General features: G+C 42.0%; 3 protein-coding genes across 3 annotated transcripts; all 3 read right to left on the bottom strand.

The window, feature by feature from the left end:
• Positions 1-601: 601 nt before the first annotated feature.
• Positions 602-13,817, bottom strand: LOC134489724 (dnaJ homolog subfamily B member 2-like). Its single transcript, XM_063292569.1, has 8 exons — positions 13,753-13,817; positions 12,663-12,772; positions 12,151-12,210; positions 11,415-11,531; positions 8,807-8,911; positions 6,818-6,920; positions 5,927-5,997; positions 602-1,113 (listed from the first exon to the last, which is right to left on the bottom strand). The coding sequence occupies exons 1-8, from the start codon at positions 13,815-13,817 to the stop codon at positions 602-604; spliced, it is 1,143 nt and encodes a 380-aa protein (XP_063148639.1).
• A 15,785-nt stretch (positions 13,818-29,602) lies between these two features.
• LOC134502011 (cylicin-1-like) lies at positions 29,603-38,862 on the bottom strand. Its single transcript, XM_063310131.1, has 4 exons — positions 38,555-38,862; positions 36,393-36,502; positions 32,410-32,460; positions 29,603-31,206 (listed from the first exon to the last, which is right to left on the bottom strand). The coding sequence occupies exons 1-4, from the start codon at positions 38,677-38,679 to the stop codon at positions 29,603-29,605; spliced, it is 1,890 nt and encodes a 629-aa protein (XP_063166201.1). The 5' UTR covers positions 38,680-38,862.
• Positions 38,863-44,651: 5,789 nt separating this feature from the next.
• On the bottom strand, positions 44,652-57,443 carry LOC134487261 (dnaJ homolog subfamily B member 6-like). The gene is made up of 7 exons (XM_063288952.1): positions 56,905-57,443; positions 55,604-55,713; positions 53,641-53,694; positions 50,792-50,908; positions 47,462-47,561; positions 47,006-47,076; positions 44,652-45,520 (listed from the first exon to the last, which is right to left on the bottom strand). Exons 1-7 carry the CDS (start codon positions 56,967-56,969, stop codon positions 45,240-45,242), a joined length of 798 nt encoding a protein of 265 aa, XP_063145022.1. The 5' UTR covers positions 56,970-57,443; the 3' UTR covers positions 44,652-45,239.
• Positions 57,444-58,292: the final 849 nt, after the last annotated feature.

The following is a 58,292-nucleotide window of genomic DNA, read 5'->3' as shown; positions in this document are numbered from 1 at the left end:
AAAGGAAGTGGCCCTGAATTTAAGACCCCTGCAAAAAAGGGAAGATCAGACAGAAAATTAATTGCCTGCTTTCACTACTATATAGTCTGTAGATCTAAAACAACCTTTTTATTTAACGTATTGGTGGAAAATGTACTTTGGGGTAAATGTAAGAGATGCAAACAGTGGTAAATGCATCATCAGCCCAGGGATGACGACTCCCCTTGTATAAACTGGGGGGAGGGGGAGAAGGTGATTAAAATGCTGGATTAGACAGGCTTTTGGTTCCATCCAGCAGAGCTATTTTTTTGTTAAGAAGGAAATTTTCTGGAAACCGAACTTCTCAACTCTTCCCTGATTTAACTTAATTCCCTCTGAAGCATTTTTTCTGAGAATTCTTTAGATGTGCGCACTGAGAAATGCTAATTCTCTGTTCTGGACAAATTATGGGGATTAAATTTATACATTCCACTGAGCTTGGGCATTTCCTGTAGCTCCAAATTAGAAGGACCTTAGCAGAGGATAATCTAGTATCCTCCAGGGAATAATGCAATTGTGGAGACCAACAGCCAGATTGTTACTTTTAATGGACACAGGTTGCATCCCTCCTGCATTCTTGAGTTCAGAGAATGATGCACATGATTGATTCCCTCTCTCTGCGGGAAGGAACAGTCTCAGGAAAGACATACTGCACATCATTGAGGACAGTGTGGTCTTTCTCTGTTGGGCTCTTTGGTACCTCTACAATGATTTCTACCTTTGGCCCTTCAGGTGGCTTGTGTTCCTTCTCTTTCTCAATGTTGTCTCCTGCCCCTGGACTCTTTGCTCTGATGGCCAATGGAGCAGCAGCCAGTTCCTCACTGGGTCCCAGAATTCTTGTCTGTGTTCGCCGAGTGGTACCTCGTCTTTTCTTGGAGCAATGGGCAAGTGCTAAGTACTGCCCCACATTCTCCATCTCAGACAGACTATAGGCCATGGCCCGATGCAATTGCTTGTCTTCACTGGCAGGATAGGCAAAAGAGGATCCAGCACTCTGTGGTCGTGGTAGGGCCCTGATGTCTACTGCAGAGCTCAAGACCTCAGGTTGCTCCTGCTGGATAGGTTCTACTGTGGCTGTCAAGTCATTGGTGGGGTCTGAAAGAGAAAAAGGGAGGAGAAGAACAGTATCCCTTCATATTCCCTTCAATTTTACCCTATGTGGTTCAGGAAGCCCCTTTCCCCCAATACTGCATTCCACCCTACAGTATTAAGGGGAAAAATAGATTTCCTGAACCATACAGGGTTGCAGAAGTAGCATTTATATAACAATGAGAGAGACTGGGATTCCTTCTTAGCATTTTTAATTGGAGCAACAAGAGAAGCTTTTTTCAATTACCTAATCAGTAGCCCATCCAGTCCTGATCCCAAGGAGGACTCACAATGTGAACAGAGAATCCTGGTCCCACTGGACCTTTCTATTGAACCAATATGATCTGTCTGTTTTCTGGGATGCAGGCAGAGAATCTCCTCTAGAGGCTGGGCTTAGAGTTTTTCTGATGGGAGTGGATGGCCCCTTTACCAATGTTCAAATAACAAGCCCCCCCATCTTAAAGAAAGTATGCCTGAGAGAGGTAAGAATGAAGAAGAAACATGTGAAAACCATGTATAATGGCTGTAGGTATTGCTGCAGCCCCAAGATGTTCTCATCCTCTTTTCTGGTATTATTTGAATAGGTTGGTGCCCTGTCTCTGTTATAGAATATGGACTTCCACGGTATATCTGATTACTGGTCTTCTACAATGAAGTTAGGATATCCTGCAATGGGATATACCAGAGCTGTCCCTGGAACCTTATAGCAGGAGGGCCCCTAGTCCTTATTAGAAACTATTTTCTGCAGTACTCTTGCTGATGGCCAAGGTGTAAGAGTTAAACATGTAGTGTCTAATGAAAGAAAACCATGTGCCTGCCTCCCAGATTAGCTATGTCAAAAGCACCAAAGGAGCTGTGCTACTAGTGGAGTTTGCCACAATTCCTTGTGAAGAAAATTTATCCTATGCCTTTGGGCTAGTTTCAATTTTTTAAAAGATTTTTTTAATCCTGCCTTTATTATTTTTATAAATAACTCAAGGTGGCAAATATACCTTGTTCTCCTTCCTCCTCCTGTTTTCCCCACAACAACATCCCTGTGAGGTGAGTTGGGCTGAGAGAGATGGACTGGCCCAAAGTCACCCAGCCAGCTTTCATGCCTAAGGCAGGACTAGAACTCTCAGACTCCTGGTTTCTAGCCTGGAGCCTTAACCAGTAGACCAAACTGGCTCTCAATTTGATATATGCCTTAATTCATTTGGAAATCATAATCAGTGAGGCTTTGCCACCCAGGTTAGTCTGTCAGAAAAAATACTATGAGACTCTGAATACTTCTGCCCTGCTTAGAAGATCTTTAATAGCTTGTCTGGCATCAGGTTGTGTCATCCTTTCTCTAGCTAGGTTTTGGAGTTGGAGCAGAAGGAAGAGAAGTACAACTGTTGCCATGGTGGGAAACTGGAGTTCATCTCTGGCATGAAGTGGGTGGTGCTGTAGAAGAAGTATTATGGTGCCCAGCTGTATGATGCAGAACTTCCTTACAGAGAGTGGTTCTGTTTCTGAAACCCACCTCATGGTGACTAGGAATGCCACTTTCCATATTAGGTATTCTACGGATAATTCCCAGAAGGGCTCAAACAGGGCTGAGGTTAGGGCTTGAAGCACCATCTGGAGGTCCAATGATAGATACTGGTATAAAATGGGTGGTTTCTTAGGGAGCTACTCCCCCTTAGGAATCTCTTGATGTCAGGAAGAACAGGTAGACTCTTGCTGCTTCTTAGTGTTAAGGCTGATGAGAGGGCTGAAAGTTATCTGCAGAGGGTGCATGGTTGTGGACTGCTAGCTAAATCCTCCTGTAAATAGGCCAGAATTTGGAGGCTGACACCGAGATTTCCCTTTCTGGCCCATCTGCAAAAGGCTCACCATTCAGTTACATATAAAAACCTAGAAAGCTAAGATGGTCTGTATGGATTCATTGTCATATCCTAAGCAGATGAGCAGGTCCCACTCAGTCTCCTGCTACACAGCTGTAACCAGAGCATTGTCAGACTTCTCTTGGTCAACTTGGTGAGCAACTCAAAGAATAGAGTTCCAATGACACGAAAGTTCTGATAAGTAGGTTTCTTGCAGCAAATCTAATGAAGCCACTATGAAAGAGTTCCAGTGTCTGTTGTGTATCAAATGCAAGCCTTTTTCGTAGTGAAAATCAAGGTTCAAATTCTGGCACCTCTTTCTCCTGCTCCCCTTCTTATGGATGTGGACCTAGTGGTCATGTTGTCTGTTAGGAGGTGGATGTATTGGGCTTTTAAGAGGTTCTGGAACTTCCTGGGAGCGAGTCATTGCTGTGCATAGCTCCAGGAAATTTATTCTATGTTTTGCTTCATCTCCTATCCAGATTCCCTGAGCTACTCAGCCTAAGCAATGTACTTCCCTGCTTCCCCTAGAGGCTGGCATCTGTGCAGGTTAGACTGGTGCAAGGGCCACAAGATCCTGCCCTTAGAGATGGCTTCTGAGATATAATAATTAAAGGAACCCTTTACCTTCACTGAGATCATTAAGCACACCTGGAATCTTTGTGTTATTAGGTTTTTGGAAAAGTCTCCACTGGAGTAGTATGAGTGGAATTTTGCCCATAATTTTGAATTGATGCAAGTGATCATCTGGCACTGGAGACTATGTCCAGTAGGTTGGTCCATAGAAATGAAGGATGGTCTCCTTTTGCTCTTTGGTAGGGAGATAAGAGCTTTCAGAACTGTACCCAGGTATTATAAGCTATGCTCATCTGTGTTGACCAAGAATTCTATGTCCTAGAGGATCTGTATCATAAACTAGACATCCTCCTTTCCCTGTTTGATTGATGGAGATCTGATTAGTAGGTTGTCCAGGTAGGGTACATATGTATTCCCTTGGATCTGAAGTGGGTTATAATAACTACCATTATCATCATGAGTTCTCTGAGTGACAGGAAGGTCTCTTATTGGAAGGTCAAAGTAGCAGGAACATTGATACTTGAATCTCAGGAATTTCTTACATAATGAGTGAATTGGGTATATCTAGTAAAGCCAGGGTATCCTATTTCTGGAAGCATTCTATGACAGATCTTGGGCTTTCCATCTAGAACTTCTCAAACTTGATATGGCAGTTCACTTATTCAAATGCAGGGTGTCATGCCAGTATTTGTTCTTCTTAGGACCAATTAAAAATATGGAGTGGAGAATGACCTGAAAGCCTCTTGCACTATGGGATCTGTTTGATTGCCTGTTATGCTCAGTAGGTAATTTATCATCTTCAGGACTAATCAGAGACCTGGGATGGGTGAAATAATCTTGTGTGTGTGAGTGATGTCTATTGTATAACCTAGTGAGAAGTCTTTAGAACCCATGCATCTAACATAGGTCCACAGATTAGGGAATCCTTCTAGTTCCCTTCACAAGAAGCCTGAGAAAGATATTCTGTTTGTATCCCCTTTTAATGGGTGGCAGAAAGTGTCCCCATGGGTTGGGGTTGAGGTTGGTGTGGTTTGTTTTGAAGTCTCTGCCCCTTACAAGAAGGTCTACATATGTCCTTTGAGACCTGCAAATCTGTTTGAATATAGGATGGGCATACTGTAACCTGATGTACTGCTGCCCTTTCCTTCATATCTTCTGTTGGTTGGAGCAGAGATTTTTTTTTTTATACTATATCTCTATTAAGATATTCTCTGGGGCTTTTCCAAATAGTTTTCTATCCTTGAATAGGCCTAATATGAGGACTGAATCTGACTCTGAAACCATGTTCCAGTGCTTTCAGTTAGAGATCCCTCCTCATAGCCACATTCACTACCAGGCCTCTGTTGTTATGTGGGGTCTTTTATTCTGCCACCACTAAACCCTTTGAGGGTTTAGAAATTCTTTAGGTCTCTGAGGTAACTAGGTGGAACTTGGAGAAGATATAGGATAGCACAAATATTTGGTTAACATAGGAACAAAGTAACACACTTTTATTACATAACTAAAAGAGATGGGTTTTAAAACAAGTTCATTTATTTTAGAAAACTATCGGTATCTCATCAGTTCTATCCCACTGTGGCTCTAAAATTACTTCTAGCCCTGTCTGCCTGTCCATCTACTCTAGTTTGGCCTAGCAACATTGAAGGCTGGCTTACCTTGCAAGTAAATATACTATTCAGAGCAGGCCAGGAGCAGAACTAGGGAAGGGGCTATCCCTTCCCACAGGAAGCTGGATGAGAAAAATCCTAAACCCTCTGAAGCAAGTGGGAAGGATACACCTACCATTACAGGATGTCCTGACTCTGCTGGGGACATGTATCAAGAAAACCTGACTCATGACAGTCTAATCCAGAAATGTGTAACCTATGGCTTTCAAGTCTATTTGTTGGGCTTCAGCATTTCCTTCTCTTCCAGTATCAAGTGCTATGGGGAAAATACAAAGGATGAGCCTGGGTGTGTGTATATCCAGATTCAGGCAGGGATATGGAAGTGTGAGAAATAGGATGATCCAGAGGGAGATAGGAAGGAGAGCATCAGGGCTGCAACTAGGGTCTGTGTCACCCGGGGCAAACATGGATTCCACGCCTATTTTGGTGCCCCCCCAGCACGGCACCCGGGGCACATGCCCCACTTGCCCCCTCCCCCCAGTTGCGGCCCTGGAGAACATGGAATGGCATGTGGCCCCAGGAGATTAGAATGCCGCCCACTCCTGGTCTAGTCCCTGCATAGCTGCCACTGGATAATGAGGTGTGGTGCCCTCTTGTCTCTATGGATTTCCTTGACTAAAGTGAGGTATGCAACTCCTTTTCCTCTGTTGCAAGCATTTGTGCCAAAACCCTTCCATCTTCCCTCCAAGTACTTGTCTGTTCATGGTTATCTCAAATCAGATTTCTTACCTTGTACTTCTGCCACTTTGAGCAGCCCATCCTCATCAATTTCTACCTTCTCCTGTCCATGCTCAAGAATCCTGCAAAAGAGCCCAGTTTTCTCCTTTGTAGGAACTGAAACATTGGCCCCAATATATTTGGCCAATTACAATGAGCCCCCTGGCCTGTCCATGCAGAGGGGCAATATTGGTGATTTCATCTGTAGCTTTCTCCATCTGAGAACTATCAGCCAATTCTCAGCATTCTTCAGAAACGTTCTAGAGCTTATTAGTTTGACTTGGCTGCAGTAGTTAAGTGGCCACAGTCTGTATGGTTTTAATGTATTTATAATCACATATAATGTTTTAATTCATGTTTATAGCTTATACTTATTATATAAATGTTCCAGGAATGGATGGATGGGTTTAGATCTAAATAAATAATTTGACTGTGGGAAAAAGAACATAATAAATAGGAAAGTTCTATTCAGCTGTTCTTGAAGAACATGAAAATCAACAAGGATAAATTTGAAAGTCTGAAGTCCTCCTTCTGGCCATTATAGATAAACAGTCCACATCAAATAAACTAAAAGAAGATAAAAGGTTGAAGTGAGAGAATATTCATCTACACAAAAAGCTTCCCAGAATATGCTGATAACTTTTACATACTTTTTGGGGAAAAAATCCTTTTAAAAAAGGTATGGGAGTAAGCAAGGCAAAAATAATGATCTTTTGGAAGGAAGCAGTTTTAAGTTAAACACTAGAATGAATGTCTTGTCTGTGGATAAGAAGTATCTTTGAGCTTCTAACCTCTAGCATTATTTCTACTACTACTCTTTCTGAAAAGTGACTTAGGCTTTAGTGGCAATGATTGTGGGAACAGGCTATCTCAAGAATCACAGGGTCCTCCTCATCACCTCACCTCCTGGTGGTTATCCGTTTGCCATTGACATACTTTGTAGAAGTGGAGATGGAGTGGAATCCTATTCCCAGTTCAGCACCAGGCCCAAAGGTAGTGTAGAAATCTGAAAAAGGGGGAGAAGAGTCAACATTATTGTGGTGGGAGGCAGGGGGAGAGGGAGAGGATATAGAATCATAGAACTGTCACAATGGAAGGGACAACAAAGATCATCTAGTCCAGCTCTCTGCAATGTGCAGGAACACCAATTAAACCATCTGTCAGCCCTCCCAGGTAAACCAGACAGGAAACACGACTAGATGAGCTAATTCTACTTTATTGTAAGGCTACATAAACAGAATCTTGCAAGTCTGAAAGTACAGATCTCCCACCCTCCCTATTTACTGCTTGAGTGGTCAGGGCGGGTCTTTCCTAAGTTTCTTCTTTAGACCGTTACCCTCTCTCAGACTCCCTTTCCTTTTATCTGACTGTTCCCTAGGCAGCATCTCTTCCCTCTGTTCCCCAAGGCCACCCTCACATTCCATCACACCGTCCATGAGACGTGGCTGTTCAGCCTCTTCTTAAAAATCTTTAGAGATGGAGAACCTACAACCTCCATAGGTAAACTGCTCCACTCTTACTGTCAGAAAGATTTTCTTTATAAACGAAGAAAATAATTTAAACAAAATAAATATTATAAACAAAAAGTAGGTAGCTGCAACTTATATCTGTTATTTCTGGTCCTAGTTTGTGGCCCTGGAAAATAGTTCTCTTCCATCTTTGGTGTAGTTTTTCTTTATGTATCTGAACATGACCATCATGTGTCCCCTCAGTTTTCTTTTCTACAGACTGAACATCTCAAGTTTCTTCAACTTATCCTCATTGCCTAAGTCTTTAGTTCCCTGGATCATCCTTGCTGCCCTCCTCTGAACCCTCTCTTATCTGTCTATATCCTTCTGGAAATGTGGTGCCCAGAATCATACCCAGTACTCCAGGTGTGGTCTCAGCACTTTAGAGCAGTGTTTAGAGCATGCTGGCTGGGGAATTCTGGGAGTTGAAGTCCACACATCCTAAAGTTGCCAAGGTGGAGGAACGCTGCTTTAGAGTATTGAGGAGTAATGACTTCACCTGTCTTTGATATGATGCACCTTCTGATGCAGTCCAGAACCATATTAGCCCTCCTAGCAGCTGCTTCACACTTCCGATTCATGTTCAGCTTGTTGTCAAAAACCATGCCCAAGTCCTTCTCAGATGTAGTGTTTCCTAGCCATATATTCCTCATCTTGTAAGTGCACCCTACTTTTCCCCCTAAATGTAACACCTTACAGTTTTTCCTATTAAATTAAATCTTATTCTTCTCAGTCCAATCTTCCAGCCTGTCTAGATTGGTTTGCAATCTTGTTTAATCATCTGGGGTGTTGCCCAGACCTCTCACTTTTTTATCCTCCATAACTTGATAAGTAGTCCATCAATCCCATCATCCAGATCATTAATAAAATGTTGAATAATCCCCTAAGAGACGATAGAAGCTTTCCGAAGTCTATGGGAAGTGTCTTTTGCCAATCAAGGAACAAGACAAAGAGGAATACAAATGTAACAGGAGAATTACATTTATTTTTTTATTAATTTAATTTAATTTGAGAATCTCAAGCATTTGAAAAACAGGACTCAAGTCCCTAAGGGTAGATGGAGCCAGACTGAGCTTTAAAAAAGCAGAAACTGGTTTCTTTGCCATAATGTGGTTTGTCGGGTTTGGCTCAGCATATTATATGAGCCCAGCCAATGTGGTTTTGAAACCATGGTTTATGGATTTGCGTGATATATGAACTCAATCAGTTGTAAGTTATTCAACAAATCATGTTTAGCAAACCCTGGCTTGGTGCAATATATGAACCCATCCTCCAACGATGGGTTCTGACAAATTGTGCAATTACCACGCACAACAACCAGGGCACAGAGAAGGACTGTTCTTCTGTCTGAGGAAGCAAGAGAAGGGGGGATGCATACCCCTACCTGTCTGGCCTGGAGCATTATAGGAGCAATAGGAAAAAGTGCCACTTCCTGGCATGGTCCATGTAGATACCCCTCCTGGTTGATCAGAATAGGAGGAAAAGTCTTCTGGGAAGAAAAGGAAAGGATAATAAGTTAAAGGTGTTATGACAACATACTAGATGTGGATGTTTTAAGCAACAGACTTCTACAGTATTGTTGTTGTTGTATGCCACCCAACTCTCAACGATGCTGGGTGATATATAAATATTAAAAATCTGCAATTATATTAAATCAGCTTGAGCAGAGAAAGAAAGTTGTTTATAAAATGCATCCTTCAAAGAAGGAATGGGGCTCAGATATAGGCATAAAAGAAAGAAGTCTATAGCTAAGGAGATCAAGCACTGTACCCAAAGAGAAATAAAATGAGTTGTGGTTAACGAAGCTGAATAATAAGGGAGAAATCTTTAGGCTTCAGTAGTTAGGTATTGTTTTTTGGATGCCACCTTTCAGGCTGCCATAAGCCTCTATAGGATGTTTATGTAGAGGAGAAGACTCATGACTGATGATGCCAAAATCCAACAACTTTGAATCCAGAAGTATTTGTGTAAGAAAGGTAATCCCATATTTGCAAGGACTGATCAACGGTATTTCCAGAAAGTTTCACTTTTTTCCAGCTCTTGACTATCTGGAACTGCTTGGATGACATGTCACTATCTGGATTGACACAACTAGCATATCCATAAAGTTAATCAAATGACCCCCAAAGCAGCTTGTCTGTTTTTATTGAACTACAACTGCAGCATACAACTTCTAAAGAATGTTGGGCATGTTCTAAAACACACACACAGTTTATGCAAAGTAACATCAAGGCATGAACTCGTATACAATTTGGCAGAAATTGAGAAGTTACCTAAAAAATACAAACCTCAAGACTTGCGATCCTTGGGTGAAGAGCCAGTTTTTTTAACAGATACATTGCATGGAAAGAGGTTTCAGGTGATAGAAAAGTTGAATTTTAGTGGCCTAATAAATGAAAGACCTGGTTTTAAGGTTATGTGTTAAAGGGTGGATACTGTTCCTAGGCCAGGCACCTTCTCTAAGCTTTTGTTGCTCAGCTGTCATATGGCAATTCTGATTGTTGCAAGATCACATACTTCAAAGATCTTTTTATGTGTTCAGAGCTCTAACAGTAGTTGCAACATAAGTTGCAATACAACAAGTCTCCATCTAACATGGGAGTGTCTGTTAATTAAATGGGAGCCTGATAGAACCCCAGATAAGATAGAGTGTAAAAACCCATTCAGGTGAGCTTCCATGTGGGAATGGCCCATGACTATGTTCACACATGGTCTATTGTATATACTAGAATTTGGGTGAGTTCACAAAACATGGTTTGTAATCTGCTTGGATTCACAAACTATTATTTACAGTATAAGCTACAGTGGTTTAGTGTGATTTGTGAATCTACATATCATATATGTAGTGTGTAATATGAATCACACTAAACCACTGTAGCTTATAAATAATAGTTTGTGAATCCAAAGTTATTTAGTGAGGCCAGCCTCTGTGGTTTGTAAACTGCTGGATTCACAAACTATTACTTATAAGCTACAGTGATTTAGTGTGATTTGTGAATCTACAAATATGGTATGTAGATGACTCTTTTGCTGTCCTTACGACAGATTGATTCTGCATCTAGCACTTGATATATTGGCAGTTGTAAATAATCTGGCTGTAATTTCCTGCATTTGGCACCTTTAATAATTGCATTCTTTATTAATAGCTGACTGCAGTAGAAAGTTGCTTATATCCAACCCTGTCTTGTATTTTTCAATAATGTGTAAATAACAACTGATACTGTATCTTAATTATTGGCACTATCTTCACTGTAACCTATCCAAAATAATGGGGTGTTACTATAATACAGGGGTCCCCAAACTCTTCAGATCGTTGATCTGTTCGTGAAGTTTCAGAATGTTCATCGACCCCCAAATATTTATTTTATGAAAATAATTTAATAAATACTACTTTAATACTACAAATAATAACAACAATAATAATAATAACAACAACAATGGATATTGACCACCTTGGGGAACCCTGCTATAATCAGAATGGCTTGTTGGTTCAATGGCTGTATGTTTTTTGAATTGGCACTAAGATGTTTATTACAATGATATGAATCCCAGATTTTGTGTTGCTGTTCTGGTTTATGAGCCTCTACATGGAAAACAGCACACAAATCCTCCCTTTCTTTATACAACAAGGTAAGCACAGCAACTCTTCTGCCATTTTTCTGTCCCCCTTTTCCCTCTTCCTGCAGTAGAGAAGAGGCAGGGATTCACGCGCCTTTTCTTCTTAAGGGCAAGGAAGAAGAAGGTAAATGGAGGAGTAATGCCACTCCCTTCTCTCCCATTTGATTTTTCTTCATTTTTAAGTAACCATTCTTGAATCCCAGGCTGGAAATCATATGCAATGGCTGGGCATTGAGTGGTAGGGCTGGCTAAGACCCCACCGCTGAAATTTTGAAGATCTGCTGCCTGTCAGTATTGACAGCACTAAGCTAGAAGTGCAGTCTCCAAGACAGCTGGTTTCTACATCACATCCCCTATGCGCTAGCTGTACGTACCAAGGATCTCGGTGAAGGGATCTTGTCCTTCGAAAAATTCTCTGAAGACCTCATCAGCATCCCGAAAGGTGAACATGAGATCGGGGGTCCCAGTTGTGCTCTGATATAGTCCTGTTCCTTGCAGAAAACAAATCAGACACCTGCCCATCATAAATTCCAGCTTTCCCAAAGTGAGGAAAGAAGAGGAAGGAGATGATGTGCTTAAGACAGCTGAGGATGGGAATGATCCCTTTGCCCATAGCAGGCTTCAGCGAAGCAGAAGAAGCAGGGAGTCCTCTGCTGAATTGGAGGATGGGAAGAAGAAACCTAACTCTGCAACTCCAGGAGACCACAATTCCTAGAATTCATGATTCTCTCTTCAAAAAAGCCATCACACACACACACACACACACACACACACAAAGGGGACAGTTGTAGAAGCATTGATTAAATATTAAACCCCTCTTCATTTTGAACAGTTTGGCTTTTCGGCAGGGGACTGTTTGTGAAACTGTTCAAATTCTGTCTCTGATAGGATAGAAAATGCCCGGATGCAAACATGGGATGTCACGCACTGGATGGATACTGCCCTGGGGTGCTAAATGAACTTACATGCTTTCAGGGTGGCAGGGGAAAGCACAGATTCCATAGGAGGCTGACAACCACCGGCACTAACACATGAAACACATCCGATGCATATGCAGAGAATATGGTCTCATATCAATCATCTCTGAATCATTCAGAATAGGATGCTTACCTGTACTTAGATCTAGAAGACCCTCCAATCCATAGAGGTCATAAAGGTCACGTTTATAATCTGGAAGAAAGACAATGCAAGGGGACACAATTCCTATTTTAAGCACATTCAGCTTTCATTATACAAGTTGCACAGTCCCACCTGAGTATCTAACCTTTCCACTGCAACACTGGAGCCCAATGGCTATAGTCAGTAGCCAACATTCAGCAGCAGAAAATATGGAACTAATCCTGGTTCCTTGGCAAAGATCTCTGGTCCTTCCTTAGCAAGAGACAAAGGGAAAGCAAGAGACCGAGGGAAAGCTCCGTGGGTATCTCAGGAGAAGAAAAATCAAAGAACGAGTGTTGCACAGCAACATAGTGAGTAATGAGTTACTTTGTATATGGAGACTTGTATCATGCAAGGAAGAAAAGCTAGAAGCCACCTAAAGTATACAGGGAGCAGTTCAGAGAAGAACAATCTGAAGTTCTGAAGGCAAGAGGGGGCCACACAGAAGGTTCTTGATCTCTTACCATCTGACAGCACTTCATATGCTTCTGCTATTTCCTTGAATTTTCTGTCAGCATATTCCTTGTTTCCTGGGTTCTTATCTGGGTGCCATTTCAGCGCATTCCTCCTGTACCTACAACATTCCAGGGGGAGAGAGCTGATTATGATAAACCATTTCACTGCTAAACCAACAGTGAGACCTCTGGTCTCAGACAGCACAACAGCCATCAGTTGGCAGCCAATACATCAAAATTGAAGAGCCTCTCTGATGATGATCTTCCCCAGAAGGTACTAATGGCTCATAACTATACCGGTTTTAATTGTCTGACTAACTGAATGTATATATTTGTTAAAGGATGCTCACTATTACAGTACAGCGAGTGGAATCACTACAAAAAATAATCATGTTGTACATATTATTTCATATGTGTGGCTATTTCTAAAAGATAATAAAGGTGGGATAGAAAAGAAAGAAAGAAAGAAAGAAAGTTACCATTTCTTGGAGCTTACAAGTCAAGTTTTACTCACAGAAAGACAAGATTAAACATTATCCTCCCTTGAATCTCACTCCAAACGTCAGTAAGAACAGTAAAGAATGTTTAACTATCTGCTGCAGTTCCTGTCTCCTACAACACAGTGTAGTAGGAGTGTGCAAACTGTTTTGGATCTGAGCTGTTTTGAGTTTGAAACACTCCGCCCCACTCTGAGTGCTGTTTCATGTGTCAGACAGGCCACTTAGAGCAACTTGGAAGTGAGCTTGAACCATCTCTGTCTTAATCTCAAAACCCTTCTCAAACATTCAAAGAAACCCATTGTGCACTTAAAATAGGTGCAGATTCAAACATTTGAAATGGGTGCACATTCACGCTTTTAATTCAGAATGCTTAGAATGGAAAAGGCTTTTGCAGAGTCTTCTCCAATCTGGAACTCTCCCAGATGTGTTGGATTCCTGCCACCCTCAACAAACACAACACACACAGCGATGCATATTGGCTTTAGGTAAGGAAAGCTGTAATTGTGTAGCCCAACACAAATGAAAGGAATCTGATTGGGGAAGGCTGATCCAGCAGTCTTACAGACAGGCAAAGGGAGCTCTGAGCAAGGGCTACTTACGCCTTTTTAATGTCAGTTGAGGAGGCAGTTTGTGGGACGTTGAGCGTTTGGTAGTAATCAACCATGGTGCTGTTTCTTTTGGTTGAGGCCAGCTGTAAATCAGGAGAGAAAATGAGGTGACTGCAATATGTGCCATAGATTTACACTGCTGTCTGGCAGTTCAGGTATACAAGTGCAGACTCACACTCAAAATAAATGGGTCTCGGTACTGGGAGAACATGCCAAAAACACCAGTCAGTTTCCTGAGGAAAATGAAAGGGAAACTGAACAGGTAGAAGAACAGATAGCAATTACAAAGTGTAAAAGCATTCTGCAGCAATGATGCAAGATACTTTTCATTTTCAGCTTAAAAATTAGGGCAGTCACCACAGTTTTTGGAGTCTTCCATCTTGACGCATCACTACATGGGGTGGAGAAAACATTTTGAATTTGAAACATGTCAAACTCAAAATGCTGGTTTTGAGTTTGAAACAGTTACTTTGAGTTCAGAATGAGTTGCTCTGACCATTCCAGAAGTGTTCTTGCTTGTAGGAACCCGTTCTGGATTCAGAACAATGGTCAGAACAGCCCACTGCAAACTCACAGTAACTGTTTTGAATTTGAGGTAGGTTATTTCAGACTTGAAATGCTCCAATTTGAAAATATTTCATGCAACTTTACAGTGCATCTTTGCTTCTCATGTCCTTGTTATATGCTGCATTTAAGACAAGCAGGTATGTGGCAAGCAAGCATACAATGCTAAAAGTTTGTTCTAGTTCCCAACATCATGTCAAGCATTCCTAGTGTCATTTTACCCCTGTCATCTACTGCCAACCCCAGCTGAGGCCTCTTTCCACACAGAACGAAAAAGGAAGTCCCAGAAACCATGGCAGTTATGGCAGCCCTAAAGAGGAAAAGCGCTTGCTTAGTTCATGGCACTCTTGCATTGTGATAGTTTGCTCCCTGCTTATGGAGATGAGAAGTAGGGGAAATATTGCTGATCTCCATATTCTGTTTTGCTGGCAGTAGCCATGCAGCACATGTCCATCCTACCTCTGCTCCGTATCGCCCATAATCAGCGATAAGTAATTCACACACCACAGGAAGCAATAACGCAGCATTAGGTGAATCAACCTGATTCAATGTAAGAACAAATCAAGTTGATCCATCTAACGCTGCATTATCAACACTGACTGGCCGCAGGGGCAGGGATTTCTCCAACCCTACCTGGAAATACTGAGGACTGACTCTGGGACCTTCTACTAAAACGTGGGATCTACTAAAACTGTGCTAGATCAGTTGCCGTATGACTTTGTGCTAAAGGGACTGAGTCCAAGAGGGAGGCTATTAGAGAATCAGCAGGATACAATAATAGGCTCAGAATCTCTGCAAAGTCAGGTAGGAGCTCTTAGGAATTAAAGCACTGATTGTAAGTATTCTTTCTGTGAAGTAAAGTTCACTGAAATTGGTTAGGTTTTCTTTTACATAAATGTATGCAGGCTGAGTTGCTAGAATATCAAGAATATGCTTTGTAGGCCTGTACAATTACTTTGCAAATATCTGGATTTATTAGTCACAGCCATCCATCATGGAACTGCTAATATATGATGAAATAATGCAGCTATTAAGAACTAAACCAAACCTTCCTTTTCAGCTCTGTATTCTAATGTCTCTCGTTCCTACTTTTTTCCATTTATTGCCCTGGATATTTAAGCCATGGCTTATTCTACCCTAAATCATTGAACCTCTTTCTGCAGACACCACATTCAATGGCCTATTGCTTTAGAAGAGAGAACGAGTGAAAGCGTGTGCAGGTGCATTGTGCTTCGGTACCAGCGCTCTTCATACCTGCAAAAGCCTCCGTTCTACCTCTGGCTGCCTTGGCTATAGGAAAGGACAGTGGTTTCCCTCCATCATCCTTTTACCTTTATCCTCTTTTGATCAGCAGGTGCTGCAGCCAATGACAAGCTTGTGCAGATTGTGATGTCAGGGGGGTGAGCCAGGGACTTCTGTTCATGGTCAAGGGAGATGGGAGATGGAAGCAGAGAGGGGAACTCCAGGCCAGGAAGTGGTTCTCACAGTGTTGTACAGCTAGATCTCAATTAGTGTGGTTAATGCAGTGTTCCCCGTGCTGGCTGGGGAATTCTGGGAGTTGAAGTCCACCCATCTTAAAGTTGCCAAGGTTGAGAAACACTGGGTTAATGAATCCCACAAAATGGTCATGTTATTCGAAGTCACACTACTCAAAATGATATTTCTATGGAAAATAGTGTAATTGGTTCCAGCTCGAGGGAAATAGGCAATGAAAATGTTGAAACATAAATGTTCATATGTAAAGTATATGAATGAAATATTACAGTAAAGGAGAAAAAGAATATACTTATAATTTAAATTTATTGTTAACAATGTCACAGAGTTCTGATAGAAAGCAAAATAAAAACAAAAAACTTCTAAATATCATTTCTAAATGTAAGTTTACACAGACAAAAACATCTTTATTGTCTCTCAATCTCCTTGTAGATGTTTGCAAACCACAAAAAGCAAATGCAACTTTACCTTTTTCTTTTATTTCCCTGTGTGTTTTACAATATTGCACATCATAGATTCAGGCATTCCCACATGTTGTCCTATTTTACCGTTGCTATGACCACGTTCATGTCATTCAATTTCATCAAATTTTTGCTCTAATTAATAATGAGCCTCTTCTTTTTCTGAGCTTGTACTGCTTCCCTCTGATGGAATCTTCCTTTTCTCCATTTTGCACACATGAAGGGTAGCAGCGTCTAAAATCCCAACTGTCACTGCGCACACATTAGCCTCTCACTAACTGAATTTTGAGTCACATTAAACATGACCTGGTGTCAATTTACAATTCACAGTTAATTGAATATCGCATTATTTGAACTTGCATTAATCACAAGTTTACATTCATTAATATGCGATGCACTCTATGATTTGAAATAACAAAAGGAATGAATGAAACTAGAAAACAGTCAGAACAGTGGGTCGTTGCCATGGGCCCCTGAACAACACTGTTTTGTGCATTGTTTGCTGAGCTTACTAGGGTTCGTAAGCTTAGGCCTAACTTGGACCTAGAACATGTAGCCTGTGCAGAGTATTATTTTCTTTCAACTGAGGTACTACCACTTGAAATTATGGGGCAAGTCTTTCCAATAATCAGCTTCAAGGCCAGCTGTGATCCATACCATCTGGATTTTTAAATGAATGTTTTATGCATGCTCTGACAGAACACAGCAGCTGGACAGTTTCTTTCATAAATTAATACATTTACCGAAATGTGGTGCCTCTGGATTCAGAAGTTATAGGCCTACCTTTAGGGATGTCTGCCTTCCAGAATGTGTATATGGACATTGACTCATTGTGAGCTACGGAAAACTTAAGTTTGGATTGGAATTGGACAAGTCTTTCCTGTTTGTGCTGATTACAGCTTATGTCAAAATAAATTAAGCAAGAACAAAACACAGTCCTTCTTTTCTATTGTTTGCATCTAGGTGGAAAATCCATAAATATTCTCAAGCCTCAGCTAAATCTGTAGATTTAGATGTTAATAAGTGATGGTTGTCATGTAATGAATAGGAGAATATAATGAATAGGTAGCATGTGCCTTGTCTACAAATTTCTGTAGTGAAGGTATAAGAATCGTAATTAAGAAAGACATCCTAGAGTTACCGTGGTTTACTTCTGCATGCAGAATGATATATGGACACTGTATTTATTCACTCAATTTATATACATTTTTGTTCCCTCAAATGACATTCAACTTCCCTTTAAAAATTGAGGCAATTGAAAAAAATAAAAATCATAAATTTCTGCACACTCAGAACTTACAGGCCATCTCAGTTATGATTCCTAATGCCATAAAAAAGTCAATATTTTTTAAAAGCAGAAACAGCATTAAGCAAAATTAGATTTCACACAAGAAGCTAGGGGTATAATATTCCACTGAAAAATCTGTTGTATAAAAAAAGAGCTCTTGGATTTGGCAGAAGCCCCATTCCAGTAGTAGAGGGCAAGAAATGTCACCAGCATTCTTCAAGCAAATCCATGGCAGACCAGATCCACTGGCACTGAACTGAGGCAAAATGGCTGAAATGGGATACAGCTGTGGTCAAAGCAGGGATGGAGCACACTTGTACATTTGCGTGGGGATAGAGATCAGAGGGAAGAAGTAAGGGGAGAGTATGGGGGACAGACAGTTCACAGGGATTGCCAGTGAGATGAAGTGAGCCAGTTTATTAATCTGAGCGTCACTATCCCTGGTTGGTTCAAGTGTGGCAGATGTGGGAATGTAGACTAACATCTTGGACTTGAGCTAGGGACAAACCAGGGCTCCTTTTGCAACCCGTAGGGCCGTGGTGTCTCTAGTATGGGGGGAAGAAAAAGCCACAAGATGCGTCTGCTTAACTGCTACTTCTTCCTGAAGCCAAATGGCTAGGGAAGGAGAGTTTGCAGTATGTCGGTAAGAGTCTTGGGAACTTGATTTGTTTGGGCCCAACATGTTTTTTCAGCCAGGCATTAAACAGGCTGTTGCCTCCCCTGGAGTGATATCAGTATGTTTGTGTGTGTGTATGTGTGTGTGTGTGCACGCGCGTGCATCTCTATCAATCAATCAGATGCTTCTCTTTCTTTGGCTGCTTATCAAGAATATTCCCCTTCCTAAGTCTTGAACTTCTATTGAAAGAGAGCTGTGTGTGTCCTGCAGGTATCTGGCAAGAGCATTAGATAAGTAAAGTGGGTAATTGTCATGTTCATCGTTCCAATGGTTTGAATACATCGTAACGTTTCACATGTCACTCTCCTGTTCCGTGTCTGTCATTTGCGGGGAGGGGAATTTCAGCCGTGCCAGGCTGTAATCTCCTTGCTGTTCTGCAGGAATGTATGTTTGGGTTATGACATGTCTTCAAGGTTACTTTCCCAGGCCGATGTGTGAGGGTTGCCAACACCTGGGAGGGGGTGGTTGCTATGGTGGGGCGAGGGGCGGGATTGGGTTTGAAGCGAGGGTATTTAGTTTGTATTTGGCGCGCTTTTGCTCATTCTCAGCTTTCTCTGTATTTGCATACTATTCCTTTAATAAATCAGTTATCTTTAAGCCCGAGCTTGTGAGACTGAGTATTTGGGTTTAGGCAATCATTACATAAAGCTGAGAATCATAATGAAATTTTCCGCTAGCCCCCATCCAAGCCTTTGGTGAAGGGGAGAGCTAGCGATGACTTTAACAATGGATGGACGAATCGGGGCGCAACAGCGCTCCAGCGGGGACGGCGTGGCGGAAGCTCGGTCGGGGCTAGCTCATGCCACCTGGAGACCCCAATACCCCACGTTTCCGGAGGTGGAATTCGCTGATCGGCGGGTCAGGCCGCAACGGGCAGAGTCGCGGGGGAGCGACCTCAGCGCGGTGGCCGGTAGCGATGTTCCGGAGTCGGGGATGGGTTTGGAGGTGGAGAGCGGCGCCCCGGTGTGGTCCCCGGAGTGGCTGGCATCCTTGATGGCCCAGGCTGGGACGCGGCGTGGCTGCATGGTTCCGGCGAAGGAGGGCGGCACATCGGCATTTTCGTTGGAGTGGTGGGTGTTCCTGCTGACCGAAGCCGAGCTGCGGTGCGAGCGCTCGGAGGCGCGGCGGGACTGGATGAGGAACTTCCTGTGGCTGGAGATGGCGCTGCTCCACGGGAGGCAAGCGCGGCAGGAGAGAGCCATCGTTCCTGCCTGTGTCAGCGCCAAGAAGGGTGCGGCCTCGAGGGGCCTGGGCTGCGTGGAGAGCGGCGGCGGTCGGGCAGGATGCAGCGGAGAGGCCGAGGTGAGACAGCCCGCCTTGGGGCCCGAGGAAGAAGGCGACGCATTCATCGCACTGAGGGCGGAGGAGGTGGACCCACCGAGCGAGGCTGGCGATCAGCGAGAAATCCTGGATTTCGGGCAAGATAGGGGTGGGTTTCAGGGCTTTGTTTGCTGGAAGCATGTCCCTCCGGACTGAGTGGAGGGGCGGGGCTCTGTGGTTTGCTTTAGCATTCTCATGCTGTTTAGCCTTTTGCATTTATATGCTGTTTAACCACTGTAACCTGTTCCTTGCGTTTTGTCATGATCGCAATGTTCAATGCTAATATCTGCATCGTGAAAATTTTCATGCCAATGCTTAGATCTTGTGTAGAGATGAATGGGAGCGTTTCACATGTGGATTCTTTGATGCGTGTCTTCCTATGGATAGGTGCTGATGCGTGTCCCACACTGTAAAATCACTTAGCCCGTCTTTATTCTGCCTAGCCGCATGAACTTGCTGCTTAGTTTAGTTTCTTTAAGGGGGGCGATATGTCATGTTCATCGTTCCAATGGTTTGAATACATCGTAACGTTTCACATGTCACTCTCCTGTTCCGTGTCTGTCATTTGCGGGGAGGGGAATTTCAGCCGTGCCAGGCTGTAATCTCCTTGCTGTTCTGCAGGAATGTATGTTTGGGTTATGACATGTCTTCAAGGTTACTTTCCCAGGCCGATGTGTGAGGGTTGCCAACACCTGGGAGGGGGTGGTTGCTATGGTGGGGCGAGGGGCGGGATTGGGTTTGAAGCGAGGGTATTTAGTTTGTATTTGGCGCGCTTTTGCTCATTCTCAGCTTTCTCTGTATTTGCATACTATTCCTTTAATAAATCAGTTATCTTTAAGCCCGAGCTTGTGAGACTGAGTATTTGGGTTTAGGCAATCATTACAGTAATGTGTTGAGTGGTTTCTTCTCTTTGCATGTGTTATTTTGGTTGTGAGGAAGGTAGAGGGGTTTGAACCCCTTCCTGGAAGGATGTCTGGGTCGTTGCTAGAGTGCAGTCTTAAGTGTCATCCATGTAGTGATGGTCGAGGCATACCCCTGTGGTTGTGCATACATTGACTTTCTGTGTGCATGATGGTAGGGTGGGAGGGACATATGACTTATTACTTGACTGCGAGGTTATGGCAGAATTTTAGGCATGGCGTCCACTTATCTGATTTGTAAACAATTTTTCTATTTTCTACTTGAGTTTTTCAACTTCCCTTCAAGGCCAAACATGCACTGGATATGGCAGTTGTTTCACCAGCATAGCTAAGTCATCTTTCCAGTAAGTCATGTTACCCATTTCAATGTTCTGTTAACATTGTAACATTTCACATGTCATCTTCTTTCCCGTGTTCCTTCGCCCATCCAGGCTTTTTCCATTCCTCCACCCTCCGTTGTTTGGAAGGCTTGGAATGTGTGTTTGGGTTTGCGCTCCTGTTCAAGGTTACTTTCCCAGGCGCGTCTAACGGTTCCTAGCACCTGGGAGGGGGTGCGCACTGACGAGGGATTGGGGCGGAACTTGCTCACAGGCAAAGCTTTTAAGTTTGTATTTGGCGCGCTTTTGCTCATTCTCAGCTTTCTCTGTATTTGCATACTATTCCTTTAATAAATCAGTTATCTTTAAGCCCGAGCTTGTGAGACTGAGTATTTGGGATTAGGCAACCATTACATAAAGCTGAGAAATCATTTCAATCATCTTCCGCTAGCCCCATCCAAACGTTGGATAAGAGGGAGCGCTAGCGATGACCGACCATCAGCTTCGCGCGAGTGAAGGGAGCGAGGAAGAGCAGGAGTCGGCAAGGACCCGGCCAGCTCTAACTTTGAGAGCGCAAAGAGCAGCACGTCGGGAGATGCGGGATGTCCAGTTAGATGAGTTGCTGTTATCCATGCAGGAGAGCCTCAGGAGTGAACACAAAACCGTAGTGGAGAGGGCAATGGGGAGGGGGTCTCCACAACTATCCTGGGAGCCCGAAATCCCCTTGTCACCGAGGGTGGTGGTAACCAACCAACCCCTGGAAGAGCCGGTCACTCCTGCTCGTATGAAAGCAATCGAGGACAAAATGAATCTAATAGTGACAATCCTGAAGGATCTCCCCAGGGGTGCAGAGCCAACCCAGGAAGATTGGGAGGAAGAGCCGTCACAGCTGGCTTACCCCAGACACAGCACCCTACCACCCAGGGGAAGAAGCAAGACTCGAGCATCCCGCCAGGTGGGGGGGCGAGAGGCAAGACTGCCCAGGGATCGGCCACCCCTGGGGGCTCGGCGTACCCTGATGTTTACGGAGCCGCCACAGCCAGCTGAGCCGGTAAGAAACTTCCCACCGTTTGGAGTGAAGTTCGATGGGGATCCCACTACACTCTCCTTCTTTATCACTAACGCTAAGCATTATATGGAGGATTGGGGCCGAAGCTTTCGTTCAGAACACGGCAAAATCAATTTTATTGCCAACAAACTGAGAGGGAGGGCAGCCGATTGGTATGTGCAACTGTGCCAAACTGAGGCGACAGAATTAGAGGACTTCGATGACTTTTTGTGGGCACTTAAACAGCATTTCGAAGACCCTCTAGCCCAAGAAACAGCCAAAAACGCCCTGAGGAAACTCTACCAAGGGTCCCTCTCAGTTGCCAATTATGCGCTTGAATTTAAAGCTTTATCAGGGAAGGTGGAAGATTGGTCCGAGCCAACTTTAATTGAAATGTTTAAGCAAGGGCTAGAACCAGAAATCCTCCGTTGGGCACTAGGAAGAGACAACCCTAAAACGCTATACGGATGGATTCAGTTAGCGGGCAGTGCAGAAAATGCCCTGCAGACCTATGCCCATACTAAAGAGCTTAGACAATCCCGAATTGCCACAGGAGCGCGCACGACTGGACCTGCCAGCCGCCCCAAACCAAAAACCTGGGAAGAGGAAAGAGAACGACGGTTTTCCAAAGGTCAGTGCCTGAGATGTGGAAAAGAAGGGCATCGCGCCACTTCGTGCCCTAGACGACGTCCAGAAGAACGGCAAGCGAAACCTTCAGTGAAGTCGCCTGCCCTGCCGCGGAAAATGAAAGCTGCCATCGCAGAACTCGACCCACCAGAACTACCATTCGGGGAAGAGGAAGAGGAATTGCAATTCGAACAGCCGGCGGGAAAAGGCTACCACCTGCCCTGAAGGGCGCCCTGGGGCAGGTGGAAGAAACCGGGCGTGACCACGATTCGGTGAGTGGGAATTTCCCTACACTGACTGTAAAAGTTAAACTGGGATCAAAAACCAAAACTGTGGAAGTTTGGGCCATGCTCGACTCGGGCTGCTCCCGTTCCCTGATGTCGTAGCGGCTCTGGAATTGCCCACGTTCCCTTTGCCAAGACCCATGATCTTCACCCAGTTGGATGGAACTATGGCGGGGGGGAAAGCAGTCACTCATTCCACAGAACTGGTTGCCTTACAAATGGGTTCCCATCGGGAAAAACTACCATTCGTTGTAGCTCCAGTGGGGGGCCCTCTGGTTATTTTAGGTATGCCCTGGTTTGTACAACAAAATCCTTTCATCAACTGGCTACATAGAACTGTTACCTTTGCGGATGGATTTTACAAAGTACCAGAAAAGGATCTTCTAGACGACATGGAGGGTGGAGGGGTAGCGCACACCACTGTACAGACGCTACAACCTCTTGAGGGACTGCCCAGTCAGTATCAGGATCTAGCTGATGTGTTTGGGGAAAAGGAAGCAGATCGCTTGCCACCCCACCGAAAAACAGACTGTGCCATTGAATTCTTACCTAATGTAAAGTTACCTCACCCAAAAATATACCCCATGTCTCCCAAGGAGCTCTCCACATTAAGGGAGTTCATTGACAAAAACCTGGCTAGGGGTTTCATTGAACCTGCTAACTCACCGGTGGGGGCTCCTGTCCTCTTCAGACCAAAAAAGGATGGGTCATTGAGGCTTTGTACAGATTTCCGCGGGCTCAATGCGGTCTCAATATTAAATAAATATCCTTTGCCCCTGATCAAAGATATGTTATCACATCTGGCCAGAGGCAAAATCTTCTCAAAACTGGATTTGAGAGAAGCCTATTTTCGTATTCGCATAAGGGAAGGGAATGAGTGGAAAACAGCGTTTAACTGTCCTCTTGGGGCTTTCCAATACAAAGTCTTACCCTTTGGTTTGTCGGGGGCACCTGGGGTTTTTATGCAACTAATCAATGAGGTCTTGCATGACCACCTATTTAAGGAAGTACTGGTGTATTTGGATGATGTACTGATTTATACTGAAACCATGTCAGAACATATTCACTTGGTGCGTCAGGTGCTGGCTAAATTGAAAAAAGCAGAGTTGTATGCTAAACTGTCCAAATGTGCCTTCCATCAGTCACAAATTGATTATCTAGGATATAGAATTTCCGCTAAAGGCATTGAAATGGACCCTGCTAAAGTGGAAGCTATTGTGGCATGGGAGCCTCCCCGTACCAGGAGACAATTACAAAGTTTCCTTGGATTCGCCAATTTCTATCAGGCATTTGCCCAAAATTTTGCTGAAATCGCCCTCCCCCTCACTGAACTGTTAAAAACCAAAGCGCAGGAGGATACGCTACGTTCAAAAAACCCAAGAGCGCTCCTTAAATGGACTCCAACCTGTCAACAGGCGTTCGAAGCGCTCAAACAAATCTTCACCACTGAGCCAATTTTACAGCATCCAGACCCCTCCAAACCATTCGTTGTACAAGTGGATGCTTCTGATTTCTCAATCGGAGCACTCTTGCTTCAATCTGACCACTCTGGCGCCTTAAAACCCTGTGCTTACCTCTCCCGCAAATTCACCGAAACAGAGAGGAGATGGCATGTTTGGGAGAAAGAGGCTTTTGCTGTAAAAACTGCTTTAGAAACGTGGCGACACTTATTGGAAGGGACTTCCAACCCTTTTGAAGTCTGGACTGACCATAAAAACCTGGAGGCTCTAAGCACCAGTCGCAAACTCAGCCCCAAACAGCTTCGCTGGGCTGAGTTTTTCAGCCGCTTTGACTTCACTCTTAAATTCATACCAGGCAAGAAAAACTTTTTGGCTGATGCGCTCTCCCGCCGACCCCAAGATGCTGGCCCAGGGCCAACGGTCCAAGGTACCGTCTGGACCGAAAAGCAATTAAGTTTGGCAGCGGTAACGCGCAGTCAGACGCGAGCGCAGCAAACGCAATCTCCAGCCGCTCCGCCTCCTAGCCACTCGCCACGCTTGTCAATTCCATCGGATTTGCAACAACAGTTGCTCCTCCACCTTAAAACGGATACTTGGTTGCAAACAAATCGAAACAGTCTAACTTTCACTGACGATTTTGCCTGGCACAACGATCGTCTCTATGTGCCCGATGCTTTGCGCAAACCAATCCTCCAGCGCTGCCACGATGACAAGCTGGCTGGACATTTTGGCTATTTAAAAACACTTCACCTTGTTCGGCGACAATTCTGGTGGCCAACATTACTTAAAGACCTCAAAGCTTATGTTACATCGTGCCCTGTTTGTGCAGCAACAAAGCGCAAAACGGGCAAACCTCAGGGTCTCCTTCAACCCGTCGCCACCCCATCTGTCCCCTGGCAGGACATATCCATGGACTTTATCATTGATCTGCCCCCTAGCCAACGTAAAACCGTCATTTGGGTGGTCAAAGATTTTTTCTCGAAACAAGCCCATTTCATTCCATGCGCTTCTATCCCCACCGCGCAACAGCTGGCACGCCTCTTCCTCGTCCACGTATACCGCCTCCACGGTATCCCCGCCCGTTTGGTGAGTGACAGAGGCACACAATTTACGTCACAATTCTGGCGGGCATTTTTAAAACTTCTAGGCACCAAACAAGCCCTCTCCACCGCGTGGCATCCGGAGACGGACGGCTCTACAGAGGCAGTTAACTCTACGCTAGAGCAATATCTCAGAGCTTTTGTCAATTACCAACAAGACGACTGGGTCGACTTACTCCCTTTTGCAGAAGTCACCTATAACAATGCCGTTCATCAGAGCACTGGTCAAGTTCCTTTTAAAACTGTCTTTGGGCGAGACTTCGTTCCTATTCCTGAACTTCCCCATCCACAACCGCTGCCAGCCTCACTCACTGACTGGGCTGACTCTCTCAAACACTCATGGCTCAACATTCAACAAGCTCTCCTCCATGCCCAGACCACTTACAAACGCCATGCTGATGCGAAGCGCTCACCTGAACCTGCTTTTACTGTAGGGGATAAAGTCTACTTATCAACCAAATTTCTCAAGTCCCCACAACCTTCAAAAAAACTTGGCCCTAAGTTTGTGGGTCCTTTTCCAATTGTGGCTCAAATTAACCCTGTTACTTTTAAACTTGCTTTGCCTCACAACCTCAAACGTTTACATCCTGTTTTCCATTGTAGCTTACTCAAGCCCTACCTGCCGTCGGACCGCTGGCATCCCCAACCCGTTCCACCACCTCCTCTCATGATTGATAACCAGCAACATTTCGAGGTGACATCCATCCTGGACTCTCGCCGCCAGCGCTCCACTTTGCAGTACCTCGTTCGTTGGAAACATTTCCCTCATCCTGAATGGGTCGCTGCTCCTGACGTCCTCTCGCCTCGTCTAGTGGCCCAATTTCACTCTGCATATCCTGACAAACCTGCTCCATAGCATTATTTTGGGGAGGGGGCGATATGTCATGTTACCCATTTCAATATTCTGTTAACATTGTAACGTTTCACATGTCATCTTCTTTCCCGTGTTCCTTCGCCCATCCAGGCTTTTTCCATTCCTCCGCCCTCCGTTGTTTGGAAGGCTTGGAATGTGTGTTTGGGTTTGCGCTCCTGTTCAAGGTTACTTTCCCAGGCGCGTCTAACGGTTCCTAGCACCTGGGAGGGGGTGCGCACTGACGAGGGATTGGGGCGGAACTTGCTCACAGGCAAAGCTTTTAAGTTTGTATTTGGCGCGCTTTTGCTCATTCTCAGCTTTCTCTGTATTTGCATACTATTCCTTTAATAAATCAGTTATCTTTAAGCCCGAGCTTGTGAGACTGAGTATTTGGGATTAGGCAACCATTACAAGGATTGCTCAAAATGCTGGTTGGTGTTTAAAAGGATTTCATGACCAGGTGGACAATATTTCTTTTGAAGCTGGGATTTAGGTACAAATGGTACTTCTAAGCATTAATTATAAATTAAAGGATCTAGATATGCAGTGTTTGTCATGAAAAGTATGGCTGCACCATCCTTGTGAATTAAACTAATAGATGTTTCTTTTAACTTTTCATGTTGCTGAGTTGCATGTGTCCTCTCAAGTACAGTACTAAAAGCATCTCTTGCTTTTATGCAGTGTGTATGGCTCATACACAGGTAGGTCTCGATTAGTGAGGTTAATGAATCACACAAAATGGTTGTGTTATGCAAATTCACACTATTCAAAGTGATATTTCTATGGAAAACAGGGTAATTGGTTGCAGCTTGATGGAAATAGACAATTAAAATTTTTAAACATAAAATTTTTATATGTTTATTAATGAAATACTGTACGGCAGTAAAAGAGGATAAACTCATATCCAAAGCATACCTACTATCCCCTGTATTCTGCTGTAGTTCTTCAAACTGAGCCTCTTCTTTTTTGAACTTTCCTCAGATGGAACCTTCCTTTTCTCCATATTGCAAACATGATGATTAGCGTCTAAAACTCCAGTGGCAACTGCACATGTGCTAGCCTCAACTGCGCACATGTGCTAGCCTCACACTAATTGAATTTTGGCTCACATGAAACACAACCTGGTATCAATTTATAATTTGCACTAAATTGAATATTGCACTATTCGAACTTGCATTAATTGTGATCTACCTGTATAGCATTTTGTTAATTTCTCATACATCATTTTCTCATGTGGAACTAAATTACCCATTCAGCCCTTCTCATGCAAAATATACTAATCATGGGTCACCAAGAAGAGAACAGCAGAAGACAGATTTATAATGCAAATAAGCACTCTGGAAAATGTAGGGCTTATTCTCGGAACAAAAATTAATGTATTAGCTGCTTTTTAGAGCTATTGCCCCACGAAGCAGAATACAAGTTAGAGCACACAGAAAAAGACCAGAAAGACAGAATATACTGTGAAGCTATTGAAGCACATGACTTATTTCCAAAGACAGAATATCATTTCCTTATGCATGAGAACCTAATAGATCTTAATGGAGATCTTATTAACACTCTGAATGACCATTTCTGTTCTGTTCCCTTGCCCCCACCCAAAGTCTCAGGAAATATAGGGAATTGCATATTTCTAACTTGGGATATGAAATATATCCAGCCAGAAGTAAATCCTAAATCCATGTTCAAGGGCAGCCTGCAGTGGAATGGATTGAGTTGGGGAACAAAAGGCTTGCCTGAGGATTTATTAGTGATAATGGGTGAAAAGATCCTGGCCTGTCAGCCAAACCACTTCTCTAATTCCAATAGAAGAGAATATAAGTAGCCCAGGGTTGAACTGTGGAGTCCTTGGTGCTCTCTGAGCTTGGTTGTTTGCTTGCAGACATTTCATTACCAACTAGGTAATTTCATCAGTGCTGGTGAGTTTGGGGTTGCTCCCTGTTTATATACAGCAGCTTGCCCTGTCCGTGTTGGTGGGGGTGTGGTTTCCTCCTTGGTAGTTCCTGGAGAAGTTAGTTCCTTACTTTTCGTATGCAATAGAATTATGGGGAATTTCAACACCTTATGGTATGGAATTCTTTCAAAACACGCTCCTCAGAACTATTTTAGGTGTACCTAATGGTACTCCTATCCCCTTACTCTATGCAGAAACTGGTACATACCCAATTAAAGCTAGAATAATTGTAAGGGCATTTAATTATTGGGCTAGACTTCCCTCACTACCTGATTCCCAACTTGTCAAGCGGTGCCTCCTAGAGCAAATTAATATCTCCACTCCTTCTTATACCAGTTGGTTTACATTTTTATCCAATCATATGCATACCTTTGTTTTTTTCTCTGGAATTCTTTTCAGATTCAAATAATGCAAATAATAATCTATTATTTAAAAACAGGGTGCTGGATGTCTTTGCCCAAAGCAATTTGTTTAAATTATCACAAAATAAATTGCCCCTTGGTATGCACTTAATAAAACCAAAATTGAATGCAAACATTTTTTGAGGTGTGTTATAGTACCATCCCTCCATGAGGCACTTACGAGGCTACAATTCCAGCAAATGGCATCAGCAACCAGAGAGGGCCAATTTCACAATATCCCTTATAATATGTGCTTCTGCCCTTGCTCCAAGGAAACCATAGAAGATTTTACCCATTATTTATTGTACTGTCCTATTTCCGTTTCAGCACATGGAAAATTTCTGGAACCCCTCTTGGTAAGAAAACCGTTTTGGCCTGATCCATATAACATTGAGTATCTCATGAATTTATTTATTTATTCAAATTTCTATCACCGCCCATCTCTCCCAATTTAAATAAGGTGACACTGTTATGGAAGTTAGCAAGCTTTGCGTGGGCTGCTGCTAAACAAAGAGAATATTTTATCAAAATTTCCTAATGTTTTCTAATATTTTATTTGCTGTAATAACACTGTTTTAATGTTTTTTACTGCTTTTTGTGCATTTTAATCTATTTTATTAATGTTTGGCCACTTTTGTGCAGGTTTTATCTTGTTTGTTATAACCGGTGGTGAAAACACAAATGGGATGGGATGGGATGGGAATGTCTGCAAGCAAGCAACCAAGCTCAGAGAGCACCAAGGACTCCACTTCTCTAATTCTTTTTATGTAAGCATGTACTTGGGAGCAGGTTGCCAGAATTAAAGACATAAGCATTCTGTGCAAACCCCAATGTCTCAAAAATGCAGCATTCTTGCTGTGTTGGTTTAATTATGAAGGAGAACATAGACACTCAAAGATGGCATTTATTCATTCCTCTTCGCTTTAGCCTAGGTACCAAGAGTTCCCATTAATTGTCTTCCTATATATACCTCCTTGATTATGAACAAATAACAGAAACCAGACTTGACTTTCAAACCATTCCTTTATTGAAAAGCTGTTCTCTGAAACAAGTGTCCAGCACTTGGGCACATTTTCACAGACTATGGTGAAACCACTTGCACCAGCACTGGGAACATCTTGGACAGGAAAATGAGGCATCTGAAGAACATATTTCAGTGGGACTGTTTATATATGGGGACCAGGTCTTCCCCTCCTGCACTGCAGCCCCAATGTGTGGAAGGAAGTTCTTCTTCAGATGTAATTGGTTTATTCTATTCCACGCCTGGATATTTGCCCCCTGGTTATTATGCAAAGGTGGATTTGTTCCATATGGTTTTTTTTTATCTGGTAAAGCTGTTTGGCTGCACAGTAATTCAGGTGTCTCACCAAATGGAAAGCTGTTTGCATTTTCTGCTGGACCAAGCCAGACGGTAGCTGGTACTTTCCATGTGTAAGATGGCCTGCTGCTCTCCACAACTTTCTCTTTGGCCCCAGGGGCTGCTTTTCTCACTTTTCCTTCAGGCCATCCACTTTTTTGGACATTTATCTTGCTCTTCCCAGCCTGAGGTTCCCTTTTTTGGACATCCACGCTGTTCCTGGTAGCAGGTAGATCATTTTTCTGGATGTTCACCTTGCTTTTCTGTGCAGGCAACTGGCTTCTCCTAATCGGAACCTCTTTCTTTTGAGGATATCTTGTCTTACCAATTTTCAGCTTGCTCTTTTGTGATTGCACATCTGCCTTCCCATCCCGCACTCCCTTTTGGGGGGACAATGAAACAGTATTCTTTCTAGCATATCTCACGTATCCAGGACCTAAATCAGGTTGGTCAAGTCTTTCTTTCTGCCCAGTTCTGGCGTCCAGCTCCTCTTTGGGACAAGACCTGCTCTTCCGTGCTGGAGGCTTCTTAATTTGCACTTCATGCTTTCCAGGAGGACTATCAGTCTTCCCTTTCAGAAGCTTTTTCTTGCTCTGAAACTCAGGTCTCCCATTCTGCTTTTTTTTCTTAATGGTATATCTCTTTCTCTCCCCACTATATTGTTCAGTTTCTAGTTTTGGGAGCTTGAGGTTCCCAGTTTGGATCTCTAGGTTTTCATCCTGCTTAATTTTTTCTTTGTACAGCCTACTCTTTCCCCTCTGAGCCCTTCTCTTCCCATTGCAATTCTCACTATTCTCATGAAAAGCCTCTCGACTGGACCTCCTGTTCCTAGCACGCAGCTCGCTTTTCACAGCAGACCTGGTTTTCATCTCGGTCCACAATCCATTTCTTCCGTCCTGCCTCCTGAGACAATTCCTGGCCTGAAAATCTGCTTCTTTGGCAGATAATTTATTTTGCTTTGTCTTGTTATTCTTTGGGTGGGACTTCTCCCACACACACAAAGGAAGGGGCTTGCTAGGGACTGAATTGCTAAACTCAGACTCTGAGTCTGAACTCAGTTCGCTGGACTCAGAAAACTCACTACTTTCAGAACTGGGCCCAGAACTTGATTCACTGGGCGACTCTCCAGATTCAAGACTATCCTCCAAATGTGATGACTCATCGGTAGAATCAAAGGATGAGTCATCATATTCAGAACAGGAGCCACTGTCATTCTCTGAAGTGGACTCAGCTCCCTGAATGCTCTGTTTATCCAATTTTGTGTGGGATTCCTCTTCTCTTGGGCTACTATTCTTGGGTTTCTCACGAGCAGACAGCACACCTGGAAGAAACTAGGTTTTTAATCTAATTAAGGGACAAATCGAACAACAACCCAGAACAACATTCAACAATTCCAGCCAGCCAGGCACAAATATTTGTAGCGTTCTTCCTGACCATGTCTGGCTACCTACTCATATACCCCTGAAGGAATTCCATACCTAAAGAGCTAAGTGGGAAAATGTACTATTGCACAAGGGTGTTAGGATCTCTCAAAGGATTTCATTTATTATTTTTAACTTACTCTGGAGGCTCAGTGCAGGAAGCAGAGCTAGATAAGTATACATCACTTATAATACCACAATTTCTTCCTGTTGCTACTGCTGGCTTCTAAAAGCAAACCTAAAAACCCTCATAAACATATTCATAGTCAAGATAACTCCTTAAAACATTAAGGATCCAGAAGGAGGAGCTTACAATTTGGAGGATCAGGAATGACATTCTGTGTGTTCAACATCAGTAGATAGAGCACACGGTCAGGAAGATCATCACAGTTACAACACAGAAGGTGCAGTTTATTAAGCACGGACTGTTTAGAATCCATGGATTGCAATCAATGTGTGCAGAGGAGAAAATAGGCACTGCTCTGTCAAACTACGTAACAACCTGATATGCTGAAAATATCAACATACGACTTTGCGTTCTTACCAATCTCTCTTGTCTGCCAGGTCACTTGGAAGCAAATTACATTTGTATTTTAATTATTTTACTTCTGGCTTGATGATCCAGGACTCTTACAGTCTAGCTATGCCTAAAATCCCCATGGGAGTAAGACAAGGCTGGATCCAAGCATGAGAGCTACTTTGCCATTTCAGTTTTTCTGCTTCACGGCCAAAATGCCAGCTATGAATATGAACTGTCGAACACTGACCTGCATCTCCCTGGTAATATTTAGTAAAAAAAAAAAAAGATGGGTAGTATGTATTGTTATTGCATTCTTCAACACCCCTAGAAGAAGACAATAAAGTGGAGTAGGGATTGGGAAACTGACCAGAATGGCACCATTCATGTCTTCATTAACTAAATATCATTACACCATGTTGTGATGAGGAAACACATGTCTTTGGTGGCCACCTGTTCCTCCTAAGTATCCCCTGAACCTCAGGTGTGACCTGTAAATCAGGGAAAGTGGCACAGAGAAACTTATAAGTGTAGTGTTTCCCGTTTGGACTTGGGCAACAGGCAGCTAAGTTGCTAAATTACTCACCAGTTTCATTCTGTTTATCCCTGAGGGAGTAGGGAAGGTTACACTTGTTCTCTGAAAGGCAAAATATACCCTGAAGTTATCAGATACAAAAATTGTATGGTTTGTAGAGTCATTCAGATTCTGAACAATACCATGTATTTAGTTATTAAATGATTAAAATACCAAAATGCAAAGAAACAGTAATGATTTAAGTGTTCAAACACTTTGATGCCGGAAAGTTCATTAAAAGAATATCAAATGCATCTCAAAGTCAGTTAGGAACAGTATTGCTACAAAAATACAGGGACCATCCTGCATATGTTCATAGTTGGAATTTTGCTGCAGAAATTGATCATAAGCCTCAGGCTAATATTTAAAGAACACACATGTACTTCCGTGCTTACAAAGAGTATTTTTCCCATTGCAAATCTGTGACTTTCTGTCTGGCAGCAAGTTAATCTTGGGTGATATTCTGTCCTAGTCATTCTGACCAAGAGGTAAATCAGACTCATGTTAATGAAGTGAATACATTAATTCCAGCTTCTGATCAATTGTTGGAGCAAATAGCTCAACAAAGCTAACAAGATTTTGCAGGATATAATGGGATCACTAAAAGGAAACTTGATTTGAAAATAGGGGAAGTCCATTCAATAGGCTTTGTATCTAACATGTATAACAGATGCTACACTTTAGATATAACATGAGAAAATCGTTTTTTGAGACAAAGGATATGGCTGCATTGCATTCCTGAGGGGCACTTACTGCAATTATTAACAAATGCAAACAGTGTGCTCATGCTGTCATTTATTGCCCTGACATTAATCCGAATAGAAAGAATTTTACAAGAGACTGTTGGTGTCAGAAAGAGAGATGATCAAATCCAACTCATCTATAAAGAATGGTTTTTTGAGCTCTTGGTTTAAAGCTGCAATAGATTTGTCTGAACATGAGAGGAAATAATATTTACTAGTTTCAGATTATTTTTTTCATTAACCAGAAATGTGTGAGGTACACTGAATACTAGATTTGTTATTCATAGAATAAAACTAGTTTTTCTTTGTACTTCTGGTAAATAGATTAATTACCAGAAGTACAAGCAGTTTGAATCATTTATAAATTTAAGCATAGACTCATAAAATCGGAAGAGGCCTTTTAAGCCATCAAGTCCAGCTTCCTGCTCAGTGCAGAAATCCAAATTAAAGTACCCCAAACAGCTAGCCTCTTCTTGAACACACTGTCATGAGTAAGGATGGCGAGCAGGGGGCTCCCATCCAGACTGTCAAGCGCATGCGTAGCACTGAGGAATTGTTCAGCCATTCAAAGAGGCACAGATCGGGACCGCCTTAACCCTTGGGGGTTATATGGCTGGGTTTTTCCCACGCTTCTTCAGTTTGTTAGGATTCCTGTTAAGTACTAATAATAAATATTAGAGACCAATTCCTTGTCTCAGTGTGTTTCCTGGTTGTTAGGACACACACCCAGTGAACAGGAACCCATCAATTTTCAAGGTAACTGGTTTCACTATCAAACTGCACTGTTGGGATTTTTTCTGTGATTCAGCTGGTATTTGCCCTCCTGTAATTTAAAGTAATTATTCCATGTTCTGCATTCTATTATGATAGAAAACAGGTCTAGACATTCTTCTGTGCCACAGCCTTTCAGATAATTGAAGGGTACTATCATATCCTCTTTGCCTCCAATCTTCTCAAGACTAAATATTCTTAGTATTTCAAACTTTTCATGAGCTAGACCATCAGCATGTTATACCAATAGGTATAGGTAAAGGTAAAGGTTTCCCTTGACATTAAGTCCAGTCGTGTCCGACTCTAGGGGGTGGTGCTCATCTCCGTTTCAAAGCTGAAGAGCCGGCGTTTGTCCGTAGACACTTCCGTGGTCATGTGGCCGGCATGACTAAGCGGAACGCCATTACCTATACCAATAGGTATAGACACAGGTAAATAGGTATGAAATCCTCATTGCTCTTTTCTGGATTGCATGAAAATTATTAAACTTATATTGCAGAATGCTAAAGAAAAATGAAGAGTCACAGGTCATGTTGGTTAAACAAGTACTCATTAAGAAAATCTACATATAAAAGTGTAGCACCAAAATGATTTAACAGCTATCATACATGAGTAACAATTATATTTTAGTTAAGTGATTTATTTGTTTGTGTTTGGAAATAGAGAAGATATAATGATTTAATACTATTCTTTCTTGAATTACCCAGGGTTTTAAGTAGAGAGATGTCACACAAACAGCCACAGCAGCTGCGGGAAGGGGAGTGGGGGAGAGAAGACGTTGCAAGGATGGGAGGCAGGCCAACTGGGTATGCTGCTGAGGGGAGGGCAGGAGAGAGGGGGAGATGTGCATGAGCTTTGCCCTATTCACTCCAGAAAATCATTCCAGGGTCCCTCAGGGATCCCTCTGCATTTTGCTTCGTTCAAAATCCAGAACTGCCAAAGCATTCTGAATTGTTTTTCTGCTGAACCATGCTAATCTGAATCAGCAGAATTTCTGGAATGGAATGTTTTGTTCCAGTTGCAAAACAAAACATTTTCCATTTCATGTACACTCTTAATTTTGAGTTAGACTAATCAATTAGCAAATGAGATGGGAGAGCTACTTCCCTGCTTTGACTCCTCATTCCCTCTTTGACACTACCCAGCATGCCTCTTATTGGTCAGACTGATGTTCTCAGGGCTCTTCCTGTTTCTGTTCCTTTTTCCCACAACCCCCCTCTCTATTCTTGGATAGTAGACTAGATACCATGCCAAGCTGCGTGTGGTCTAGCAGACTACATGGTCTTTCATTGTTTCATTTATATTACAGCCAAACCATATATTTCAGTTTTCTATCTAATGCTATGTATTTATTTCAAACATTTGCATGCGACAGAATCGTCAAATACAATAAAAAAAATCCATAAAACAGAAAACTGAACTTTTCCTACAATGCCACCCCATAAAAATCTACTAAAAACTAAAATCAAAATGAAAACTCAAAACACACAACCCAAAAGGGCAATCCAGGTCTACCATGAGTGTCCTGAAGCCCATGTGAATAAAATCATTTTCATGCCTTGTGACAATCTCAGGGTGTGGGGCTCTTACTCTCTGAGCTTCTCTTGGAGGAAGATTTTGAAACTAGTAGTACATATCCACCCAGAGAAATATAGAAGTATGCTGTATATCATCATCATCATCATCATCATCATCATCTCTGCCGTTTCAAGATAGCAGATTATTTATTTATTTATTTATTATTTTTCAAATTTCTATCACCGCCCACCTCCCCCAAAAGGGGACTCTGGGTGGTTCCAAAATTTGGATACACATAATCCAGATTATTTGTAACCATGAGACCACCAGAATTCCTTCCCAGATTTTAAGCCGTGTATTCCAGGTTCTAAAACTGGGCAGTTGTCCTTTATCCCTCCTCTGAGGCAGGATTTCCAGAATTTAAAAAAAAAAAAATCTGTGGAAGTATTTCCAGAAGGGATTTACCGTCATAGAAGAACAGGGTTTCAGAGGGGGTATTTTGAGGGTATAAAGGAATAAATATATACAAGTAAAATATATTTATAAAACTAAAACTGGACAACCTCATGTTGTAGATTGGAATTAAGGAGGAATTTAGGATTTTTTTAAAAAATGAAGGCAGCTGATGTGAACTTCCAAAACAGTGGCCCAAGGCATATCAAAGGATAAAAAGAGTACCTTTTCTCCCCTATAAACAGCACTATGAAGAAGTGGAGGAAAGCAACACACAATCATATTCTCATCCTGTCATCTCTGTGTGAAAACATACCATCTTCCATTTGCAAGCCTTTGCATTTTCTTAAAGGCTCCCTTTTTTAAATTTCCATTAAAAAAACTCATGAGATGTAAAAGGTCTTGTGACAGTTACTGCTAGGACTTATCCGATATTGTGTTTGGTATTGCAAAGTAAGGGTGCCATTGAAGGGAGGGTAACCTAGGAAGGATGAGATGTTGGGTCTTTACCATTTGACAGCACTTTGTATGCTTCCATTATCTCCTTTGACTTCTCTTCAGCCTCTTTTTTGTTATCAGGGTTTTTATCAGGATGCCACTTCTTCAGCTGCATTCTGTACCTATTCAATTACAGGGAAGGCCACAAAAAATAAATCTCTTGAGCAAACTATTAATTCCATTCCAAGCTGCCTTTCATTCTAGAATAACTCTCCGAGAATCAGAAGCAAGCACATTGGACAGATACTCCAAATAGCACCAAGGAAAACAGGACAATACAAGTAGGCCTCATTTAGCAACTGCCATGTACAACGACTGTTTGCAGTTACAGTGGTGATGAAAAAGTAACTTTGTAACCAATCCTCACATTTACAACCTTTGCAGTCTGTTAAGCAAGGGAAAGCTGAAATAAGATCGTAAACACCGTCACGGTTTCACTTTGCAACCGCTTCGCTTAACAACCAAGTTGCCAATCCCATTTGTCACTAAGTGAGGACTACCTGTATGAGGTTTTTGAACACATTCTGAAAATTAAATATTCTGTGCAGAAAACTCTCACTACAACACCCCATTGAGGAATAATTCTGCTCCATTTTGCAACCAGCTGGCTATGGCTTTTCTCAGCACGCTTCATCTCAGCACACTTCATTCCATCCCTTCTATGCCTGCGCACAGACACAAAGCTTTCTTCGAGTATTACAAAAAGGAGTAACAGGAAGAAGGACAAATCCCACCCCTCACAAATGGTGCTGCTAATGGACTTTCAAAGGTGTTCTTGCTTTCCAGAACAATGTTTGTGGCAAAGAAGTTTTCCACCCCACACATGATGCCTGTCACACAAGCAGAAAATTTTGTCAAAAGTACGGATCTCTCTAACCTACAGTATCTTCATGTTAGGGAGCCGATAAGGCAGTTGGAGCTCACATGCCTGGATGGAATTGCTAGTACAGCTGGTAGAAGCCATTTCAGTGGGAGGCATTCTGCAAACAGTCTGCCCCACGTTGGCAGTGGCTCACTCCTGGGCCCCACATTCACTTCCTTCCTACAGAGTAGCAGGCCTGTGCAGGAAAGGGTGGGACTTTTGAGCTTTGTATTCACAGAGCAAAATTGGCAAATGTGTTCAATTATACCAAAGGCCTGGCCTTTTGAGCACAAGGCTGCACTGTCTGTGCATTAATGGTTAACGGTACATGGAATAGGACCACCTGTCTTTGCCCCAGTACCGCCACCTCTCCATCTTTGAATCTATGCCTGCCAGATCACAGGTAACCCAAGGGGCCACTGCTGCCGCCCTGGTACCGTGAGCTGCCAACTGAGCCTGGGGGCCAGAAAAGAGTGGAGGCAATGGGCAACAACTGAAACTGCAGCTGCAGGAGTGCCAAGGTAGCCCAGGAAGTGGAAAAGCCATACACCTAGATGCACAGCCACTGTGGAGGAGAGTCCCCGCCATCTAGCCCCAAGCCAAATGGTGCCCAAGGCCAGCAGGGAGGGCAACACTATTGGGCCCATACCGGTAAAAGCATGGGAGGAAAGAGCCTTGATGTGGAGGCAACAGTTTTCAAGATGAGAGGAAGGCACATGCCAATGAGCCCTCACTACTATCATACCCTACAACTTAATCGTGATGATGTGCACTTGAGAAAAAGCCTAATTCTTAATCAGCTTCTGTGTTCAGAGTACAGTGACTAACTAGAGAAGGTGATCTTGCCAATAATCTTGCTAAATCAAAGTTTTAAAAACAAGGATTTGCAAGACGTGGTATTCTAGATGTTACTGCAATTTCTCACCACTGGTCACATTGGCAAGAAATGATGGGAGCTGGTTCAACAATGTATGGAGAGTCACAGATTGCTGATCCTTGTTTTAAAAGGATGTTTCAGACTTTTAGCTAGCAGTTAAGAAGCTTTAATTTTAGTTAAAAGAATGAAAAAAAAACAGAAAGGAAAAGCTATTAAAACATGTACAAAAACAAAAGGTATAGAGAGTTATCCCTATTGAAATTTAAATTGAATATACTTGGTTAATTTTCTTGATAAAAACAGAGGATCCCAGAAAGTACAGAGAAAGTCTCTTCCCAAATAGAGAAACCGGTGGGTTTCAGGATAGACCCACGTTCTTTTCTTCACAGTAAGCACTAAAGGCTGGAAGGCTGAGCATGTGGAAGACCGACTTACGCCATTTTAATATCATCATGGGAGGCATTTCGAGTGACCCCCAGGATCTTGTAATAATCTATTGCATCTTTTGTCCCTCCTGTAGAGAGGCCTGAAGGGATCCTGGAATGTCTTGGCAGACCCATGGAATCTGGGAATAGGTAGTTGCTGGAAATACCTGGCCCTAGAGAAGAAAAAATAACAACTATCTGGTCTTTGAATGAATGGGCACACTTTATATCCCATAATCCAAAAGGCCTTTTCCCACTGCTAAATTGTAGGTGCTATCTACCCATCAAGAAATCAATATAATGCTACAACAGTATGATGCTTTTCCTCCACATTCCCTATACTTGTCTTGTTTCTATTGCCTCTGTCCCCTCCAAGGCAATGGGTGACAAATGCATAAAGTACTAGACAACCCGTGACCCGTTGGGGTCATCGTTTCAGAGATATTTCCTTACCAGATTCCTCAGTGCCTTCAACAGTGGCAGAGCTTCTAATGTACTGCCTTCACTGGGAAAAGTTCTTAAAAACTCAGGGAGATATTCAGAGATGTATCAGCCCATGCCATTCGTATTGAACTGTATAGCACAGTCAAACATCAGGAGTTGACTACAGGAAATGTTTTTATGACATTTCATATTATGTCATTAAATGTTTCATAATAATTTTTATGTCATTAAATGTTTTATAACATTTGTCAAACTTCAGTTCCATGGGAGTCATGGGTTTTTGGACTCATTCTGTAAGTTAGCCCATTTGAAGTACCTTGGTTCAAAAACTGTTGGCCTATGATGCATTGTTTTGCCCAGTTAAAGGTTACAAACAGACACAAGAGTTTCAGTAGTACGTAGATTAACACTTATGTTATGACCTATGGTTACAACAATAAACTTATTTACTTACTTATTTATAGATTAACACCTATACAGTTAAGGATGACTTAAGTCACATTCACTGACTGGGGACAAGATGAAGGCAACATCTAATCTGTTGGGATTCCTGCAATGCACTTTACATGGGGCTGCCTGTAATGGTATGTGGAAATGACCTTGAGAGACGAGGGGAAGAGATGCTGGCTAGGGAACAATCAGATAAAAGGGGGAGATGTCCACAACTGCATAACAGGCAGAGAAAGAAACTTAGGAAGGATCCATCCTAACTTGTCAGGCAGTAAAAAGAGATGGCAGGAGATTTGTACTTTCAGACTTGCAAAATTCTGTTAATGAGGCCTTACAATAAAGTAGAATTAGCTCATCTTGTCATGTTTCCTGTCTGGTCTACCTGGGAGGCTGACACTGCCCTTGAAGACCCCTCAGAAGCTACAACTGGTCCAGAACACAGTGGTGTGCACAGTATTGGGTGTTCCTAGGTTCACCCACGTTACACCTCTGTTGCACAAGCTGCACTGGCTCCCAGTTTCCTTCTGGGTGCAATTTAAGGTGCTGGTTATCACCTTTAAAGTCCTACATGCAATGGACCAGGTTATCTGTGGGACCGCCTCTCCCTGAGAATATCTGCCCATCCTACCAGATCAGATAAGGTAGGCACACTCCAAGTTCTTTCCCTGAAATCTTGCCCCCTAGTGGGACCTACCTACCTAATGGAACACCCTTCCCCCCTCCAGTAATTCAGCAGGCTCCCACCCTTTTAGCCTTTTGGAAGGTCATCAAGACCTGGCTTTTTATCCAGGCTCTGGGATAGAATGAGAACATCTGGAGCTGGTTGTGGGGCATCTCAAGGGGATGATTGAGGCACCGGGATTTTGTTTTTTTATTTTATGGTTTTATGGTTTTATAGCTATTTGTTTTATTGCTGTGAGCTGCACAGAGTTGTCTTTCAGATGGGCGACCATACAAATCTTTTAAAAAAAAATCAGAATACAGAAAAAGAGTTATTATCAGGACATATCTGTGCCATGGTAGATACAAGTGGGGAAAAGTTCAAAATCTTATCTAAATTCTGAACTTTTCTTGAATCAGTTTGGCTCATTCCTTTAACTGTAGCTGATCCATACTCAAAGCCACTGGAAAGCAGATAGTAGTGCAATAGACAAAGAGAAGTCTGAGACTTGGAGGAAGTCTCAACAGGTTGGAAAAACAAGCTTGTCTGCCAGATACAGCCACATCATATAAACAGAAAACAGCAATGAACTGCTTTTCAAAAGTTAAGTGCTACAATAAAGTATTAGCATCATACTCTTTCTTAAAAGCCAGAATCTTTCCTCTCCTCCCTGTTTGAGAGCCATACCTTTTTTCTGAGTTATAACGAAATTTAAAAATTGCTAGAAGAAACAGGAAGCCCTTGCGCACATAAAGATTGTTTTCAATAATGGGGGGGGCAACAATTTGCCATGTTAGAGGTCCCATAATATGCATGTACCTGTGTGTACACTTGCTTCTTCACATACCACTCACCTCATCTCTCCTAGGCATCTTGAGAGGAAGGAGGGAGCAAATTTCCTTTTTCCCCACAACAAATTACACATCTTGAGCATCTATTGTCATTTTAATGAGTGACTAAGGATCTGGTTCCTATCAGTCAGGTGATCGACTTGCTGGTAGGGACCAGATCACTTGATCTCTTACCATTAATAGTAGTGGGGAATCGGTGATCCATTTCCTACTCTAATCCAATAGGAAAGGTGAGCAGAGATCTTCCCAGACCTGCACATTTTGTGACTGAAGGCTGAAGATTGCCCATCCATGCTTTCAAATAAGTATTAAGGCCCACTCCTACAGATGCAGTGAATGTAATCTTATTTATTGAAAGACAAGTGTTTTCAAGTGACAAAAAATGATTTGGCCAATTCAAGATGATTTAATGAAGTCTAGGACTGGTCTTTTGGGTAGTTCCACAAATTATACAACCAAACAGATTAAGCCTATGTCCTACCTTGCAGTGCCAAAAAGATTTTCCTTTGATATTATCTTTTTTCCATGTAGGCAGAGTTATAATCTCTGAAGGCTACTTACCTGGGATAAGACAAGGAGAGGTTGATTGTGATGTCAGGGGCACTACCACTTGCATTCAGGTTTTGTGATTGGTTGCCCACAGGTAATAAACACAGTGTAAGGGAAATTCCGCACAGCAGTCTAACCTACTTATCTACCATGCTGCTCCTAGCTGTTTCTTAAACCAACTTCAGAAATTCCAGTCTGGATTGCCGTGGGTTGGCAATAAAGTTGAACTGGGGCTTAATCCGAACTATGGCTGCCATAAGACCTGATGGGTGATTCCCCTGCTTCCTTTTCCATCCTTGCAAGGAAGACAAGCCTTGCTGGCTAGTTCCTGTGTGGACTGGTCTACCAGTGGCTGCCTTTTCCTTTTAGGGATTTATCTCTTCTCATTAATCCTTGTACCTTGCCTTTGCTTTTCCAGATGTTTGCATGCATAGATGCCTTCACACCCCACCCCACCCCACCCCACCCTTCCCACATTATCTCTTTTGAGTCTAACACAGACCTTTTCTTTTAATTTTCCCCTTATAGTATGGTTGTTGCTCTGATGTTATAATAATCAAAGCAATAGAGAACAAGTTATTCTCTGGATCCCACAGTCCTCTGTGGGTCCATGGAAACTTTGTAGCAAGGAAGAATGGATAGTTCAGCTTCATAGAAACAAAGCAGCAAGAAGATGCCTTCTAAAAAATGAAGGGGATGGGAAACGTCGCAGTACTTTAGGAGGGGATTGGAAAGCAAGGAGAACATACTGCACCCAGCCTGGCAGGAACTGGAGGGCTTCTGCTACTTTCTTTAGACTTATATTTTTCTATACATACTGTATACATTATACAATGGCGCTCTCTCGCTCGCTCTCTCTCTTTGGCGGTAGTCATTTCTTGTACACATTTTAATCATCCACAGCTGCTTCCACTTCATCATTCTACCAAGCATAATTTTACATATTTGCTATCATATTCCCCATTAACTCCATACGCTTGTTTGGCACTCTATAATTTTTTTCATTCTGTTGCAAGCAGCTTCCACATCTCCTCTTCCCTTGCATCCACTTTTTTTATTGAAGCAATTTTTAACAAGATGGAAACAATACAAATATTAAATAAGAAACAAAGAAAATAAGAAAGAATAGGGAAGAAGGAAGGAAGGAAGGAAGGAAGGAAGGAAGGAAGGAAGGAAGGAAGGAAGGAAGGAAGGAAGGAAGGAAGGAAGGAAGGAAGGAGAGGCTTCCAATCTTTTTGACAGTGGTTATAAATGCATTTATTTTTTACCTACTCACTCTAAGTTTACACCATAATTTCCTTCTTTCCATAAGCTACCCTTTCTAATCCTCAAACACATAAATCATGGGAATTTTTTTTTCTTTTTTCAGCAAAAAGTCCATAAGGCATTTCCAGTCACTGATAAATGTAGTTTTCTTTTTCTAATCAAACAAGTTAATTCTGCCATCTCTGCTAGTTCTCTTGTCTTCACTAACTATTCCTCCATTGTGGGTATTTCAGACTCTTTCCATTTTTGTGCATATAATAGTCTCACAACAGCAGCAATCATATATAAAAATAATCTTCCATGGCTCTTTTCTAATGGACTGTCCATTAATCCCAGCAAGAAACATTCTGGTTTCAGTTGAATCTTTAAAATTCTTTGTATCATTATATGTATTTGAACCCAGAAATTTATGGCTTTTTTACAAGTCCACCAAGCACGATAAAATGTCCCTTCATGTTGTCCACATTTCCAACATAAATTTGAAGTATCTTTATACATTCTTAAAAAATTTGTCTGGAGTTATATACCCAATGGTACATCATTTTATAAACATTCTCTTTTAGGTTATAACATAATGTAAATTTCAAATCTTTTAACCACATATTTTCCTACTGTTCCATCAGTATATTGTGTCCAAAGTTCTTAGCCCATTTTATCATACAGTCTTTCACTTGTTCTTCTTCCATTTCAAATTTCAATAAAAGTTTATAATTTTAGCAATTACATGTTCATCATTTGTACATAGTCCAACTTCAAATTCTGTCTTCCGCTGCTCAATCCAAATGTCCTATTATCTACCTTAAATTTTTCTCTTAACTGTGCATATGAAAACCATTGAAAACTAAATCCCCCTGCGGCCAATTGCTCTTCATTTTTCCCAAAAGTTATTCTTGACACTATCAAATAATGGTTCCACATTCAGAACCTCCAATCACTCTTGTATCTTTCACTAATTTCTTTAGTCTTTTGTCACAATCAGTTGAAAAATATTTTCCACATATATGCATGAATAGACAGTATAAACCATGTATTTGAAATACATCTATTTTAAAGTGGATATTGCCCCCAAAATTACCATTCTCATTTATTCTTGAGTCTCTGAATGGCCCAATCGCTTTTTCTGTACTCTTTTGTCTCCTTACCACTTACCTCCTCGTGTTACTGAACAGAACAATTTTTCTTCCTTAATCACAGATTCATTCAGGATGTTACACTCTCCCCCACCAAAAAACCCCCCCTCATCCCTGTTTTTTTTATTATTATCATCACTATTCACTGAAGTGTACCATGCAGCTATCACCAACCTATGAGTGCCTAATTCATATGCACCCAGAACAAACTAGAGGCACCACTTCATATATTTTAGCTCTTTCATTCATAATTAAACCTATGCCCTCACTTCCATACATGTATTCATCAGCTACACTCCATAAGATCAGATCTCCTTCATCTATTATATCCTTCCCCTAATATAAACATACAACATAATTATTTTCTTTCTTTTATTTCATTTATTAACTCTTTAACATTTATTCCTCTAACATTCCAAGTTGCAATCTTCCATATGCCATGGTTGTCACCAGTAGGGCCCATAAGATACTGACCTCCACCACCTATCATAGCTTTAATCAATCAAAGCTTTTACATAACACTTTTAAGAAGAAAGAGTAAAGTAGGGTACGAAGCTTAATTATGCCCATGCCACATGCAGCATTCCCGGCTTATGATGAGAGCAGTTCAGGTCAGTTTGGCACATTTTGGCAAGTATGCCACAAGCACATACTCACATTATGCCCAGTTTTATCTCAAGCATGCTCACACTGTTCTATGCAAGCCATGATCTTTAATCTAGAGGCTACCTTACAAGCCAATATAAAATTTTGCTTTACTGATGGTCCACATCACATTATAAGACGTTTCACAGTCAGAAATCTTTACCACCACATTCTTTTTTTCTTCTGAAGAGTGTAAGTATTTCCTCCAGCATGGATTAAATAAGAATACTAAAAACAAAGTCACTGTTCCCAACCTTTATTAAACAGCCCATTACCCTTTGCTGGCCTCCTTCCTAACGGATCCCATAATTGTGCGTTCTCCCTATACTGGTAGGTAAGTAGACTTAGAGGAATATGATCTTGCCCAAGAACCTTCATCAGCCGTAGTGGAGTTGATTTGTTATATGTGAGGGTGATCCTGTTCCCTTTGGCAAAGAACTCTTTTCTCTGACTAAGGGTTTCATTCATCCTTCAGTGTTCTCCTCATTCTCTCCTTTTTTTCCCCCCTTTTAAGGGCAATCTTCTTGCTAACCAGTCTCGCCCAGCACATCGGTGCCTAAATTCACCTGGGATCCACTTTGTATCTACTGATTGATTAATTCTTCTCATCTGGGTCTTCACAGTATTCATTTCAGGCACATGTGTATTCCTCCTGACTTACTGCCAATATACGGGATTTGATTTATATGCAGGTTACTGCTAGAACTCATCAGTATGGGATTCATCATCCTCAGACTGGAGCTCATCTTGGTGAGACTCACTGTCTGCGCAAGAATTACTGTCCTCTGCAGGGAATTCGTCTTCTGCCGTGTACCTGGTACTTTTGACAGGGAAGATGCGTCTCACCGTACGAACCTCATAGACAGGATCAGAGTCACCTTCCTTGTAAATAAGCAGAGGTGCAGATCTGTACCTGGTAGGCTCACTAGGAATAAAATGCCCTCCTGTTTCCGTAATGGATGTCCTGGCAGCAGGCACACCTGTAAAAAAGGAGGTTCTGTTGTTAACACTCAAGACCACACCATTCTCTAGAAACAAATGCCCCATTTTTTAATCTCAGTTAGAACATAGGAAACTACCTTGCCCTGAGTCAGACTATTGAGCCTTCTGGCATAAAACAGTCTACTCTTTCCAAAAACTGGGAATGCCAGGGACTGAACCACCAAGTGAGATTTGCTGCATTAGAGAGCATGTGGTTTATTATGGCCACAATTACTGATTTTAGCCGTAATTTAGATATATTTCATTACATCGACCTGTCCACCCAGTCAGGCAGAGAGGGCATGTAATGGGCCCCATCCATGAGAGATTATCGATTGGTGGGGCCCAGGAAGAGAGCCTTCTCTGCCATGGCCCCCGCCTTATGGAACACTCTTCCCCCAGAGGTGAGGCCGGCCCCCTCTCTCCTGGCCTTCCAGAAAAGGGTAAAGGCCTGGCTCTGCCATCTCGCTTGGGGCGGGAAGGGGGGTAATCAATCCTGGGGGTGGTTAGCACTCTAAAGAGGCCCACGTGTATTCATGAACTTAAACTAAGAACTTTTAATATTGCCATCCTGGATTTTGTATTTTATATTTATATTTATACTTTTATGTAAGAGATACTGTTTTTATTGTATCTTAATCTGCTTTTAGTTTTAGTCTTAGTGTAAACCGCCCTGAGTCCCTCTTTTGAGGGAGAAGGGCAGTGACAAAATTTGAAATATAAATAAATAAAATAAATATTTATTTTTTTTTAATCATGGGATCATTAATATTTTTTTTAACTGGGCAGTTCCCCGAAAAATAAGGTTTCAAATTTCTTAACACTGTAGTCCATTATTTTAGGAGAAATCTTATCTGATTCATGTATACATTTGTGGATATTTATTCCAAGCAAATGAAAAACCCAAACAGCTCAGTTAAAGAATCTTTGTGTTAAACCGTTCGAAGCACCTTCCATTGGGTCATTCCTGCATCCTGGATCTTTTATGGCAATGAGTTCTTGCCAGTCACATGCACTACATTCATTTGTTTAGTATAACATATTTCTTGTACACTAAATGGAAAAATCTCAATATATTATTCCTTTGTCCATGTAGGAAAGGGCCATAGCTCAGGGACAGCACATTAGGCTCATCCTTTAGCCTCTCCAGGTCTAAGTCTGAAACCTTGGAAATCTGCTGTGAATTAGCAAAGACAAAAATGAGCTAAGTGAATCAGTGGCACAATTTCATGGAATGCAGTATCCTGTACTTCCTAAATGTTGGACAGTAGGCAACACAGTACATTTGTGGGAACATCTTCAGAGTTCTGCTACATTTCATGAGCAGAAGCAGAATTTCAACATCTGAAATTAACTCCATTCACTTAGAGAAGCAGCACCTCATCTCCAAAAGGTATAACAATTTCAAATGGATTGAGCTGGAATACAGCTTCTTTTATAACTCCTGGTAGATCAAAGCAAGACTCCATGTTTCAGTCTCTTACCATTAACAAGAACAGATTTAAGTTCCCCATCTTCTTCAACTTCCACTCGCTCCTGTCCATCCTCAACAATTCTGGGAAAGAAATATTATTTTTTCAGCCAGAAGAGGTGAAAATCAGAATCTTCACAATTCAGAAAATCAGTCTATCCATTCTAGCTTTTATCTAAACTACAAGTGGTTGTAAATAAGATAATGTATTTGAGAGTGGTAGATGCTTTCAACAAAGCAACCGTAAGTGGAACCAGGGACAAGTGAACTGATGGATTCTTCTGCTGCATCCCAAGCCTCCTGAGCTGTGGCAGCCATGACAGGAAGCGTGAGTGGGACGGTTTCAACAGGTTTCCCAGGATCAAGTCCTTTATAACCACTGCCTACAGCTGAAAGCAATTTGGGGAAAAGGAATAGTTATGCCACATTTGGAGCCTCTAGCTCTTTCTTGGGATCATCCCTTCCTCACCTTTTGGTAGTGATTTGTTTGCCATTGATGAAGTTAGTTGAGGAAGAATAAAAACTGAAGCCGTTTCCTCCAGTGCAGCCACTGAAAGCCATAGGATCTCCTAAAAAATAAATTAGCTAATTTAGGTTTTGGATGTTTGACATGACGCAGGCAGGCAGGCTGGCAGGCTGACCAAATTATTCTAACATCTACAGCAGAAAATCCTGCTGATGTTCTTTATAGGAGTAAAAATGTGATGGATCAGAAGATAGAATTCCTGGCTCTCTACTAGAGTGAGAGGCTTCAATGTGACATGGGCATCATGCCCTCATCCCCACAAAAGTTTATTTGTTTGTTTATTTATTTATCATATTTTTATCACCACCCATCTTCCGCACACAGGGGAGTTGCCTTTTGCTACTTCCACACGGAGCAACTTCCAGTGGCAGATGTACCTATTTGGAAGAGTTAGCACAGTACATTTAAGTCTCACAGGCAGTGTGACAACCTTTTTGATGCAAGGGCACACAAGTGAAGGCAAACCGCTTCCACCTTGCTCAAAGCAAACTCCCACTGCCTCAGACACAACCTGAAGGCAACTTTTATGTTATATTTATTCCACAGACTTATAATAAGCTGATTAGAAACACTGAAGAGAGTGCTGTTACATTTACTTTTGACCTATGTGGACAGTCACCAAGGAAATTCAACACAATCAAATGGAACTCAGAAATCAGTTTATTTTAAAAAATGCATATGGATGCCCACCTTAAATAAATAGCTAACAACTAATCCACAAGAAAAAAGCAATAATGATAAAACCCCTATAAACAAAACAATATACAAGTAAAAATAATTACAATACAATAACCAAGGGTCGCCACAACACAAAAACACATGAACGTTGGTTTCTCTAACATCTAATGCCTGGGAGAAAGCCAGGTGTTCATGGCCAAGAGGGCTGGAGGATAAGTTGTTGCAGACAAGGATAGATAAAGTTAGCAGTGGGATGGAGTAATTTTCCTCTGAAGAAAAGTTTTAATATTTTGAGGTTTTCCATTTAGATAAAAGTCCTTTTGGACCTTTCAGAGGGGTATAAAGGTAACCACGGTGTGGTGAAAAAGTATTTCTGTCTCTCCACTTCCTCTCATGTTTCTAGGGTCCTCAACCATCCAATACGTGTATATGTGTGTAATGGCTGTAGACCCTTGATGGTTTCCAGGATTTTCAGATCAGCTCTGAGTTCAGTTAAAGAGCGTGAGAACCAATGCTGTATACTAGTCACTCTGGCCCTGTTTGTATAATTACAATGGCCCTGCCATCTAACTTACTTTTGTTTGCCAACAACACACAACAAGTTGGAGCTTTGCTTTTCCTGTACTACACATTTTTCACATTCCTCCTAGCCAGTGCAGTTCACTTTTTGCCTTCTTTTTCACTTAAGCAGTTATTCTGAAATCAGTAGCAGTGCAACTGAGCTTGGTGCAGTCATGGGCAGTTCACAGCTCTCACCTATTTCTGCCCATTTTCCTCCCCATCCTTGCATGGCTTCTGAGGGTGAAAATCTATGTGATCACAGAAACCAAGTGCCTAGAGAGGCCCTGCTTTGTGGCTCCTCTAGCATTCCACCTCAATCATGGATATCAGAACTAAGAATGCCTAATTTGAGCTAGGGGGTTTGGATGGCACAGAGTGAGTTGGCTTACCTCCAAACAAGTCTCTGTGTGTTTGAGATCAAATCTAAATCCCTCAGATGACTGATAAATCAATTCATCCTGTTTCACAGCACACATATCCCCTACACAGCAAGACCCAACTAAATGCATTATACAAGCAAATCCAATTGCATAGAAATGGCAGACAAGTTCACAGTACTGAAACTATGACAAGGTAGATGCCCACATGACATCCTGAAAGAGAATAGAATATGTTCCTGAAAGTAATAATGGACAAGATAGGTAAGGTTTCCTTCTTAGAAATATTGAGAGATGCTTTCATAGTTATAGATAAAAAGCTAAAGGAGGTGTCAAGTCAGTGGGCTACCAGAGAAGGGTTTTTTTTCCCCCTGGGGTATAACATAACAAAGCATGTGTCATGTTCACTGTTTCAATGTGCACTGTACATCGCAACGTTTCACATGCCATGGTGCTGACGCGCATTTATGGTGGGAGGGAGCTGCTGTGAAACATCATGCCAAGCTCTGTATCTGTGGAATGTGTTTGGGTTATGTGGTCTACTCAAGGACTTCTCCCGCGGACCATCAGGAGCCGTTAGGAGCACCTGGGATTGTGAGCCTGGGAAGATTCTACCGGGGGAGGGATCTCGTTTGTACCAAGGGTTTTTTAGTTTGCATTTGGCGCGCTTTTCCCATTCTCAGCTTTCTTTGTGATCCTGCATACTATTCTTTAATAAATCAGATATCTTTGTGAACCTGTTCATGAGTCTGATGGTGTTTTAGGATAGGCAATCATTACAGCATGCCTGTCTGCTGATGGTGTGTGAGGAGAGAATGAAGACCTGACACACTAAACAGGTAGTGGCTGGGTTGATATACTCTGCAAGCCATAATGTGGTTGGTTCCTTTTGGCTTCGTACAATGTTTGAAATCAGCTCTTATGATTGGAATCTACCATTCATTGTTTATTGTTAAATGTTAACCCAGCCAATTGTGGCCTAGTAAAGAAATCTTGGTTAAACAAACCAACCCTTATTTCAGGCTGTGAACCCAACTGCTGATTGGAAAGCAACAGCTGGGACAGTGCTGACCCATGGTAGAGCAGCAAGTAGCAGAAATTTACATCAGCACATTCTCACACACAGTTGGGATTTGTCATCCCCCTTCAACTAACAGTTGGTTTGTCCCTAGGAAGTCTTGATGATTTTCCAATTTAATTTGTTCCATTCAACCCCTCTAATTATGAAAATTTTTTATTATTTATTTATTAAATTTCTCTGCCGCCCATCTCATGTACGACGACTCTAGTAGTACATCCTGGGGAGATTGTGTCTGATCCTTCCTTGTTGGAGTTGTATGCCAATAAGGCACTTTCCCGCTCTGTCACTGCCCCCTTAGCTCAAATGCATCTTTTCCTGGGACTGCACAGCTCCCACACAAGCCCAAGAAAAGACGCTGTTTTTTTAAAGAGCTACTGCCAAATACAGTAAGAGTGCCCATGCCAGATCCAAGATGCCTTTTCCACTTTGGATCTAAATTGCTGCACTTTCTTGCCTGTGGCATATTGTGGGGAAGGCAGATTATATGAATTAACAGAAAAAGGATTAGACAAGATGGCTTTGGGTTTCTTTCAATATTAAATAGTTTAATACTATTAAATACTGATTATTACTTACCAAAGAAAGGGTCCCTTCCCCCAAAAAATTCCCGAAAGACATCATGGGCGCTGCGGAAATGGAACATATTGGCCCACATTGGATCCACATTGGTCCTAGTGGATCCTCCAGGACTTCCTGAAAGGTGTTAAAGTATTGGAAAGATTAGGGCTGTGCATACTTCAAAACAATTCAGAAGAAGTGTAGAAACACAAGAGAAAAATTTTCAAAATTACAAAAAGAGGTGACTTCCAACTTTTAAGGCAAGGATATAAAACAATATTCCATAATCAATCCCTTACTCTATATTAAACCAAAATCACATTATTTCTATAAATCACTCCATTGGCACATTATGAAAATCACTAAATACAGTTGCTCCCTCCCCTTACATTTTTATATATACTGTATAGATATACTGTATACATACACACACACCCCCGTCCTAATCAACTTCCCCCCCAAAGATAACATCTATTTAATTATTTCCTTCCTACTACTATTCTATACATTCCTGTCTACTATAATAAAGATCACACTAAAAAACGTATAAATTGTCTGCCATTGTACTTGATAATACAATTTTAATAATCTTAATCATGTTAAATCCAAAACTAGACATTTATTATTTTTAATTATGCCTTAATAATCTTAATCCAAATTGTTAAAGATAAAGGAAATCAGCCAAACCCAAAAAGCAATCCAGGTAAATATTCTTAAACCCTTACCCCACTTCAAAATAAATCAGAGCATTTACATATCCCCACAATGTGCACAGAGCTTTTTTCTTAAAAAAATCAAACAGCCCAACTGCCCCCCTCAAAAACTCCAACTTCTCTTCAGGAGACCTCCCATTCGTAATGACCCCTTCTTTTCCTTGGCGTTCTGTCAGAAGATCAATTTCACTTATGGCTTGCAACTCGATCTCTCCCTTTGATTTCTTCAACTCGACTATCCAGTCTTCATCCAGCATTTCAACAGAAGTCCCGATCTCACTCTTCAAAGAGACATTTCTGTCGCTGTTAAATTCCTCAGTTTCATCCACAACGTCCCCAACCAGATGATACATTTTAGACCTCATATTTTCCACAATGTCCTGAATGTCTTGCATAAAAACTTGGTAGGAATTGGAAAGAATCTGTTTAAAATCTTGTTGGAGGTTAGAGAAAGTCCATTTAAGCAGTAGATTATGGCACCCACTAGGAGCTTAACCAGCAAAAGTAGAAGATATGAAAGGATTCCAAAATGTGTTTACACAAGTGAAAGTGAGATATGCAGACAGTTCCCCGGGGAAAGTAGAAGCAGAAAACTGAAAGTTCAAAACAGCCGATTCAACGTGTAGGAAAATGCTAATATCTTCAAATTTAGTACAAAAATAATAACAAGGGGACAATTATTTACTCTTAATCCTCCTTAATATTTGGATGGAAAACAAAGTCCAAAATTTAAAAAGATTTTTTTAAAAAATTGATCCCAAAAATAACGATATGCACCAAGAAAACCTGCTTCTCCTTGCTGTAGAAAGCCTCTCTTAGGGTACGCATACTTAAAGAAATGTAAATTGGGTGATTTAGAAATGGGGTGGCCGGTCTTAGTGTCCCTTTAAGGCTATAGCATAGCTTGGATATGGTGATGTCCCAGCTTCCCGACTAGCTCTTGCCAGCTGAGCGCAAACACTGTTTGGAATCTTCTGGCTGCAAGCAGCTGCCCAGAGGACAGATGGGGGGATTCCAGGTGTTTTCCTTTTTCTGGAAAAACACTCCTGGGCTTCAGGAAAAAACTGCCTGAGCCCAAAAAAACTGCCACATTGTCAGTTCTGCCCACTGAGCCCACGGGCACAGCTGTTCAGTGCACTATGTCCTCACAGGAAGCCTGACCTTTTCTGCACAAACTTGGAAAAAAAGGTGCTGGTGCTTTAAGATTCACAGTAACCTGAAGAAAAGATGGGCTGTTTTAATGAATAGCAGAGAAGTGCTGGGCTGTGTGAGTTGGAGGCACTACGTAGTTCCAAAACATTTTTGAAATGTGTTCCATCCTAGAAGAGATGTTCAGAATATAAGAAGTGGTGCATAGAGTACACAAGGCAGGAACCCCTCTCTTTTCTGAAGCCATAGTTCTGAATATTAATAGTTGACCCAGGCATGGTGAAATCACAGTGCCAGGCTAGACTAGAGCATCTGTCTCTTGAAACTCTTCTTTAAGGGCACTTCTGCATGAGCTTTTTATATCACTCCAGAATCAACTCCAGACCTCTATGCTTCTTGGATGTTGGGTGTCTTTGGCAGCTGAAGTAGTTTATTTCTGATTCAGCTGCAGTGTATTCAAACTCTCAAAAAAGCCATACTTCTGTTTGCAAGACTGCAGCTCCATGGAGTTTACAGGTGGTGTTTTGGGGTGGGTTTTTTTCTGGATAGAGAGTAATGTGGGGCATAGTAACTGATTTCCACCTACTGGACAGGGCAGGAGAGTCTTTCATTGCATTTTGAAATCTACTGTGATGAAGAGGGTCACATCTCCAGCTTCAAAATTGGGGTGGAGGGGTGGGGAGGGAATTGGAGAATGAAACAGAGCAGTGGGGAAGGGCTGCAAGTTTGTAAAAGGTTCCCTAGGACTTGCGTAAGCTGCTGTTAGGAAGATGGAGAATAAGAGCAAACATTAGGTATCAGAAAGAGACGAGGTCTGATCAGAACCCTTTGTGCTGTGGAACCCCCACATCTCTGTCAGATGTCTGCCCCTAAAATCATTACTTCTGTGCCCTTCTCAAGTTCGGTGTTTTCTGGGCACTCCTAAGGTTGAGAGAGAAAAACAGCTGCAGTTGCATTGTCTCCTAGAACTGTGGTTGCATTTGCTTTCTTTGCAATGTCACTTACCTCTTTCCATGAGTCCATCCTTACCGTAGAGGTCATAGACATCACGTTTGTTCTCTGGAAAAAAAAAACGGCCTAGTTGACATATCCACTAAGCCAGGTTGCTAAACTGGGTTCACAGAACATGTGAAACATAGACTGGTTTACAAACTACCCTAGCCAGGTTCTTACTACATGCTAAATTAAATTCATCCAAACGATATTATGGCTTAGCGCTGTGCACCCATGTTGAAAAGTAGGATTTTATCTAGCCCTCTATCAGTTTTCAGAAACACTGTTTCTTGTTGGCTTGTTTTGTTTCACAGTCCTGTCTAGTCACCACACTGATGTGTGTAATGATTGCCTACCCTAACGTGGAACAATAAATTAATGTGAAAACCCCTGGCTTGGACAACTGCTTCTGTCAGTGCTCCTCCATCCTCAGCTAAACTTGAAAATTGATATGAACCATAAGAACCAAGTAGGTCAAACCCACCAGAATGAATGTGCAGGGCAATGGCACATTGAGCAGAGTGGCTTTGTTACAAAATGCAACAGCTGCCTGCCTGCTGAACCCAGAGACTTAATCTTAAGAGAAGTAAGGAATCTGAACAAATGAAGTTCAGGGCAGGGATCAGGGTCTTGTTGAATGAATGACCCTCCAGAATACGGGTAGGTGGCACCAGCTTCCATGAAATGAGCAGGAGATACTGGAAGAGTTAGAATGAGCTACCATTGGTTTCCCACGTATAAAGAAGGCAAACTGCAATGTGCCAAATCGAGCAGGTCCAAGAAAGAAGCTGAAAATGTCACTGCTTAAATTCCAGGTGGGAAAGACAGAAGCCGTGAAATTATGTGTGTTTGGAAACCTCTCCTGTGCCTTAAGGACTACCAAGGACTTCCCTAACTTTAATAAGGGGAGGTGGAGATATGGTCCGTGATTAACAAAGGGCTTTTCAAATGTGTTCCACCAGACCCTGCGGTTCCACAAGAACTTGATGTGGTTACATAAGAGATAAAGGGCAAAAAAGTGTTGAATATTTTTTAATCATAGAAGAATTTCAGAGGCTTGAGTGTTTAAAAAGACACCTCACCGGAAAAAAGGTGGGGGCTGCTTTTCTGAGTGGACCTTTGGTGCCTGGCTGTCTGGGTCTTACTCTCAGGGACCAAAGGTTATGTCCTTATTGGGTCAAGAAGCTCCTTATTGGCTGATGTACATAGGACAGAATATATTAATGATGTACACCAGCTTCTTGCTGGTCAGTCTCTGTCAGTGTCTGTTGTTAGCTAGCTAGCTGGTTAATCTGTTTATTTTTTCTTCTAAGTAATGTTTTTTATTTAATACAACCTTTTGTAAAGAAATGCCTGGTCTCTCATTCTTATTTACTTCTGCTGCATAAGCAAACCTGCTACAAAAAGTTCACAATTTTCTATTACTAGAGGTTTGCCTCTTGATCAGGAGCTTGAAAACTTAACAGCTAATCTTGAAAAACTCTGCCCTTGGTGACAGATATCAAATTATTCTTCCAACTGCTGATACTGTCTGAATTTCTCTTCCAGATTTCAGTGGGAGAAAATGAGCCCTTCTTTAAGTAAGCCCCAGAATTCAAGGCCTTAGCATTACAAGAAATAAGGGCTAGAGCTCAGATTGGTGCACCTACTTACAAGTAGCTGTGACAGTATGTCACAATGGTCCCCGTCCCTATCATTTTGACAAGTACATTAAAGACATCACAGAATGACTTTGGTTTAGTGGTAATACACAGCAAACATTGATCTGTGCCAAAACAGTAGACAGGGCCGCAACTAGGGGGGCAACCAGGGCATGTTCCCCCGGCGCTGTGCTGGGGGGGGCGCCAAAATGGGCGCAGAATCCATGTTTGCCCCGGGTGACACAGACCTAGTTGCGGCCCTGACAGCAGAACAAATATACAAAATAAAACAAGAGGCACTGTTACAATCATGAAAAGGGAGTCTGCATGCTTACTGTCTGAAAGTACTTCATACGCTTCTGCAATCTCCTTGAATCTCTGTTCTGCAAATTGTTTGTTTTCTGGGTTTTTATCTGGGTGCCACCTGAGAGCTTTCTTCCGGTATCTTTCATATGCATGCACACAGAGAGATACAAATACAAACTGAATTAGCATCCCTATAATTATTGGCAACCCTGAAGCTGCTAAGGTGGGCAGCAGCTCTTAAATACAATAGATTTGGGCAGTTCTACCATTTGACTTTTAGGACAAGAAAGGGAACAGATTCCTGCTCAAGGAATTTTTTTCTATTTTTTTTAAGTAGACTTAAGTAGACACTCCACAAGTCTATCATTATTAAATAAGGAGGAGTCAAGTAAGCAGACTAATTTCAGATTACTTGAAACTATCTTCCTCCAGTGGTTTAGAGTCTGGCATGCAGTTAGAGCAGTACACTGTGTGTAATTACAGGTATCATAGTACTTAGCATTAAGCATATGCATTATCAGATTTTGCAAAGGTAATTTTGAAACTTGCAGCAGGCCTTTTGTAATACAGGCAGCAATACCTCTACACACTGCAGGCCTTAGATATATCTGCACCAGAAGTAAAAGGAAGCAAGAAAATCTCCTGCATAGACATTCAAGCTCTTCTGGAGAAATCGTTATAGTATGGCACATTAAGATTGGCCCAGTATTAGGCACAGGGAAGAGCTGCTTCAGACCGAAGTCGCTAAGAGTGGGTGACATAGCAAAACTCAAGCTTTCCTTGTGAGTTCGTTAGCCACCCTCTTGAAGGATGGAGCTGCATAACACAGAAGTATTGCCTTTCCTCCCCAATACCCTACACACAAGCACACTTACACAGGAAACAAGGACTATCCTCCACTTAAGATAATGTTAATTGAATGGGTATGTGCATTGTATTTGTTTAGATTTTTTTTTTTTTTTGCATTTTTATCATGCCTATTAACACCCCATATCTGCTACCTGATAAACTAGGACATCTTTTTAGTGGATCAAAAGTTTTTAAGATGGTTAGTGTGATTGAGTAATTGGATCCCTGGACCTGCTACAGTGTTCTTGAAATGTATATCTGTTCTCTGAATTAAAAAAAAAAACCAATTAAACCCTACAGTGTTAAAGCCCACCCACCTCTTCTTGCCTTAGGTACTGAAATATTCATAGCAAGAAGAAGAGGTTCACTAAGACTACTTTCCTACTTCTTGCAGCACCCACATTAGATGATTAGCTGGAGGACAACATCCTCTTAGGAAAGAGAAAGATGACAACAGAAGTATGAAGTCAAGAGCACTTACGCTTTTTTAATATCATCTAAGGAAGCAGTCTGGGGAAGGCCCAGGGCTTCATAGTACTCCACCATGCTGAATTGATGTTTTCTGCAGAACCAGTAAGGATGTAAACACAGTAAAAACAGATACGTATTAGAGGTCTCCAGATGTCTTTGGGTTTTCAACTGAAGTTACAGGTGGTCATGGCCATTCACCAGGTCAGGCAAGCCCGTGCAGAGAAGCAAATGGTTGGATAGTTGATCCTATGGCACACAGAAGAAAATGTCATGCTACTCAAATATATATTAGCATCTCCAAAAAGCTGGAGAAAATGAACCTATGTGTGCCCTGTTGATTAACGTTAGTATTTTCCTGTCAAAAAGAAAGCCAGAATGTCTGCAGACAGGGCAAAGGTGCTTACACGATTGCCAATACTATAGCTTTCCTAGAGCTGATCTCTTAGAAACCGAGTGAAGGCAATGAAAAAGAATTAAGATACCTTAGGAGAAAACAAAGACCCCCATCCACATATAGGGAGGTGCTTCCACTTCTCCTGGCATGAACTAGATCATCTGTCTTTCACTCTCCACCCTTCCCAATTCCTTTTGTTCTGTGAGTCTTTATCAGGGCGTTAAAATGTTTTAAAAATTCATTAACGTTATAACACCCGTCATCCTTTGGTACCTAGCTCAGTTGTGCTAGTTGTTCCTTCTGCCTGTTTGGAAGCCATTGATTTCAGATCAGAACAATGGCTGGCTGAATTTGCTGCTTCAGATTGTCATGTTATTGTGTGGCTGAGAAAAAGGGGATGATTAATGGTCTGAAGAAGCATATTAGAAGTTTCAGTCTTACTAGCAGAATCTCCTGTTGGCTAATCTCTCTAGTCACACAGTAGCTGTTCCACACAACATATTTAACTTGGTTACTAAATTCATTTCTCTGGGATTACACAATACGGTGAGCCATAAACTAATCACACTATTTGAATACACATAACCTAAGCCATAATAAAACAAATCAAGGGTAACCTTAATCATGCTGCGCAATGCATCTTCAAGAAAATGGGAATTTGGGCTGTTGTTGCTGTTTTCTTTTTAAAGTCTGCCATACCAATACAGATCAGAAAATGCCATCAACATTTAACAATATATATTGTGAAAGTACCCAAATAATGCAATGTTCTATAAAGTCATACAGAAAGAATGGTCAGTCTCAATCTGAATCACATTGGGCGGCTTTGCATTAGTCACTACAAGGAAGAGGATTGAACACTTTGAGGAAAGTGAAATTCCTCACTACCACTTTCATTTTGAGGAAGGTAAATATACCCATGGCTGGGTAGATGGAAAATTCTGTACACAGCCCTGCTGCTAGGTTTCCTTTTTCTCCTATGGACTAGCTTTACAGTTGCTGTC

Source organism: Candoia aspera, chromosome 1 (genome assembly GCF_035149785.1).
Source record: "Candoia aspera isolate rCanAsp1 chromosome 1, rCanAsp1.hap2, whole genome shotgun sequence".
In the NCBI taxonomy this organism is placed as follows: domain Eukaryota; kingdom Metazoa; phylum Chordata; class Lepidosauria; order Squamata; family Boidae; genus Candoia; species Candoia aspera.
The sequence above is the reverse complement of the archived record's forward strand: the minus strand, read 5'-3'. Positions and strand labels throughout refer to the sequence as shown.

Excerpts from the sequence above, each read along its gene's own strand:
- LOC134487261 (XM_063288952.1), bottom strand. The coding sequence starts at position 56,969 with ATGGTGGAGTACTATGAAGCCCTGGGCCTTCCCCAGACTGCTTCCTTA. Across the intron at positions 47,562-50,791 it reads GGGAAGGGACCCTTTCTTTG|GAGATCCTATGGCTTTCAGT; the intron begins GTAAGTAATAAT and ends TTTATTTTTTAG. Across the intron at positions 45,521-47,005 it reads TAAATCTGTTCTTGTTAATG|GTGTGCCTGCTGCCAGGACA; the intron begins GTAAGAGACTGA and ends CCTTTTTTACAG.
- LOC134489724 (XM_063292569.1), bottom strand. The coding sequence starts at position 13,817 with ATGGTTGATTACTACCAAACGCTCAACGTCCCACAAACTGCCTCCTCA. Across the intron at positions 12,211-12,662 it reads ATATGAAGTGCTGTCAGATG|ATTATAAACGTGACCTTTAT; the intron begins GTAAGAGATCAA and ends TCTTTCTTCCAG. Across the intron at positions 5,998-6,817 it reads AAACGGATAACCACCAGGAG|GATTCTTGAGCATGGACAGG; the intron begins GTGAGGTGATGA and ends GCTCTTTTGCAG.
- LOC134502011 (XM_063310131.1), bottom strand. The coding sequence starts at position 38,679 with ATGGGTCTGCCAAGACATTCCAGGATCCCTTCAGGCCTCTCTACAGGA. Across the intron at positions 36,503-38,554 it reads CATGATGATATTAAAATGGC|GTACAGAATGCAGCTGAAGA; the intron begins GTAAGTCGGTCT and ends GTAATTGAATAG. Across the intron at positions 32,461-36,392 it reads ATACAAAGTGCTGTCAAATG|AGAACAAGTGTAACCTTCCC; the intron begins GTAAAGACCCAA and ends TTTGCCTTTCAG.